Source organism: Acanthochromis polyacanthus, chromosome 1 (assembly GCF_021347895.1).
Source record: "Acanthochromis polyacanthus isolate Apoly-LR-REF ecotype Palm Island chromosome 1, KAUST_Apoly_ChrSc, whole genome shotgun sequence".
Lineage (NCBI taxonomy): Eukaryota > Metazoa > Chordata > Actinopteri > Pomacentridae > Acanthochromis > Acanthochromis polyacanthus.
Genome location: NC_067113.1, coordinates 58,251,058 through 58,322,102, shown reverse-complemented (window position 1 = coordinate 58,322,102; position 71,045 = coordinate 58,251,058). Strand labels below are relative to the sequence as shown.

Below are 71,045 nucleotides of genomic sequence, written 5' to 3'. Positions count from 1 at the left end.
GAGATTTGATGTTCTGCTTACAGTCCGTCTGTACATTCAGTCCACAGTGTATGTTGATCATAAAGAGGGAGCGGCTCGGTCTGTTCCTCCTGACAACTCACGTGTTAAACCTCCCATCAATCCCACCCACCTCATTATCACACCACCGCACAGCGAAAACACCAAAGATAAGGCTGCATCATCCGACACATTCTACTTTCATATGTGATCAGTTGAACATGTCTTAACCCTCGTGTCGTCCTGCTGGTCAAAATTAACCCGCATTTAAAGTTTGAAAATGTGATTAAAAAAAAATCTATATTTTCACAGTGAAACTTCTGATGTCCACATTTTCAACATTTCTGGGAAATCTTTGAATCTTTTGGTGGGAAAAAAAATGTTAAAAATGTTTCTTTAAGAACATTCACAAAAAAATCAACCAAAATCCAGCGAATTTCGCTGGATTTTGGTTGATTTTTTTGTGAATGTTCTTAAAGAAAATATTAGAAGTTTTACTGATATATATGTAATCATTTTAGATATTTTTAGGATTTTTTTGGAAGATTTTTTTTACTAATTTTTTGAAAATATTTACAAGAATTTTCTTGTCAAATTTGGGGGATTTAAAAAAAAATAAGACAAATTTTGAAGGAATTATTGGAATTTTCTTCCTGATGGTTTTGCAAATTTTCAGAAATTTGGGGATTTTTTTTCTGAATTCTTGGATTTTTTTCAGACAAGGAAACAATATTTTTTGGTGCCCGTAAATGAGGACAACAGGAGGGTTAAAAAGTGTTGCAAACATTCGTCACTGGCCTCTTACTGCTTCAGAATCTCCTGATTTCTGGACTTGAAGTGTTGTTTTTTTGTTTTTTAAAGCTGCAGTCCTGCCTGCTCACCAGCAGAGCGAGCTGCGAGTCCAGCTGAGAATCATATTCACAGCTGACATTTTGTAAATTCTCCTAAGATTGTTAGTGCTTTAGCTTTCACTAAACACCAGATGGCGCAACACAAAGAGGAGCAGACCCACGGAGAATTCCTCAAAAGTATCTCGGCTATTTTCAACCTTCCTTTCGAGCAAAAAATGTGCCCCGGTTCTTTGTTTGTTTGACCTATAACTTCTTCTGCACCACCCCCACTTTACCACTGCAGATACATTACACATGCATAGATTCCCAGAGTAGGGATATCTGTTTCTCTGCTAATGTTCTCGTCACATGTAACAGCCGAGTCCAACCAGCCTGAAGGCCTTAAAGGATCATAAAGAGATTTAAGCTGCTGCGGTGTTTCAGGATCCCTGAGATGAAGCCTGCAGGAACCCGTGACCCTTTGTTACATCACCAATCATGTGATTCTCCCCAAAATCAAGCCTAAAGCTCATGACAACATCAACAATAGCTGCTGTTTTCTGTTCTGACGCCTCAGTTTGAGCTCAATTCAGCCGCAAACACTGAAAAAAAAAGACAAGTGTTGGGCCAGCTTCAATAAATTGCTTCAATTGGTAACACGCAAACACAGAAGTGAATAAAGTTAAGCTAAATTAAGTCAACAAATAAAATTAACACCAATGTTTGAAAATAGATGTACTTAGATAATTGGATTAGTCTCAAATGAATAGTTTGCATTGCTGTAATTGAATTTAAAGAAAAGTTGAGTTGGAATTTTCTGTTTTTCCACCTAAAGAGCTTAATGTAAAATGCAAAACATTTTCCTGAGATTGGATTTTAAAGAGATAAAGTGGAATTTCAAGTTGATAGAATCCACGAACATAAACAGCCACCTCCAAAGCACAAAGATAGATGAGATTTATTTGAGTCATTTACACTTTTTTTCTCATTTTTTCTTTTTTTTTACAGTGCATGAAATCTCATTTTAATTTTTCAAAGATTTTTTATGTTATTTTTATTTTCACAAGTATTTTAGTGCTTTTCTAACTGTTAATTTTAAGTGTAATTCTGTAAATATATATTTTTAAATGAAATCCGATTAGTAACTATTGACAGAAAAGGTATTGCCTCTAATTTTTACGAATATTTGTTCATTAACTGTGAGAAACCTTGTATATTTATAGACATTATTCCAACAAAAATGTAGAATTAATGTTTTTATCATATATAACCCTAACCCTTATATAGAAATAACTTAGTCTTATAATTTGCGTACATCATATATGTTATATATTGTTTTTTTAAACTGTCATTAAACATTAAAAATGTATAAAACAAAGCCCAACATATGTATGATTTCATGTAAAATTAAGGCCAGAAAATGAGTTTTACCTGCGGAAAATTACAGTCTTTATATGAGATGGTTAGTTTCTGTTATTTTACTGATTCCCCCCCAAAAAAGTATGAATTTAAAAAAAAATAAAAATTTACAGTGTAAAATCCTACAATTCCCTGAATACAGTGCATTACTGTCTATTTGTTGACGGAATTTCAAAACCTTAGTTTAAAGTAAGTCAGATTTAATCAAAATATTACTTCACCTACAGCTCACAGTCCCTTTGTACAGAGTAGAGCTCTTTCCTGGGAGGAAAAATACAGATTAGAGGCATTTAAAATACAAAAAAACCCCAACTTTTAAACTTGCACACAGCTGATACAGTGCCTTGTGAAAGCATTCGGCCCCCTTGAACTTTTCAACCTTTCGCCACATTTCAGGCTTCAAACATAAAGATATAAAATTTTAATTTTTTGTCAAGAATCAACAAGTGGGACACAATCCTGAAGTGGAACGAAATTTATTGGATATTTTAAACTTTTTTAACAAATAAAAATCTGAAAAGTGGGGCGTGCAATATTATTCGGCCCCCTTGCATTAATACTGTGTAGCGCCACCTTTTGCTGCAATTACAGCTGCAAGTCACTTGGGGTATGTCTTTATCAGTTTTGCACATCGAGAGACTGAAATTCTTGCCCATTCTTCCTTGCAAAACAGCACGAGCTCAGTGAGGTTGGATGGAGAGCGTTTGTGAACAGCAGTCTTCAGCTCTGCCCACAGATTCTCGATTGGATTCAGGTCTGGACTTTGACTTGGCCATTCTAACACCTGGATACGTTTATTTGTGAACCATTCCATTGTAGATTTGGCTTTATGTTTTGGATCATTGCCCTGTTGGAAGATAAATCTCCATCCCAGTCTCAGGTCTTTTGCAGACTTCAACAGGTTTTCTTCCACAATGGTCCTGTATTTGGCTCCATTCATCTTCCCATCAATTTTAACCATCTTCCTTGTCCCTGCTGAAGAAAAGCAGGCCCAAACCATGAGGCTGCTACCACCATGTTTGACAGTGGGGATGGTGTGTTCAGGGTGATGAGCTGTGTTGCTTTTACGCCAAACATATCATTTTGCATTGTGGCCAAAAAGTTGGATTTTGGTTTCATCTGACCAGAGCACCTTCTTCCACATGTTTGGTGTGTCTCCCAGGTGGCTTGTGGCAAACTTCAAACGAGACTTTTTATGGATATCTTTGAGAAATGGCTTTCTTCTTGCCACTCTTCCATAAAGGCCAGATTTGTGCAGTGTACGACTGATTGTTGTCCTATGGACAGACTCTCCCACCTCAGCTGTAGATCTCTGCAGTTCATCCAGAGTGATCATGGGCCTCTTGGCTGCATCTCTGATCAGTCTTCTCCTTGTTCGAGGTGAAAGTTTAGAGGGACGGCCGGGTCTTGGTAGATTTGCAGAGGTCTGATACTTCTTCCATTTCAATATGATTGCTTGCACAGTGCTCCTTGAGATGTTTAAAGCTTGGGAAATCTTTTTGTATCCAAATCCAGCTTTAAACTTCTCCACAACAGTATCTCGGACCTGCCTGGTGTGTTCCTTGGTCTTCATGATGCTCTCTGCACTTTAAACAGAACCCTGAGACTATCACAGAGCAGGTGCATTTATACGGAGACTTGATTACACACAGGTGGATTCTATTTATCATCATCAGTCATTTAGGACAACATTGGCTCATTCAGAGATCCTCACTGAACTTCTGGAGTGAGTTTGCTGCACGGAAAGTAAAGGGGCCGAATAATATTGCACACCCCACTTTTCAGTTTTTTATTTGTTAAAAAAGTATAAAATATCCAATAAATTTCGTTCCACTTCACGATTGTGTCCCACTTGTTGTTGATTCTTGACAAAAAATTAAAATTCTATATCTTTATGTTTGAAGCCTGAAATGTGGCGAAAGGTTGAAAAGTTCAAGGGGGCCGAATACTTTCACAAGGCACTGTATGTTGATCAGATGAGTGTAAAAGTAAAGTCTGACTTGTTTTTTTGTTGTTATCATGAAAGATCATGATGAGGAAGTATCACACAAACAGTTTAAATATAACTACACGACTGACATTTCTCATGCTGTTAAGAGTCAATCTTAGACACACACACACTGTAGTTTCCTCCTGAAGTGAATCTTTTTAGTCACTACTACTACTTTGTGGCTGAGAGTGGGCCCCAGCCTGCTTCCTGCTTCACTCTCACACTCACATATTTGCTCTCTCACCGCCACTGCTGCTTTCAGGCCCAACACTGAGAGCAGCTCTGATGCGACGGCAGAATTGGACAGAAGTTTGGACGCCCTCGGATCTCAGAAACAGAGCTGGAAGTCACACTGGAGCAGAACAGAGACATTAAACTGGAGTGCTGCTTTCACCTCTGCAGCCAAACCGGCCACTCCAGGATCGCTGTTCCACATCATAGCTGCGTGGAATCTTGACCAGATTTGTAAGCCCCCTCCACACACCCAGACTTCAACCAGGGATAAAAAGAAAAAAATCCTATATGTCTCGGGTCTCTCAAGGGGCCTCATTACAGAGGAACACACATCCTGGTTCTTGGAAATCCACACATTGTGTTTGAGAAGACAAAACAAGGTCCATCCTCAGTCCCTCCTTGAGAAGCTACAGAAAGGACTTTTGTTGTTATGCTAAATATATAGGCTCTAATCTGACCTAATACAAATCTCATGGTTTTGATTTATATATGGACAATAGAGAGTCTAGAGCTCCCAATGCAATATATATATGTGTGTATACATATATATGAAGGTTTCTTAAATTATTTGATTTGACAAAGCTGGATATGAAGTAAGGAGGGGCTTTTCTAATCTAGTTTTAACTTATGAAATGCTGCCTTGTTTTTAGGCTGAATTCCTCCATTTCTACCAACATATAGCAGTAAATTGAACCTTTGAATCCAATGGCATGTCAGAGGATTAGCAATTGAAAACTCACAAAACTGTAAGTGTAAGTGTGAAAATTCCAAAGTTTTCACAGATAACCAATTTGTCCAACTACATTTGTGGAATTGACTGTATATGTGGAGCAATAACACTCATCAAAGTTTCACTCTGCAGTAACAGTCTCGGTCTGAAGCCTAAAGTTGTACAGTTTGTTATTATATAAAAGATATAAAACTATGAAACTGAGTGTTGAACCTTTGAGCCAGTTGCCACAAGTCATAATACATACAGAAGATGCAATAACTAACTAGCTAACAGTGTGTGTCGACTACAACAGTTCAAACTCATGTCACAGGAAATGACAGACAAGAGCAAGATGCTCTACACACACCTTAAAAAAAAGCTCTTTTGCTATCTTTAGAAAGAAAAGCAAATAGCAGAAATGAACTGAGCGTAGATATTGAGCATAGACGCTCCACTTCATCGCCCATTTTCGGATCAGGAAGGTGTTAGGAAGAGCTCGGCACCGTCAAGATGGCTGCTGCACAAAGCATTAAATACCATTCTTCAGGAAAACGTATGGATGACATCATCGATTGTCTATCCATCTTTATGAACAGTCCTTAATTAAACTAATGGTTTTCCCATTCTTGCCTCAAATCTAGACTGAATCATGCATTATTTGTCAGTTAAAAGCTTAAAATCACTGGCGTTTTGCATTTTTTTGAGTCACACTACAAACTGGCCCAACAAGATTCATTAAAAAAAATGAAAAATTCAAATTTCTTATTTCTCTTGAAACAGTCATTAGTGACTCAGCTGCAAAGTTTCTGAGACTTTTCAACTGAACTTGGTTGAACTGCAGGCTGTGCTTAAACAGAGCAGATGGGCGACTACAAAGAAAACTAAAACAAATGTAAGTAGTCAAATATCTATAATATGTAGAGTTGGTCACACAAATGGGCTTCTGGAAGACTGCTGTACATGTCATGTTGAGGTTTTTTAAATTTGTATACAATAAACAAAGAAATTCAAATTCTGTTTTGCGTCTTTTCCCCGCCAATTTATGACATTACAACTGTTCTATGCTAGCCTAGCCGCGCTAGACAACCCACTGCAATGAATTTAATTCTCTGCCAGGGTGGGTCTAGTTACCCTCCATAAGGCTCGAGGTTGGATGCTCCTGAAACTGGCCGGACGAATCACCATGAAGTGTAGAGTCAGAAGGCGGGCGTAACTAAGTGAGGACAGAGGCGCTACGATTCTGACGGAAACAACCGGAAAGCCTAGCCTAGCCGCGCTAGACAACCCACGGCAACGAATTTAATTCTCTGCCAGGGTCGACAACAAAAACGATAACAGTCGTTGAGCTCCATTAGCTCTGAATAATCTTTCTGTTAACATGTCTGTAATATACTTGAGCTTCACCCATTGACTGTATAAATAAGGCTTCACCGAACTACCGCATCCTCTGATTTCCGGCGCTCTCGGAGCCTATTTGTTGCGGTGATTGGTTGTATACCTACCCAATTGCTGCAGAGTGATTTGAAAGACAACCTTTTAGCCCGCCTCCCTCCCTGTCAAGCGTGCCTAGACCCTTGCGTCTTCAGAGCATGGGTCTAGCGCAGCTAGGCTAGTTCTATGCTGCATCTAAGACATTTCTCAGCTCTCTCTACTTCTAGTCATGGTTGTGCTGTTTCCATAGAGGTACAGGACAAGCAGCAAAAAAAGAGCCCACAGTGAGTAAAGACATCCAGAACCCGCTAATCTTTTCAGCTCTAGTCGATGTTCCTGCTTCGTTTTTAAAAAAATAATTACAAATCATGACATAAAATAATATCTCGACAGGTCTTATCATTTCCAATCTTTGTCCAATCTAACATATGCTGACAGATTCATGCGGTCAAATAAACCAAACCGCTGCAAAACCTGGAAATTGTGCCTAAGCTGGCCCAGCTGGCCCAGCTGGCCTAGCTACCATCAACACCATGAGCCCCCAGCAAATACCGACTCCCCCCGAAACTCAGAGGCCTCCTTTTCCCCTCCGTCTCACCTTCCTTCTACTTTCAAAGAACTGTGTCAACATCTGGATCTGGGCTCTGCTCTCTAGCAACGAGGTCAGACTTCGAAGACACATGCTGATGATTCTTTCACTTTAGCCTTCTTATTTTACTCATTTACGGGCACCGAAAAATACTGTTTCCTTGTCTGAAAGAAAATCAAAAATAATTCAGCAAATAAATTCCCCAAATTTCTGAAAATTTGCAAAACCAATTCTTGAAAGTTTTATTTTGAAAAAATCCTCCAAATTTGGCAAGAAAATTTTTGTAAATATTTTCAAAAAAAATGAGTAAAAATCTTCCATACATATATATCAGTAAAACTTCTGATATTTTCTTTAAGAACATTCACAAAAAAAACAACCAAAATCCAGCGAAATTCGCTGGATTTTGGTTGATTTTTTTGGTGAATGTTCTTAAGAAACACTTTTAACATTCTTTTTTTTCCACCAAAAACATGTTCAAAGATTTTCCAAAAATGTTGAAAATGTGGACATCAGAAGTTCCACTGTGAAAATATAGATTTTTTCCGCATTTTCAAACATTAAAACGGGTCAATTTTGACCCACAGAATCATAAATCCTAGAAAACTCTACTAAACTTCCAGCATCAAACAGATAAGACTTTCTGCTAAGTCATGCATGTTGGACTTCCATCTGATAGTCACAGGTGCTGAACTGATTGTGCGAAATATCCGATTAACCTTGAAGATTTACGCTTATCTTCCCCATTTGTGCGATTTGAAACAGCAAAACTTCAAGATTGCTGCTTGCAGGAGACACAAATCACACTTCTCACTTTTCAGCGCAGTCATTCATTTACTCGCTCGCTCATTCGTCTGCCTCCTCCAGCCGGTCACACATCCAAACTCACAAACACAACCCCGTGCCCTCTCCTTTTTTTCTCTCTCTCTCTCCTGCATTGTCACGCTCAGCTCAATAGGACATGGTGAAAACCAGATGGAAACCAGATGTTCCCCAGATGTAGATAAGGACAAAAAAAAAAGCACATCAGCTGAAGCACACCACCTTTTCACCTCAGGAGAAAAAAAAACACACTTCAGGACACATGAATGGCAGAAAGAGTGTAGTTTCAGTGAGTTAAGAGGCAGGATTTCATGCCATAATCAAATCATTCTGACTCCTGATGTGACTTCCTGTCCATTTTTGACACTGACCTCGTCTCAAAGTCGCCCTGCCGACACCGAAACAAGTCACGCTCACACCATATTTGCAAGGGACGAAAACAAAAGATTGATTTACACTCGCCTCGCCCCGCCTCCCCCACCTCCTCCCCCTTTTACTCTTCCCACGCCGACAAACGCGCTCTGCAAAACCAACATTTCAAAGAGCGCCACGCTATCACCTTGAGGCTCCGGGCTGCTCTGAAAACAGAACTAGAAGTGCGTTAAAATGTGCAGAAAGAGCGACAGAAAAGTTGCACCAGTCAATGAAACCTGCATGTTGCACACCCCCCCCCCCCCCACCACCACCACCACCACACACACACACACACACACCTCCAAAACAAACAGTCAGAGCCACATTTCATCTAAAAACCGTTCACCCTGACACGTAAACTCCCACAGCCAAACTCCCTGACAATATCCAGCTTTCACCAAACCCCAAAGTTCTGGTATGAAATCAGAGTCTCCTCCCCCACCACTCCACCTGTGGCCCCCACAGCTCCCATGGAAACTGGGCCCACTGACCTTATTTGTTTGATTCTCCTGTGAATTTCCCTACACCGCCCCCCCCCCCCCCAAAAAAAAAAATAAAAAAAAAAAATCCTAATTTAGTTCAAACAAAACGTTTACATTTGGAGGTAAGAAGACCACATATAAAGTTATTTATAAAGATCTGGGTAATACGTTAGTACCAAGTCTGTATTCATAATCTAGAATGAACAGATTTGATGTTTTGCAAACCAGAAGATGAGGTTAAACAACATTTTTAGATGCCTACATTACACAGAACTTGGCTTTAGTTAACCCTTAGGTGTCAGTTTAATAAAGTCAGACTGAGGCCATTAAGGAAAGAAAAAAAAGACCACATCAAAAACAATGCCAGAATAACATCATATATTAATATTATTGCACACTTTCTGTTTCATATATCTTTTGATCTACATCAGTCCTGATCAGAGTTACAAAACATTCACACATTTTCAGGTTTTTAACCATTTCAGTGCCAGTTTGTTTACATTAGGTCATTCTTGTATTTTTATGAAAATGAAAAATGAGAAAAATTAATTCTTTTCAATAAAATCAAGGCAATTTATTTATTTATTGAAATAATTACAGGCTCTGATGTGTCAGTGATTAACACCAACGTCGATTCTGATGCATTATTATTTTACATACAGTGTAATGCTTTTTAAAAAGTTACACTGAGGTCCTTAAGAGAAAAAAGCATCAAAAACAATACCAGAAAAACATTATATATTAACACTATTTTTCATTTTCAATGACTTATCTCTTTTGAGCTTCATCAGTCCTGATTATAATTACAAAAAAAAACACTCATTCTCAGGTTTTTAACCCTTTGAAAGCCTGTCTGTTGATAATTTTTATGAAAAAAGAAAAAATCACTATTTTCTACAAAATAATCTATTTTTTTATCATTACAGGCTGGGATGTGTCAGTGAGTAAGCTCGTCACTGATTCTGATGCATTATTAATTTTTACACAGTGTCTCCACATCAAAAACAGAAAAACATTGTTACAACCAATTAAACAAACTACTGATCTACAGTAGTCCTGCTTGTAATTACAAAATGTTCTCTCATTTTTATGTTTTTAGCCATTTCACTACCAGTTTATTTACATTAGGTCATTCTTGTTGTTTTTTATGAAAATAAATGAAAAATGTATTATTTTCTTTAAAATAAAGGGATTTTTAAAAAACTAATTCACTACAAAAAAGTAAATAAGAGTTTGTGGAAATGCCGAGGTATTCCTGTAAAAGCATCATAATAACCACATGTCAGTCTGTGTTTAGTATGTGACACACACTAAAATAATAAAGTCACTAAAACAACAGCTGTCGCTTTGTCCTGCAAAAATGTTCAGTTTTTCTACAAAAGTTTGCTCTGTCTGATTCACTAAACTCATGCTAACTGGAACCAGTCTACTTTCCATACAGACACAGTTGTAGCTTGCAGGTATCTTTACTGCTGTGCTGCACGCTTTGTGTTGTTGTAGATCTCTATCTGCTGCTTCAGGGTTTGCATGTAGACATGGTCATATGTGTGGATCAACACGAATCACAGGTGAGAAGTCATGTTTCCAACCAGTGGACATAAATCAACTAATGTGAAGTCGTGCCTCGCCGGAATGACGGATCAGATCTGAAGCTTTTCTCTCTTTTACTTGTAAAGTCGTTGCTATCTTCCCGTAATCCTCACACCATGTTCCTGCGTAAAGTCTACCTTCTTCTCCTTGTTTGCAGTTTTTTGTGGTTACAGGAAATAATGTCTGACGTAAACAACCTCCTGTCTGTGGTGTATCTTCTCAGCATTTTGCTTCCACATCTGAACGGCAGAAGGATGTGGAAACCCCCCGACTGCACCTGAGAACCAAGAACTTCCTCTCTCTTCGTTTTTTTTTCTCTCTATTGTAGCTTCCTCTAAACCAGAGACGCTTCCTGCTGACATACAGTCAGAACACTCTGTACGTTCTCGTTTGGTGTTTTGCCAAAAAGCATCTTTGGCGTTCTCTGAGTTTCTAGGTGGCGGTTTGGCTGATGATCTTTGACCTGCAGCTTTGTGAAACTTCTGTCACATCCGGAGTGAAACCAAACGGCTTTTCAGTTTGAAAACAGCAGATGAGAGATCTGTGGTGATATTAGAGGCCACCGCTGTGCTACTCACAGGTGTTAAACTGGAGCATGGCGTCACTTAAGGCAACATTACAGATGTAGTTCGTGTCATTTTTGTTTGGTCCAAAAAGGACCAAAGAAGTACCATGCATCAGGAAGACTTAGGAAACTTGACGACCTTAACAAAGGCTTGTTGAATTTGAAAAGCGTGTTTTCTTTTTCAAAAATTATAGCATTGATCAGCTCCAAAACTTGCAAAAAAGGCCATTGAAATTTCCACTTTCTGACAGTTCTTGAAAAGCTTACCAAAATCTAAATGTAGAAGTGTGATATTCCCCCAAAATACGGTATTTTCATGAAAAAAACAAAAGATTCTGAGCTAAAAGACGAAAGCTGATAAAGGATATAGTGTCAAAAACTGGGTTTTGTCAGATTACCAACACTGATGACAATACATTGGTTGGATATTTTGGTTGTGAAATCATCTGGAAACATATAAGATATTTATCTTTTAACAAACAAATCTATGCAAAATTACAGAAACAACAATTCTTTCTTTGTTAACTGTTACAAATTACATCTAATTTTAGAAATATATTTACAGTCATTAACAGGAATTTCTGTTTTTTTTATCTTTGTGAAATTACAGTAAATTAGCAAATGCATTTTAACATTGTTTTAAACACTGTAAATTTTCTTTAAAAATTATTATTTACATTTAGATATTTTATGGTATTTTGAATTAGACATGTCTATTTTTTCAATTTTTTTGAATTAATTTCTATTTTTCTTAGTTTTATTGATATGTATTTTAAGATATTTTTCAAAAATTTGTAAGATAAAAAGAAAAAAATCCATAAAATTTGTAATTTTTTTATAGTTTAAGAAAAATAAATCACATGCCTATATTTTTAAGGTAAAAAAAGAAAAATGTTGATAAAGAGGATAACAAACTGAAGTGTTTTATGCCATCCTAATTCAATCGCCTGTTTTGTTGTGTAACAGTTCTGTACTTCGTAGGCCCACCATCAACACCAGCAACCTCCCTGCTACTCAGAATGTTGAGCTTCAATAATTAAAAATGAAGCACAACATTTCATAATCCAAACTGTCGTCTGGATTAGTCTGCGATTAATCCAGACGACAATTTATCACCACAAGACAACTACTTTTAGTAATATACTAGCTGAATATATAAATATTGTTTCCAGACTTAGATTGCTTCGATTACAACTCATTTATTAACTGATAAAGTTGTTGTCTGAGTATAACTTAGCTATGGAAGTGTGAATACAATCAAGAGCTGATGATTTTATACTAACTATCTTCAGTTTGTCTTAAGTTGTCTTGTTTTCTTCACAGGAATATGTGACAGCAATTATCCCCTTCACATGTCAGCTGTATTTTGAATATTTTCTATGTTCTGGTACTCAGACCTTCACATTACTTGTTACTGATTAACATGCAAACTAAACAATTGCAAAAGACTGCAGGATTATAAACGGTGAGTTTCTTAATGGATTCTCTATTGTTCTCTTTGTTTGTCTTGTTTCCACACTGAATCAGTCACATTCAAATGGAAAGAGGAGAACTGATTTTTCCTTTTTTTTTCCACAAGCACAAGACCCGCTGTGACGGTTCCCAGTCTTCTGACCTGAGTCACATTGTGCTGTGTGACTGCTGTTTTACAAGCGTGCTAATTTATTCAAAGGCCACTGAGCATGGAGGGCCAAAACAATGGGATTAATGACTGCATGTCCAACTGTACCATGCAGCACAGGATTAGGGATGGGGCTCCGAAACACACACAGCTACTGTAGACAACAAGAGGAGGATTAGGGATGTAATATCGCACAACAAGCTGACTGTAAATACAGGTCAGAGGGAGGACAAAACACACAGGGATCATGCTGCTGAGGCCTCATTGTCTGCTGGGGAACCCTCCAATATGACGGCGTATAAAGGCCACTTGACACACAGATTAGTGGGGTATTAGGGAACTGGGCCACAGCAGTAATTGACTATTATCTGTCACAATGAGAGACTGAAAATTACTCAGCACATGTAAAAATAATAATAAAAAAGACTAACACCAATATGTTTATAGAAAAGGCATTGTGTCTCTTTGTTCATCAGCATAATAATGTGAGTAAAAATGCCTTTTGTTGTCACCATGGGTCCAGTTTTTCCTCTTCTGCATGAGGACAATAATCATGTCATGATTTTCCATTTGATAATTAAACTAACTACAAGTAAAGCTATCGATAATTTTAGGAATCGAGTATTTTAATCGGGTATATTATCAAATGACAGACTTGAAAGGCATGTTATCTGTAAAAAGGTGCCAAAATTACAACATTTATCAGCACCAGAGACGGTCAAACCAGAAAGAACCGTCAGATTTTCAACTTTCAGACTGTTCTTGAACTACTCATAAGTGCATTTTGTCCTAAAACTGAAACCAATCTCAGCTTAACCCTCCTGTTGTCCTCATTTACAGGCACAAAAAATATTGTTTCCTTGTCTGAAAAAAATCCAAAAATTCAGCAAAAAAATTCCCCAAATTTGTGAAAATTTGCAAAACCTTCAGGAAGAAAATTCCAATAATTCCTTAAAAGTTTCCCTTGAAAGTTTTATTTTAAAAAACAATCCCCAAAATTTGGCAAAAAAAATTTATGTAAACGTTTTCAAAAAATGAGTAAAAATCTTCCAAAAAAATCCTAAAAATATCTAAAGTGATTACATATATAAATAAAACTTCTGATATTTTCTTTAAGAATATTCACATAAAAATCAACCAAAATCCAGTGAATTTGTTGGATTTTGGATGATTTCTATGTGAATGCTCTTAACAAACATCTTTAACATTTTTTTTCCACTAAAAAATGTTCAACAATTTCCCGACAATGTTGAAAATGTGGACATCACAAGTTTCACTGTGAAAATACAGTTTTTTCTCCACATTTTCAAACTTCAAAATTTTGACCCGCAGGACAACACGAGGGTTAAAATCGAGATATTTCTTTAAGATTAATTTATTGAGGACAGCTTGTTTAAAAATTTGCCAAAAGTTAAGTATTTGCTCTAAGCAGATTCTGTAAAAGACAAAACATTCAGTGCTCTTCACTGCAACTAGCAAGCTATTAGTGAGTCAGCTGAGAGCTACAGTCCAGTGACAAAAATTCAAGGACTTTTTAGCTAAACTATGATGAACTGCAGGCTGTGTTTGCACAGAGCAAATAAGAAATAGGTAGGGAGACAAACAATGTAAGTACTAAAATATCTATTTTATGTGACATCACTATGTTTTTTCCCAGTATCGCCGATACGTTTGTGGACAAAAAATGATGTGCATATTAATTTTTTAAAGAAAATCATCATTTCTCTTTTGAGAATTAACAACATTTTAATTGTGTAATACAACACATAAGACATTTCTAAGTTCTCTCTCCTTCTAGTTATGGTTGGACTGTTTCAATAGAGGTGCAGGACTTTATATTACAGTGAAAAATGAGCCCACAATAAGGAAATAAAAAGCCCAGAAACTGCTTGCAGTTGGGGGCGTAATCAGAAAACAAATACTTTTCCTTCATTGAAAAGTAATAGTGATTATATGAAATAAAAAATAAGCCAGGTCTACTAAAATGAACAAACCTTTGATTTCCTTTTTGGAAAACTATGAATGTTTCTCGCTTAAGTTGCAGACCTCCATATCTAATCTGAGTCCTGCACAAAGTTTCGATAGCATATCAGTTCCGAGTAAAGCTGGAGCAGATAAAGGAGCGTGTTTTGACAGGCTCAATGACATTCTGCCAAAATACATAATATCCTCCACAGTTACTCTACATTTACACCTTAATAATATATCTAACGCTAGTGGTTAGCTGGCTGATAGCAGAATGAATGAGGCTCATTGTCATATATTTATATTGGTGCTGGCAGCTAAATCAGGCTCCAAGGGCCTGACAGGTGACAAGGCTCCACAAAGCAGATGATAAGAGGATAAAACCATACAGACACAACACCACAAAATAAAATAATGACTATAGAACCAGTTAAGAGGAGGCATCGTCATAGAAGAAGGTTTAGAGTAACGTTTTCAAAGACGCTGTCCGTGTCAATAAAATGCTAGAATTAAAATCTGAAACTAACTGATACCAAGTGAAGACCTGCAAAAACTGAACTAATGCGATTCTTTTGTTTTAATTGAAACCTGTAAATGTTTTCTTCACTAATAACTGGAGTAGAGTGTGTTACTGTAATCAAATCTAGAGCTGACGAATGGACACTTTGTAGTAGCTAACAGCGCCCAGTTTTGGTTACAACACTTGTTTGGTTTTAGAAAATGCTAATTCTGCTACTAATAAGTGATTTAGTAAACATAAAATATATATATTGTTGCATTAAAAAAAGAGTATAAATGACAAGAAAACAATGGGAAGCTATTGAGCGACAGCGAGGAAGTTGGGGTGGATGGATGGGTCAAACAAACACTGGACATTAACACAGGGGAGTGGTATTAACGAGCAATATTATTGTTTTTTTAAAGTCTGGCTATGGTATTTTCTAACCCTAATTGTGGTTTTATCATTGTAGCCATGGCAACAAAGCTTTCCTACCCTTAAGAGAAACAGCCATTTTGGCAAATCTAACCAAACCCTAGTATACTATAGCATTGCCATATGATAAAACTCCACTATGGGTTGTTGTGGAAGGTATAGACTAACATAGTATTCTGTTGTAAAAGTTCAGGACTCATTACTAGTAATATATGCGTTTACTGAGTTCGGAAATTAGGGGGTTGTTTATAAAGCTGGTTAAAAGTTCAGCCGGTCTCCCCAATAATTTCCATTCACCGCCTTCCCATTCAGACTCCAAATAAATTAAGTCTGAAGCTGAGATTTTACGGGTTTATGTGAACCCCATAAACACGCTTGGCTGAATTAAGGGACATTGTTTTGCTTGTTTGGAATCTTGAACTGCCTTGAATTTTCTCCATTAAGCCCTCCATGTGAAAATCCTCCAATTAAGAAACATTCCACAGTGGTGACACAATTTCTACTAGGCCACAAATGTCACACAAGCTATAAAACGGACCGCCGCTGCCTGCTTTAATCATGACAGCGTCTCGCAAAGTTCTACAGAGACACTGTCTGCGTTTGGCGGGATTGAGGAGGGAAAACATTACTGCTTGCAGGAGACGTTCTGGCGATGAATGGCGTAAAAATAGCCGGTGACTAAAACCTGGAATAACCCTCTGAGAGAGGGGCGTTGGCTGGATACAGGCCTCAGTCTGAGATGACTGCTGTGCTACGTCACTGAGGAGCTACTCAACAGTCAGTCTGCTGCCCATGTAATGCACTTGTAAGAGTCTGTGCAACAAAAGGAAACAGAAGAATCAATTTCTCAATTACAAACTAGAACCTACAGTATTTCATAATGGTTATGGAGACAAAGAATGTGTTACAACAGCAGTCGTAAGGGCAAAAGAGGGGCAGATGACGTAAAAGGGACTACTGAGCGGTCATTCATAAAGTGAAAAAGAGTTTGAATTTGGGAAAAAAAAGGGGAATATGTGCAACACTAATAACAAAAGGTAAGAAAATTAAAGATCGGGATGATTAAAATGATCCATAATCTGCTTTTTTATACAAAATGAGGCAAATAAATGCAAGAAAAACGTATTTTTTTTCTTTTTATCACCTGATTTTTTTGGGCCACAATGAAAGACAAACGAGCAAATATTCTCAATAAGTGTTTTTTTTTCTTTTTTTTCTTAAAAAAATAATTCACAGCTCCAGACCTGATTTGCATATTAAAATATATTATTTTTTCATCTTTCCAGGCGAAAGCCTCAAAATATTCAGTTTATTATTAAAAAAAGCAAGCAAACATGCATATATGAGATAAAAAAAATGAAAAATCTTCTGTATTGTTGCTTAAAATAACTTTTAAATGATTAATCAATTATCTAACTGGTTTCCATCCCTTGATTAATATTAAACATCATAGTAGTGTTTTTATTAGTGGAAAACTGTAATAAATTAACTTCTATGGCACACACAGTGTACACAGTGCACAGTGTACTGTCAGATTTATTATGTTCCCATAAAATAACTTCTATGTAGTTTTAGCTCAGCATAAGATGTGATTCATCGTATTATTTGACATGTAAAAGTAGCTGCAAAGTCTAATATTCCACACAGTTTCATTTTATTTTGATTTATTTAATAAGTGTATGAAAAGTGAAATAGTAGCGTTTTCCTACCACATAGAGAAGTTCTTCTTTTAATAACCACATGCATATGGTCATGCAGTGTAACTTTCAGTGCTTTCACCTACTTTTCCAACCGGGGAAAAGTGGGACATGAACATGATAAAACTGCGGGAAAAAAAGTCTAAATTAAACTTCGTGTCCAGCTCACGTTGCAGCTCAACGTGACTTGAGGAGGTGGGCGCGGCGCCAAAACAAAACGTGATGCAAGCACTCCACGAGAATCTGTGTCACATTTGAGGGAGAAGGGGAAATGGCGGCCATTGCCAAAATATTTGACCTACTTCTGTTCGCGCTGGAGGAGAAGTGAGGCAGAAGGGGCGCAGCAGAGCGCAGGAGCAACAGGTTCGGAGCAGCAGTAGCGCACGAAAAGACGCAGCGGACTTTTACCATCATGATAACGGGGTAAGAAAGTTATTTACACTTTAATGCATGTGCAGTAACACTTTATTACATGCATTTATTGCACTTTTTACTCGTGTGTTGTTGTTTTTTCTGGAGAGGTGTAATATTCCGTGCACTTCTGCAGCTTTGCAAGAGTGGATTGCGCTAAATGCGATGCGTAAAAGTGTAGCAATAGTTTATGACCGTTGTTTATCTCCTGACTGCGCTCCAACAATGACTGTTTTGATGGAAACCACGTGACTGGGTCCTCTTAGTAGGACGTCCCCTTCTCCTACACCTCCTCCTCCTGTCTTCTGAGTCCATAACAAACAAGTCGCAGATAAGCGGACTAGCACGACCCTTGCTTGGGTAGAGTCCACTGAAACCCTTCAACGTGACTCTTTATGTACACGGGACTGTCAGGAAAACCTTTCATTCCTGGGACTGAATGAGCTGTGCGTAATTTGGAGACGAAACGCTTGAACTTTTTGAGGACTTTTTGAGACATTAACGCTGATGGTAAGAAGAAAATGTGCTTCGTATTGCTTCTGGCTATAGCTTAGGGGGATATTTTGTATGTTGTTGGTGATATTTTTAGAAAGTCTCCAAAATTTTAAGTTGGATAAATGCAAAGTTAAAGCAGTTCTGTCGCTCTAATTTACCGCTTTTACGCACTTAATTGACAGCTGCGTAAAAGTTATCCAACATCATTTTTGTGGTCGTTCTTAATATCCGTGCGTAAATTCCGTGCGTAAAAGTAAGACTTCGGCGACTTGTCAGGATGCAGGGCTGTTTGTGTGCCGCATCTCATTGACCCACATCCTCAGTGAATCTAACTGCGTCACCAGCTTCTCTCTGCACACTCACTTCACTTTACGCAGCCCGAAAACCAACTTTTCGACTGTTGTCTTTCTGCGCGTTTAGTGTTTTGCTGTTGCAGAGATGTTTGGTGCATTTTTTGGAGTTACATTTTGGTGTTGAGGGTTTGAGGATTTTTTCGGTGTTTCTCTGGATGTGGGGACACCGACCACAGTGGAAACCTGACCTGCATACCGCGCCCACTTCGCTCTCGACGCAAACAACTTTCACTCGCAGCCCTGCTGGTGGAAGAAAGCAATTGTGGGTTTTTTTATATGCGGCCCTAAAATGAACAGTTATCCTTTTAAGAAAACAAACGAGGGAAATTGACGTTGCGCTGGTTGTAATCTGTAATTTATAGGAATTGGAACAAAGTGCGCACTTGAGAAAGTTTGCATTAGAATGTTGTGGTTCCCTGCACGTTGTTTAACGGTTTGTAAAAATCGCCAAGCTGACTTGTGAAAGTGCTTCTTCTTGCTATATATTCTGTTGGTGTCAAACAGTTGCGCAACGCTCTGAAGCTTCCCCTCCCGGCCCCTCTTTGGCCTGCTTTTTATTTTTTCTCCAAGCTAGTGTTGTGCCAAAAAGAAAACCGAAAAACGACTGCAGTTCGTGTGAGCAGTTATCCTTTTGTTTTACCTGCTTTGCGTCTTAGGTTAGAACCAATGTAGTTGCTTTTAATGGTGGAAATAGCTTCAAATGACTAGTTTTCCTCCTGATTATGCTGTAAACTCCACGTTTGCTCTTTGGTTAAACATTAAAGTCTCACAAAGACACACTTTTACTACCACCGCAGACAAATTTCCACTTTATGACTGTCTGATCCAGATAAAAGTAGCTGTATTCGCATATAAACTGGGCCATACAGATATTAAACGAACGGCACAATCAGTTTTTGTGCTATTTTTAGATGTACAACCACATTAGGCTGGTTTCAAGTGAAAAAAGCGAGCATGTAAAAATGTGAAAAAGCTGTTTTTTTGTTTCATTGTGTTGCTGCATAAACAGAGCTTTTCTAAACAGCATTAGATAAGTCTAATTCTCTTAGTGATGCTGTTAGCACAAAACTGTTAGAAGTGTTGAAGCCTTTGAGACTCCTGAAGGATTTAGAACCCAGAAAAGAATGATTTAACTTAACGTGAATTCGTGCCGTTTACAGATAACAAATGTCATCTTGTTTCACTGCCTACGCACAGCTGATAGAGTCAGTTAAGTAGGAGTTAAACTGGAGCTCCGAGACTTCAACAGTCTGCAGGGGATGTGGTTTTTATCCACCTCTGTGTAGAACATCATCTGACTACAATAGAGATAAAACAGACTGGAAACTTACGACACAATGTAGAAGTTAATCTCAGAATCCAGCAGTCGTTCTCTAATTGAAAGTGGCAGACAGGGAATGCAGGAAACATTCCTCACAGCACCGACTTCTCCTCTGCTGACCTTTACTGTCGACCTTTGACTGGCAAACACCGGAGCAGGTGGAGAATCGGGTTCATTCTGTCACGGTGTGGCGGTGAGATTTATTTGCTGTTACTCCAGGTACCTGTTTCTGCAGTAATTACTCAGCCACATGTGTGTTTGATCACATAAAAAACAAAGGCACCCCAGAGGGTCGACACCGTGCCTGTAATAGCACGTCTACGCCCGTAAAAGCCCACATCACACCTCATTGAAGCCCAGCAGAGAGAACTGAACCTCTGGCCTTCCTCTCACTCTGTTTGTTCTCTGATAGGGACATGGCCATGGCCTCTACATCAGCATCCACATCAGGACCGACTTCGGGGTCCGACTCGGAGGCTTCTCGTCTGGGAGGCATTGAGGCATGGAAGCTGAAGGTGGGTCCAGTGAGGAGGAACCTCTTTGGGCCCGTTGACCACCAGCAGCTGCAGAAGGACTTCCAGCGACTGCTCTGCATGAGCGTGGAGGTGGCCAACAAGCGCTGGAACTTTGACTTCCAGAGCGACGTGCCGGGGAAAGGCTCCAGCATGGAGTGGGAGGCGCTGAGGTGCCAGGACGTTCCGGTGTTTTACCGCAGCTGTATGGTGCAGCCGGTGGTGAGGCCTGCAGCCGAGACGACCAAAGGCAAGAGGTGGGCGTCGTCTTCGTCCAGCGAGGGCTCACCGGAGTCCAGCAGCTCGTCTGGGTCCGGTGACGAGTACCTGGAAGTGACCACAAGGGGGTGCTACCGGCTCCAACGGCCGGGGAAACGCAGACAGGCGGCCATCACAGGTGAGTTTACCTCGTATGTTGCAGGTTTGACCAAAACGACACTATATATCAATGCCAGAACCTGTAAAATCACTAAGAATCATCTGTTTTCCAACCTTCCAAAAGGTGCTGAACAAATGATTTGAGACTTTTGCTTTTGTCTGGACACCAATTATAAGCTTTAAATCATGATATTTAACCCTCCTGTTGTCCTCATTTACAGGCACAAAAAAAATTGCTTCCTTGTCTGAAAAAAATCCAAAAATTCAGAAAAAAAATCCCCCGATTTCTGAAAATTTGCAAAACCTTCAGGAAGAAAACTCCAATAATTCCTTAAAGGTTTTATTTAAAAAAAAAAAAATCCCCCAAATTTGGGAAGGAAATTCTTGTAAATATTTTCAGAAAGAGCAAAAATCTTCCATTTAAAAAAAAAAAAAATCTAGTGATTACACGTATATTAGTAAAACTTCTGATATTTTCTTTAAGAACATTCACAAAAAACACTGGATTTTGGTTGATTATTATGTGAATGTTCTTAAGAAACATTTTTAGCATTTCTTTTTTTCCACCAAAAAATGTTCATAGATTTCCAAAAAATGTTGAAAACGTGGACATCAGAAGTTTCACTGTGAAAATATATATACTTTCAACATTTTCAAACTTCAAAACGGATCAATTTTGACCCGCAGGACGACACGACGGTTAATTAAAATCACTTCACTGTTTGCTTTCATCAGATTTGGTTAAGAAAAACTAAGATTCTGCACTTCTCAATGCAACTGAAAAGCCACTAGGAACTGAGCTGCAAATGTGACTAAAATTGGGGGACTTCTCGGTTGAACTGCAGGCAGTGTACCGTATTTGGGAACTCAGATCTGTTTAAAAAATATATTCTGAGCTTCTAGATGCAACCGGAAAATGATCAGCAGCTCATGTGCAATTAACAGCTAAACGGCAAAAAAATCTGAAACTTTTCAGCTGAACTGCAGGCAGTGTAATTTCCCGCCTTTATTTCTCTAAATGTTAACCTCACTCCTAACTGATTGGCGTTGTGTTCTTTCTTTCTCCAGATTTCTTCAAGGTGAAGAAGAGGAAGCTGCTGCATTACAAAGTATCGTCTCGGCAGTAGAAGAAAAGCACAACGAGACCCGGTGGACGATCACCAAGTGGTCGACTTCCTTCACGCGTCACCTCACCGTCATCCTTTTGTATATATGTAGCAATTTGTAAGTGACTGTCCACAAGCTCACACGTGTGGGCTTAGAAACCTCTGACACCACATATCTTTTCAGCACAAGAAAGCTACCATTTAACAGCTTGGACTTTAGAAACGGTTTTTGTGGATAACTATATATAGTGTATATTCTCTATACTGTTTTACTCAGCTTTTGACTATACTGTGAAATAATTTTGAGTGCACTCTTGAAAAGTATTCAGGCTTTAGCCCTTGACCTTTTTTTTCCCCTCCCTCCTGTCATAAGAGGTTTTGATTAGACCAGTTACTATTCCTGGAACGACACGTAGCTTTTTAGCCTCGGCCCTGACAGCTCGAGTTGAGCCGGGGGTCGAAACCTCGCCTCAAGGGTTCAAAGTTCAGCAGCGCGACTGCGATTACCTCCAAGGTTAGAGGTCAGTGGTGGAGGTTTCAGCTCCTGAGGTGAAGCGGTCGAACCTGTACGAGAAAATTGTGAGCAATAATAATAATAGTAAAGTTTCACATGTGGCTATTTATTTATTATTCGCGATGCTAGGTCGTCGTTAAAAATAAAATATAAAACATAGTAAAACGAGGTAAGATAAGGTCTTTGTAAGACGCCATCGCCCCCCAAATTATGCCTTGTGGCTCTTCGACACTCCACCGTTGCCACCCTAAAAGTATCGGCCATTTTCCACCGTAACACCGTAACAAACTATATTCTCTTTTTGCTTTGTATTATTTGCATAATGGGGTTGTAATGTTAATGGCGACAGACCGAAACATATCATGTGGTATGTTTTCGTCAGCTTTATGCTTTAAGTAATGTAGCATTTTTCCACTCTTTGTCTTCATGCGATGATGTCCACCTTGTAGTGTTTCATTCACGCCTCTTTTCTCCATGAAGGGAATGTAGTGTTTTATCACTGTGTTGCAGCTCAGAGGAAGCTAAAGTTTTTGGATTCTGCCTTTGATAATTTTCCTTTATATATATATATATATATATATATATATATATGTATGTATGTGTGAAGAGTCTAGCTGTGTCATATTTTTCTGTCGCTGTGCAGTTTTAATAGTGTTTGCTTTGTATATCTTTATATATATGTTTGCATAGAAGTGTTTGTGTGTGAGTGTGTGTGTTTAGTTTCAGGTTTTTCATGGGTTTTTATGGCAGCTGAGGCAGTTGAACCAAAGGAATTGTTGTGCCATTAAAATTGGAAACACTTTTTATCAGTTATGGGTCACAGGAAGTCAACAGAAGGTCAAGATTAATTTCGAACACTTTTAACCCTCAGAGCCCCACAGTTAGAAAGCCAAAAAGTCATTAAAAAAACAGGCAAAACAAAAAGTAGATTTTTCTGAATTATATGTTTTACAGAAAAATCTAAAAATAAATCAACATGTACGACATTTTTCAATTGCCCAAAGACATTAACAATACTAGAGAAATGATTTTCAGTCTTGTTACCTGTTCGCACAGCCTGCAGTTCAATCTAGTTTGGCTGGAAAAGTCCCTGAATTTTTGCTTTGTGACTTTTAGTTCTACTTGAGTCACTTGTGGCTTCTTGGTTGAGCTGGGAACGACAGAATTTTCCTTTTTTACAGACTCTCTTTCATGTAAATTGTTGTTTTAGGGACTTTTTACGTGAAACTTGTAAAAACGTTGTTGAAATATCCCAATTTTTAAACTTACATTTGGTTAAATTTCCAACTTAACCAAACTTTTCAGCAGGATTTGGGCTTCAGAGGGTTAAAATGTCAGGCTTACAGTTTTTAACCCTCTTGTTGTCCTCATTTACAGCACTGAAAAATTCAGCAAAAAAAATCCCAAAATTTTTGACAATTTGCAAAACCTTCAGGAAGGAAATTCCAATAATTCCTTCAGAATTTTCCTTAAAAGTTTTATTTAAAGAAAAATCCCCCAAATGTGGCAAGAAACTTTTTGTGAATATTTTCAAAAAATGAGTAAAAAACATCTAAAATAATCATAAAAATATCTAAAATGATTACATATATATATCACTAAAACTTCTGATATTTTTGGCAAGAATATTCACAAAAAGAATCAAACAAAATTCAGTGAAATTCGCTGGATTTTGGTTGATTTTTTTTTTCATGAATGTTCTTAAGAAACATTTATATCATTTCTTTTTTTCCACCAAAAAATGTCCAAAGATTTCCCAAAAATATTGAAAATGTGGACATCAGAAGTTCCACTGTGAAAATATCTTTTTTCCTCCCACATTTTTAAACTTTAAAACGGGTCAGTTTTGACCCGCAGGACGACACAAGGGTTAAAAGGCTTTATGTGGCCCATAACACAATCTTAACTTTTTTCCCTCACTACAGTAATTGTATTTTGTTTTTATATGGACAAGAAGCCATAACCAGGGTTAATCCGCTCTTTACTACCTCATCACGTGATTCAGTAACCGAAAAACAATCACTGTAGCTCAGGTTGTTTGCATCTACAGGCCACGAAAGAGAGACCGAGAGACGGACCAGTGTAGGGCCGGAAGGGTTAAAGCTTGTTATTGTGTTGTGGTAAAAGCTGTTGAGGTTCAGCGCTTCGTGTCGAGTTTCACATCAGGTAAAAGAGTCAGTGTGTCAGAGCTCGACGCAAAGGAAACCCCGGTCCCTGGAGGAGGGGGGGAGGTGGCCGGCTTTTGTTGTCGCTCTGCCTTGACAGCGGTTGGGGGGAGGACGACAGGGAAAAAGGGACGAACTTTCATAGAAAACCTACAGGAGAGAAAATGTCTGAGACCCTTTCTCGATCAAAGGGTTCCTCCGGCCAGACGAGCGGCCTCAGATTCAGACATGCTTTTGTTTGGCCCTTTAAAAAGTCTCTCAGTCTCTCTTTTGTGAACCGGCTGCCTCAGTCTGTGTGAAAAATCAGCATGAAAGCAGTTGTTTGTAGTCATGTTGCGCCTTTTTTTTTTTCATCATTCCAGAGTCAGATTTAAAAATAACTGACGTGATTTAAAAATTGTCAGCATATATGTGTGTGTGTGTGTGTGTGTGTGTGTGCATCTTTTCTCTCAAGACAAACTTTCAAAGCCTATATTAACTTATTTGCAGTCTTTTGTTTTTTGTGGGGAAATAATTCTAAATTCCCCTTTTTTTGTTGCTACAACTAATTGTATTTTTTTCTCTCCTGAAACTATTTCTTTGCACTACTTTAACATGTGGTTGACAAAAGAACTATTTTTCTACAGTAATCTTTAAAAAAAAAACATTAAAGTCCTCATTGAAAACGGAGACACAGATGAGGCATTTGTTGACATTAAACCTCCCATTAGACACTGTGGAGTGGAAAAATAAAAATCTCACTGTGTTCAAGCAAACTTTGCTTTCCTAATTTACCTGTCGCAGCTGTATCAAGGTGTAGCGTTTGCTCTTTTTTTGAATTTGTATATGCATGAATGTATGTTAATATTTGTTTACCAGTTGTAATAATTTTGTTGTAATTTAATACTGGTATATGTATCCTTGCAACATGTAAATGTATGAGATGTTATGAGATCAAAATCAGATCTTTTTTTAAAAATAAAAAATAGGAATATTTGTATAGAAAATGTTCAGAGATTCCGTTGCTGGGTTGTTGCTGCACTGTCATCATGTCATATAGTGTGTGCAATTAATAAAATGTTATATTGATATAAGCCGTAAATTACTGGTCTGAAGTGTTTTCGTTTACTGTTAAGTTGTTTGAGTTTGCACTACTAGCGCCCCCTAGTGGTTCTTACATGGAATTGCAAATTTCACCAAAGCAGATGATCTTTATTTTGCAATGACGACGTTTAATCCCCTGAAAACCAGAATCCTGTGACATTTTTACCCACTGTAGGCTCATTTTTCACTGCAATATAAAGTTCTGCATCGCTATGGAAACAGCACAACCATAGCTAAAAGTAGAGAGAACTCAAAAATGTCTTCAGTTCGACACAGTTAAATCAAGAAAAAATAAAAGGAAAATGTTTTCCAAAAATTTTTAAGAAATACAATCAGCATGTGCAACATTTTGTCAGTACCCCTGAGTGTTGCCAAAACTGGGTTTCTGCAGAAATTAGCCAGTCAAATTTAAAGCTTTTTAATGCTATACTGTAAAAATTTTAATGCTATGACTGTGAACTCAACAAATGACACAGCTTTCTTTTTTTTGTAAAAGATGATTTTTATATGAAAACTGTCCCTACATTTTTACTTTTTCTGAATCCAGAAACCACCCCCTGACCACTGCTCGGGGAAAAAAAACAGCCTGCAGTTCACCTGAAAACTTTCAGAGTTTTTGGTGTGTCACGGTTGATTGGAGCCGAGTCAATCACAGCTTTTCTGTTGAGCTGAGAGGCACAGAATTGTTTGTTTTTGACAGAATTGTGTTCATTCAACTGCTTTGCTTTTTATGATTTTAAAATGAAAGGTAGAATAAAGTTATTTTGATGAAATATAATTTAAGTTTAGATTTGGGTTATCATGCAAATAAAACCAAAGTCACACACAAATAGTTCAAGAATATTTGGAAAGTAAGAAAGATCTGACAAATCCTCCTGTTTTTACAGTTCCTGGTTCTGGGAGATTTTCATAAGAACAGTATGCTTTTAAAACATGCCAGCACTTCAGTTTCCCTTGAGGTTAATAAAGTATATCTATCCATCCATCTATCTATCTATCATCAAAGCTCAGTTTCGTACACATTTCCACACATACCATAAAAATCTTATCTCAAATACAGTCTGCAAAACATATGTTGCATTTATTTCAGAAAGGAAAAAAAACACATTTACATCGATTCAAAATCGAAAAGTTCACATAAATAAAAATAAAAACAAGTTTAAAAATGCACCACAGATAGTGTTACACATTCCACATCTACTTCTATTGACATTCTATTACACTTGATTGGCTCATTGGGAGACAAAAGCAATGAAAGCCTTTAAGAAGAGAAACCTACCTCATAATGATGGTAAAAAATCATGGCCTCATGTCATTATTGAAACATGTTAAAACATGTTGAAAACACATGGAAATGTGCGTAATCTTTTAACCAAAATTAGTTTCCTCCAAATGGGTGGCAAACTGTCCCAACAATAATTAGCAAACAGGTGAAATTGTATGATAATGCCACCACCGTGCTTTAAAACCTTGCAATAATATTATACCTTCATTGGCAATTAAAACTCAGTAAGTGACACATAGATCAACAGTTGCATTCCTTAAACAAACAAAACTAATATTTTTCTGCAAATTCTTCAGTGATGTCAGTTTAGTTTTTAGCTAAATTGTAAAGTAAAAATATGAGAACACAACAGCAGATTCCAACCCGGTGTGAATGAACTGTGATTTAAGACACTAAAAATTTAAACTGTAAAAATTCAAGCAAAAAGGAGGTGAAAAGGGAATAATCCAGAGAACCAGTCTCTGTTACAGAAAAGTTTCTGACCCGGATTATAAAAAAAACTGTACAGACAACAGATAAAGTGGCTGTGAGGTGAAAGTTTCTCAAAATCCTAAGATCAAAGTGGTTCACGACTGCCTCATTACCTCTGGAGTGCAAAACTAATACCCTCAACCGAACCTGATAGAAATATTTTACATATCTACAACACCTGACAATAGCTTTTTTTTTTTTACATTACAATCACATTTCACATTCTTTAGGTAATTCTGACCCTTTAAACATCCACAAGGGTCTGATGCTTAAGTTAAGAACTCGCGGATTAAAAATCAAATTCAGCCATATTGACTCAACATTTAAAAAGTGAACGATTTACACCCGTTTAAAAGCTGAAATATTTACACAAGTACATTCTGCGTGACAGTCAGGTCCCTTTTAAAACTCTTTTTTCCAGTCAGGCACTTCAGCTCAACCTCCAAATCTTCGTATTTACACTGAAAGAAGTGTACTTGTGCGCTTTAGGATTCGTTTTCTACATCCTGAAACTCACCAGAGGGGCTGACTCTGACCTGCTGTGCCGCCGATAAGAGGAGAAACACTACAGCTGGCAGATGCAGAGGTTTTCACAGCTGGCGTCGCCGAGCTCGTCTGTCTCTCCACATGGCTCGCAGCTCTTTGAAAAGCAGCGGAGTGATGAACACAATGGTGCCACCAGTCTGGAAAAGAAAAACGCAACATGTCAAGTCACAAGTAAGTCCTGATTGATGCTTTTGTAGATGAATATGTGCCCAAAACAAAACAAATTAAATATTATATTTTAGCTTATTGGTTGTTTTGCAGGGACAGCACACAATTAAAAGTATCCACACTAGAATTTGAACACAACTACAGAACAACAGGTACAAAATAAGACACAATACGTTAAAGTGTCACTGGAGGTGAATCTTTTCTGCTGACTTTTGGCAGTTTTTTAACACCACGTCCTAAATCTTTAATGTTTTCTGCTCTACAATTTCACTTCCCCTTTGCTTTAACTGTAATAAAAACAACCGATTAATCAAAATGTTGTTCCTCGCTGTGCAATAAAGAGTCGAGCAGTCCACTGCAGCTGCCAGCTTGGTTGCTGCATTTTCTTTAGATAGTAAACGAGTAAAAATCACGGTATCATCAGGGTATATTTGGAAACGAACATCTGGACACACTTAAGAAAGACCATTATTATATATAATAAATATAATTGCTCCTAAATAGACCCTGGCGAGCCCCGTGCAATTAGTAAATGAGAAACAATTTCCATCCAGGTTAGATCACTGGAATAAATCATATTGATAAGGATAATGTTAAAAGTCAAATAGCTTCTTAAAATCTAAAAAATATGACTCTGAAAACATCCCGGGTCAAGACTTCCATGCAAAATGTACAACACACACGTTTTACTTTGTCCCACAAATGAAAAGTCATACTCATGCTTGAAAAATGATCTCACCATGACAACGAAGAAGTAGAAGACGCTCGTCCAGCCCAGCTTGCTCTCAATCAAAGACACCAGATACTACAGGATGATGGAGAAATCGACAGGTTAAATGGCGTTTGCATGGCTCTATCTAATGAGAATGACAAAATAAATGCTGTGAGAGGTTTTGTGGAAACAGCTGAAACTTGTAAAATACAAACCCACATTTTAGTTTACTGTTTTTTGGTTCAACATTTCAGTTTTCAAAGGACCCTTTTGGCATGATGGGTTGCCAGTTTGCAGAGCAGAACGCAGAGAATTTCCAGCCTTGGTACAGTGTGCTAACCAAGTTGTTTCTTTGGTGCTAAAATGATCCTTATTTTTGCATTTACCTGTCCTGCAGCAGCTCCTATACTTCCAGTTCCATCCACTATACCAGTGACAGTAGCCAGAGCCTCCTTACTGCCCCTCAGAGCCTCCTGTCTGCCCAGATCAGCGGATATGGCCGAGCTGATGATGTTGGATGGACCGCCGATGAAGAAGCCGGTGGTGGCCAAGAGCACCGCGTTGATCACCTGGTCATTAGGAGATCCTGAGAGTGGAGAAAAATGAAAATACCAACTGTAACTCGAACTGACAAAATGAATTTAAGGCCTTTTAAACCCAAAAGAGTGCAGACTTTGTGCTGGATTTTGATACTGTTGACTTTGGGTTTATTATTTCATTTTGCTCATTACTTGTGTGTCTTTGAAGTTTGTGTTTGTGCCTTATATAATATATTTGTACTTACTGCTGTACCCCACCAGGGCTCCCATTGCCAGCGCCAGACTGAGTGCCAACACTGGAGCTCTCTTCCCCATAAAATCAGAGATCAGACCCTGAACAGTTCCTCCTGAAACAAACAAACAAGATTACGGAGATAAATTAAGAATTTAAACAAACTAGTATATAAATGATGAGAAACGACGGTTGTGATTGTTTATGAGCTGGTTTGTCAAATGTAAAATTGCAATTTGGATGTCTTATTTTTGGAAATGTTCACAGAAATCACTTTTTTTTTTTAAAGGTAAGCTGTGCAGAATGTATGTCTGCGTGAACTATTTCTTATTTCTGGTCACTCTCTCGCAATTGAGGTTGGTGATTAATGTATCAGTTACTTTTTCAAATTATCCTGAATAAAGTGTTAGAATTTGTTTTGAAAATGTGCCACTCAGTTTCCTAAAATGCAAGTTGACGTATTTAAAATGCTCGTGTTGTTCGAACTGTGGTCCAAAACGTAAACATATTTAGTTTAGATGCAAATCTTCACAGGGGATTTTTGGGCAGATTTGCTTGAAAAAACACTTAATCATATATTAAAACAACTGATACTTGACAAATCCATAACTCATTTCAGCTCTGTTTTATATTTCACTTCATATAAGAGCATTAGGGTCCTGAAATCTGCAAAAAAAAAAAAAGATGTCATATGTACAAAATATAAATTCTTCTCCAAGGTACCACACTCTATTACTATTACTATATTTCTTTGAAAACAATAAGTCAAATCTTTATAATACTATTACTATTATGTTTGAAAACCAGCTGCTTACCGATGATCCCTCCGACATCGTACCACACAGACAGGCGGTCGGCCTCAGCCTCCTTCCATTTGTAGTTGTTATTCAGGTAGAAGGGAAGCCAGAAGAAGAAGGAGTAGTTGACCAGCTTCAGACATGCGTAAGCCAGAGAATACTGCAGGATAAACACAAACAGAGTCACCAGGGTGACTTAAATGTCATGAAGTTAATCACTTGTGGCAAAAAGCTCAGGAAATTCGTCTTTTCTAAGACTCACAGGCAGCACTCCGGGCAGAAAGAAAGCCTGCAGGAAGCTGATGGCTTGCGGAGGTTCGGTTAGAGGTTCGTCCAGCTGCTCAGCCGCCGCCTCGTATCGCCTGGCGTAAACCTCCACCTCCACCTCGTTCTCCTCGTCGCTCATCAGAGGCTTGTGGCTGTCAGTATCAGTCTCCACCGGGCCCAGACCGGTTTCCGACTCCAAGCTCAAACCTGAAACCCAAACCCATATTACAGCTTAAATTTAATCAAGACTTTAGGTAGTAGAAAGAAACACAGAAATGTTTCTATTTCTGGCCGTAATGTGACACAAGTTCACGCTGGCTTTCATGGGAATTAAAAGTAAACACACAAAGGTGGGTGTTCCCATTAAAAAAGCAGCAATGCGACCACATAGCTACACACACATATTAAACAGAAATTTAATTTGTAAATCTCCCAAAGCAAAGTGGAACACGGGAATCCAAGCAGCATCTGGGTAACGTTTGCATTTAAAACCACATTTTCCAAACAGTTCTTACCGACTTCTTTTGGGGAGGTGAGCAGGCCGAAGAACACGACGATCCCTCCTGCAAACTGCACCACAGACGTCACCAGGAACGCATACTGCACAAAGAAACACAGTCAAAACACAACGTTAGCATTAAGCTGCCGGCTGTGTGGTAGTAAAAGCAGCAGCAGAACACATATACACGTGCTCTCTCACCTCATATCCATACTTGAGCACGCTAGAAGCCAGGAAGGCTCCCAGGATGTTTCCCACAGATGCACAAGCGCTCCACAGGCCGAACACAAAACCACGCCTGGAAAGCATCAAGTTTTGTTAAAAGATGTTCCATTTTCAGGTGTTTCTATGACAAAAACAGCACTTTAATGGCTTTAAACCAGGGGAGTCAAACGAAAGCGGCCCACCAGAAAGTCAGATTCGGCTCACCAGATGACTTTGTAAAGTGTAAATGTGACAGAGAAGACATTTACTGTAATTTATAAAAACTGTAAATTTAAAATAATTTCGAGCACATGACAAGTTGTTTTGATCATAAAGTAAAATACTACATTGCTCATTGTTCTTTTGTGTCTCATTTTTGTAGTATTTGTCTTGTTTTTATTTTTGTCTGACTTTTATCGTTTGTGTCACGTTTTTGTCGTTTGTTTCTCGTTTCTGTTTTTATGTCTCATTTTTGTCATTTTGTGCTTCGCTTTAGTCATTACTTTGTGTATTGTTTTCGTAATTTTTTGTCTCATCTGTACATTTTTTTGCCAAATTTTTTGTCACTTTCTTGTTGTATTTCGTGTCGTTTGTCTTGTTTTTTGTTTGTATCATTTTTGTAATATTTTGCCTTGCTTTTTAAAGTAAAATATTATATTACTCAGTTCCACAGAGCTGTGACTAAATGTTTTGTGCCTTTGTAGACACTCTGGGATGTGGAAGTCGTATTGTTTAAATGATCTACTGAGGCTTAATGTTGCTGAAATCGAACTTATTATCCTTCAGAAATTTCAAGTTGTTCATAAAGTTTTGTAGAAAGATAGTTCCTTAAATGTGAAAATTTTCAAAATGTACTTTTTTGCACTAAAACAAAAGGAAAAAATTGGAGTTGTGGTTATTTACAGGTTATTATGTTATGATTTTACTGGTCCGGCCCATTTGAGACCAAATTGGACTGAATGTGGAACCTGAACTAAGATGAGTTTGACACCCCTGCTTTAAACAATGGAACAAAACACACTTTATTTTACTAAGCGCACAAACAGATTTACTATTTTTACAGTCACCGCATTACAAGTCCTGCTGCAGAGGAAACCTGCAGCTAAATGGAGTCTATGTTTGTGCAGCAGCACCACTGAATGGCCGTCATTGTGTGAGCAGTATTTCTAGTACTTCTAGGCTGTGCAGATGTTGTGCCTGTGACCTAAATACATCTGCTGGTAGTAACAGAAGCAGTGTTAGATAAACGAGAATACTGTAAACAGAGATGTCACCCACCCCGACTTGCCGAACCAGTTGCCCATGACGGCCACCACGCTGGGCCAGACGGCCGACTGCAGCAGCCCGTTCAGGATCCAGAGGAAGCAGTACAGATAGATGTTGTAGATGTGGAGCCATTCAGTCAGAGTGCCGAACACAAACTCCTGCAAACACATGCACAGTTGTACCACAAAATATTACATACGTCAATACACAGTGTTGGAGGAATGAATATATTCTGAACTTGACTGCTTCATGTTTACATGTTAAACAGTTTCTATGTAACTGCCATTTATGCATTAAACTCAGGACACATTAATAATTCTAGTGTTTAATGGGTTTTATTGAATGGTTTTATGAATGTTTTTATATTGATGGTCTTGACATGGTTTTTTTTGTTGGATTTTATTATGTTATTTATTTTATAATGCACTTTAAGGACTGCCCTTTCAAATTCATTGTTTTCATCCGACGACAATAAAGACATTCTGATTCTGAACCCCAAAACCTGCTAATGGGTTTGAAAGGCATTTTATTTATTAAATTGCCAAAATTAACGCATTTATCAAAGCCAGAAACTGTGAAAACAAGAGAGGAGCGTTACATTTTCAACTGTCCTACAGTTCTTCAACTCATTACGTGTAACTTTCAGTTTCATTGGAAAAAAATAAGCAAATCTGAGCTTAGAATCAATTTTTTTTTTACATCTTTCTTCTAAAAAAAATCTCCAAAAATATAGCACTGAATCAAACCAAATTATGCAAGAAAACAAAAAAATCTGTGTTCCCAAACTCAACTAAGAAGGCATACTTGACTTATCTGCGACAAACAGCCACTTGATAAAAATTCAGAATGTTTTCAGTTGAACTTCAGGCTGTTACTAAAAGAGAAAAAACAGAGGCTGAAAGAAAACTAAAACATGCTTGATCAATGAAAGAAATGCAGCACGGCTCGATAAAGAGGGTGAAAGTTATTGGAAGATACATTCAGGACAGCGAAATATTTACATACTTTTTAAAGCTGATGTGCGGAGAAGTGTTAAAACACGACATAAACCCGATGCAATTCCTAGATTCTGAGCTCCTGAGTGCAACTGAGAAGCCATGAATGTCTTCACTGTGACAAACATTCACGTAGCAAAAATTCAGGGACTTTAAAGCCGAGGTTGACTGAACTGCAGGCTGTGTTTACAAAGAGCAGATACAAAAGTATGGAAACAAATTAAAAATGTAGAGCCACAATTTTACCTGTGGGCACTTGTACAAATGTTGTACAAGTTGATTCCAAGTTTCCTTTACATTTTTGTAAGTGGAATATTCAAAGAAACTGTTCGTTTTTTTTCTTTGTTAATGTTTTACCTCCTTGGAAAATGTATTAAATTGCTCAAAAGACATTTTTTGAGCTCTCTATATATCTACCCACGGTTGTTTTGTTTCGTTAGAGGTGCAGGATTTTATAATGCAGTCGTAAATGAGCCCACAGTGAGTAAAAATGTGAATGGAGAAAAAACAAACAAACTCAGAGCTGCCAGGGGTTCAGAGAGTCAAATAGCTCAATTAGATGATTCAATCTGTTGTCACTAAGAAAACACAATAAAATAATGCTCACAAAGGGACATAACCCAGGAGAAGTTACATAAATGAGCTTAATGTCTTAATACTGACCACTGCAGCAGAACCACACAGACCGACACAGAGGACGTATCGCAGGTTCACCCTGTCTCCAATCATACCGCTCAAGTACAGACCCTGTGGAGACAAGAACAAACCAACATTTACACAAATAAAAAGACGGCAACTGGTCTGATTTTACTCAAAATTAAGGCACAATACAAGCCACACCGTGTTGCAGCAACAAAACGAATATTTCACTTTGTTTCATCATCTGAGAGCCTACCAGTCACTTCTCTCATCAAGGCTTGCGTTTCATTTACATTCTTCTTATGTGAAATGATGATGCTTGTCAGATGATTTACATTTAGATTTTTCTGCTGTTTCAGAGTCTGGTTTCCCTCTCAGTCCAACTTGGCACACCATAAACACTCGTCAACGTCAGCCACTGCCAGCTCTGCCCATTTCTGCGGCCGCTCTCGGAAGCTTGTTAAACACAGAAAATGGTGTCGTTCACTCACCACAGCGTATGAGAAGAGGAAGATGGAGTCCAGAGCCCCGAGAAACAGGGTGGCCTGCTTTCCATCTGCAAACAGATGATTGTCCTCCCATGTCTGGGACAGTCAAAGAAAACACACTTAATTATACGCAGTTCATCTACAGGGGTAGTTCAAGGGAGCTTTTCCCAGAGATATGAAAGTACAAGTTTGTTTTTGTTCATTTGGCATTAAATTGGACCGTCTGTCTAAAATGTACAAAAGGTAAAATAACAGAGACATGCATGGAAATACTTTACTTCCAAAACAATATCTGGCTAAACAACAGTAAATAATAGGGATTCTTCACCTTAGCAGACAGCTTTTAACTTTGTTTTTGTATTTTTTTGTGCTGTATTGTTGCTCACTACCTCGCTGGGGGAAAACGCCGGAGCGCTGTCATTCTGGATGAACGGCGTCCACTGGGCTGAGATGCTCACTTTCACGTTGCTGAATGTCTTCCTGGATGCGTGTAGCAACACATAGCTGGACACACAGAAAAGAGGTTTACCCAGAAAGTAAAAGAAAAAGTTGTTAGAAAGGGATATATTAAAGAGCATCCATCAAAGTTCTCATTTCAGGGAAGCAAGTGCTGAAATATCTGATGCTTGTTTGATACACTAAAATGGAAACTATTTCTCATAGTCCCTCCAGCGTTCTTGTTTGTCATCTCTGGCTACATAAGGTCACATTCTGAATGCTAATTATTCATTTTCAGTACGTAAATTCCAGTAGCAGGAGCTGAACTGTGCTAAGAGAAATTACAGGAAACACTGGAATGCAACATTTTTATCTAGAAAACAGGAAACAGAAAAAAAAAGCACATAGTTCTCTGTGAGCTGCTCACCGCTGCAGATGGCACTTTGCTTTGCTCCTGATAAGAACTGCTGAAACACTGTAGCACAACCACAAACTCTGACACTAAAACTACTGTAATCAACTATTAACTCGATGACTGTGGTATGAAACTTACCAGTAACAATATGATTCATGTCCTTCTATGTTTAACTCACTGCACGATTAATTTCTGAATTGCATGAATCTCTTTACATATTTTGTAAAAATAAAAAAAATCTCACAAAACTACACCTCAAATGACTACTGATTAGATACATCTTAGTAGATCCTTTTTTGTTTTTTCCCCTTCAGTTTAGGTCTTCATTGTAGGTAGAGCTGCACTAAGATCAAATGCTGACATCATCCTGGTGTTGTAAAAGCTTAGTTTTATTGGTTTAAAACCAGCAGTTTCAGTCGCATGATCTCAGTTTAGATTACCTTTAAATGCTTTTATTTTCCTAGTGGTTTTTACATTGTGGTATCTATACAAATGTATTTTTTCCTTTCTAGTTTAGACAGCATTATTAGCATCTATTCACTGTTAAAAGACTTAAGAGTGTACAAACCTTTAACAACAGCATAATGGCGTTTTAATTTCTGTATCTTCCTTATCTGTCCGAAATCAACATAGAAAGCTGATACTATCTATTAACCTTGACCTATAGACCTTTAAATGAAACTACCAGGTCATATCTTTCACACTGTGTTCCTGCACAAGCTGCACTGATATTTCCATTTCATTTTGCATCCTCACAGTTTTGTTGCGGCTCAGCAGGCTGTTTTGGACATTTTGTTCAGAAACTGCTGCAAAAACTACTCGTAAACCTCATCTTTCCTGCGACTAGTCAATAAAGCAGTGGGAAAATTACTAAAAACCTGCCTAGCAAAACACAAAAACAAGAAAACCTCACAAAGGAAGTCAGTGGTTAGCTATCATTAAGCTTCCAGTCACTCTGTTCATCTGTTTGGAATCATGAGGTTATGCAGAAACAAACCGAGAACTACATTTAAAATCCTGGACTGGTCTGAGGATTACCTAAAGAAGGTGAGGAGGAAGGCGACCAGGTGGTGGTGGGTGTACTGTGACAGACAGCCACAGCACGAGGGAGGCATCACAGGGGCGGCCGGAGGGGGGTGGAGGAGGAGGAGGTGGAGGAAGGAGGTTTTGTTGGTGGAGGTCTTCAAGGGTAGGGAGGGGGGTGTTCAGCTAGACTCTTCCACTACAGCAGCTGGGACAAACACATCACTAGAGGAAGAAGGAAGCCAGCATTAAATCAATAACTGCTCTAAGGTTGTTTTTTTTTTTTTTTTTTGAATCGATTACAAGTTTCTGTTAAACTGCCAAAAACAAACACAGAGAGCTCACTTTACAGTTTAAAAAAAGTAGAAGTTGTCGACGTACGGATGCAGAAAACTGGAGGATTTTTCTGCTGCAGTGAGCAGAAGATAAAATGTTTGACTGCTTGTATCCCTAATAAAAACCATCACACAGCCCCAGATTTAAAGTCGTATTTCATGCATTTTTCCAGAGTTAAAGGGTGGCTGTTTCTTTTTAAGGAAGTTGTGTTTGAGTTCAGTCAAAACTGTCAAATCAAAGCGATAATTATCATTTTACCTGATTTACTTTTTAAAGGTATTAAAACAAGTCCTGGACAACTCCCAGACTTTGACAGGCAGTGATAAGTTGCTGAAAGCGGTAGTCCCCATGAGCTAAAACCTGAATATGAACACCTGGTCTGAATGCTGAAGTGTGTTGCCAAAACGGGTCAATCGACTCAGTGTACATGGACCTCCTCTAAAATCATTCCACCTCCCCCAGCAGCCTGTACTGCTGTAACACTGCACTGCTTTATGTTGTTTACACAGGACTCACTTAAGAGCTGGGGATGCATTAATAGATCTTTTTTGTCCTCATATTTCAGCTCAAGCTATTTTAGTCCCATATTCATGAGGATGTACTTGAAGATCCTGAAACAGAGATCTTTTATCTGTTGTAGGGGCATGGCTAAAAACTAATGCGGTCATTAAGTTTACATTTTGTTTACATTCAGGGCCCGAGGCTCTGGAACGATCTTTCAAGTCTCTTCTTAAAATATATTTTTACTGGCAGGCCATTTGTGATTTCAATAATATTTTTTATCTCCTTCAAACATTCTGTATTTTTTTCAGACTCCTTTGTTCCCTCTTCTAACACAGAGCTGGTTTAATAAACCATGTTGTGATTACATTTGTCTTAAATCCTGACTATTTTATGACTCGTTTGCTTAGTTTTGTTGTTCTTCAAGGCATGTTATAACTTGAATTTTGAAAAGTGCTGTGTAAACATTAACATAGCAATTACCGACTGCTTAATAATAGTAGTAATAATATTAATAAACATATCTACGGCGCATTTTAGAAGTTAGTGTTTTACAATAAAATCACATGATAAAAGCAACCATTGCCAGAATTTAAAATATAAACAGGCTTATAGAATTTCAATAAATACAAGAATTAGCAGCCAAATCCTGAAAGTGAGTTTTAAGAAGAGACTTTGAAGATGAAATCGAGTCGCCTAAGCAGTTAAGAGTCCATACAGCAAAGCCCTGATCACCTTTAGTGACAAGTAGGAACAATCAGTAAGGTCCTGATGCAACAATCAGGTTTTATTAAGAGTTAACAGATCACAGACACAGGCAGGAGCCAGACCACTCAATAATAATTAGGTCAGCATTCGCACTGAAAACATCCGTGGAAAATTCTTGTGGTCTGGCGACGGCTCAAGCTGTCGCACTGTTTTCTCAATGCCTAAATGTCGCCTCTGAACACCTACACTTTGGTTTCATGCAAGTTTCTGCTGCATGGGCTCCATAAACAGGAATGAGATGTGTTCATTTCATTTACAGGGAACTAATGGATCTAAGTTTTGACTCAATATTGACTCTCTCTTCGACACATAAATTTAACTGATTAGTTCATATAAATGTCAACAGCCCTACTTCCACTTTCTTGACAAACGTTTTTTTCACATGATAGTCAGACACAACACTGATAGTCCTGATATAGCTCATTATCTACAGGAGTTTATGTACACTGTTGTTTCACTTTAGGTCTAAGTCAAATACAATTGAAAAAGTTTCAAAATGTAGTCACATAGAGTTGAACATGTTAGTGCATCAACTAATCGGCATTTTCACAGTCCAATGCATCATGCAATTATCAAGATACCATCTACAGGGAGTACTCTTTTTCTTTGTATTTTATTATTGCAGGAGTACACATGGAAATTCTGCAATTAGGAGTTCTTGTGTGAACGAGAACCCGAGACTTGCATGTTTTGTAGCAAAACACAGGCTGTTAAAAGAAAAAAGTGGCTGTCAGACAAGCTCCATAAAGGCAAATTAGGCTTTACAACATCTTTTACAGTCTGGTAGTCAAGTCCAAATCCTTGTAGAAACATTATCTGACAGCTAGGAGTGAAAACTAAACACGGTTTTCACCACATTACTATGAAACAAACAGGAGCTCATCGATATCAATTTGTTTGTGACTATTAGTTGTGCTTAAAAGAAATTAGCTTGCTTTAGAGGATGAATTCGTCTATTACTTACGTTATAATACGTCCATTTCTGTTCAGGCTACTGCATTAATTATCGCCAGTATTCTGTATTTCTCAGAGGGAACATTTGGCACTAACAGAGCAGCTTCTGCCACACAGTGTTTGCTAGCTGAGGCTAACATACAGTGTATGACAAGGCTCGTACTGTATGTGAGCTACAGCTGTATCTACTCTCTCACTTCCGGGTCCTTTAGACTTTAAATTCACAACAAACGTCTACGAACAAACCGCTGACAGCTTACACACTTGTGAAGAATAAGAAATAATCGGTTTCTTACCTCTGACTCCAGGTTTTTGTTAGCAAACGTGCTTTCCAAGCGACAGTCTGCTTTCTGTGTTTACTGTGGATTTCTGCGTCACTGTGAGCGTCGCTGTCCGCAAAGCGCCATAGCGCGGTGCTGCCACCTGCAGGCCAGGAGGGGAACTACCGGCCCAGAAACAGCTGGGATCAGAAACCAGAATATAGAAAAAAAACAAAAAAACACTGCAGCTGTTCAGCTCCCATCTGTCACTGAGACACTTGTGGGGTAAAACCAAACTGTCATTGGCTGCAGGCAGATTTCTGAACAGTTTAAAAGGTGCACTGCCAAAAATACTGTGATTAAATGATTCATTTTTACAGCACAACACTGCAACAGGGAACCAGTACTGAATGTGAATTCTGGTAAGACTCTTACAATTATGTTACTTTGCCACTATGTGTATTTAAACAGTATTCTGAACGAATATTGGACAGTACTGCAATTTCTAGCACATCTTTGAAAACTTCTCCATAAAAATGTAGTAGCTTTTTCGATCTTTCTCTCTATCGCAGTATTTTCTTATCCTAACTTACAAGTTGTTATCCTGTTTTACCTTGTTTTTATTATGTTACATTTATCTTATCTTGTTTTACATTATAAAACTATTATTATTATATTGCATCTTTACTCTTGCTTGTGTTTTGCACATATTTTGACATTGATTGCCTTCTAATATGTGCATCATTTTAGTCAACTCAGGTAGTTGAAAAACACGGCTTATAAAAATATAAATAAATGAATACATGATTAAATAAACAAACTGAAAAAAATGTAAATGTGTTATAGAGTTGTGCTAAGAATAAGGTTGAATTTAGTTAGCACAAAAAGATTTTGAGCCGCTGAAGTGGTGACAAATCTAGCACAGACAGTAATGATTTAATGATAAATTCAATTAAAATGTAGCTTTATCAGAATGACACAAAGCCACAGAAAACAAGAGGAACATGGTAACGGACTATTATAGATGCTGGCATGTCAGTTAAGGCCATAGCTGACTCCTAAAATGTCCATCAACTTCACCAAGCTCTTCAGGAAGAGTTAAGTGCGCCAAATAAGAGTAAAACATATTCATATGCAGCTATTCCCATTTATTTTTACTCGTAGTTTGCAAATCTCATGTGCATATCATGAGTTTCTGTTTCTGAATACACATCATTGGTCTGGCTGTAAGGGAGGATTTGTTGCAGCTGCATGAGCAACTGTAGCCCAGCAACAGTTGTGACATAAATTCCAACGAACTTCAGATTTGGAGGGAAATAATGTAATGCGATGATAACTGTCCCATGTGTCACAAATTCCCAGGCAGCCAGTAGAAAAGAATTAGTGGCATTTTCTGTCAGTAGCTGGGAGGCAGTCAATCATTCTTTCTAAAGTTAGCGACACAGAGAGAGAGAGAGAGAGAGAGAGAGAGAGGAAGTCATATCCAGGCTGTGGGGAGAGAGAGGGTGAATGAAAGTTGAAGATTGGGGAAGAGGCAGAGAGAGGAGGATTCTGTGCTTCCGTTTGAGAGGTCTCCATGGCTCATTTAATTAAACACCAGAATAATCTCTTAAAGGCTTGAATCAAGCTACAGAACCCATTTGAGGTGGACATACATAAAGGAAACTGCAGTGGTTTGGAGGTTATACCAATGGATATCGTTATAGAAGCATCGGATGCTTCTGATTTCACTCATAAACTCATGGAAACTGTACAACAGAGGGAGGTAAGGTTTCATTTTGTAATTGGATAGTACAGAATGTTGAAAAAATAGGGGTTTCATGGGTTTATGTTGTCCCTTTTAGCTTGTCTTTGCCAGAAGGAATACTTTACAGCAGAATATGAGTTTAATATAAATAAATGAAAAATCAACTTCGTTTTAAAATAATGCATTCGTGAGAGGAAAAAATAAATATGTGCACGAGACAGAACCGATAAGATAACACAACCTCCTGCACAGTGGTAACATTTGTGTTTTTGTTTAATTGTGCAGCCTTTTTATCACACAGCAGCTATGCATCTTGGTGCCTTGTTTCGTATTTAATCAGCCAGTCTCCGGCTTTGAGCGGCTGCATGGAGTTTCTCTGCTCATGCACAATGTCATTTGGACTACATATTAGCCAAACAAATGGTGACAGCAGCCTCAGATCTGGGAAAGCGCTATCTTAGAGGACGCTGAACTTTAAAACATTCACCTCCAAGATGTGAAAGTCACTGTGGAGGTCAAAGGTTAGAATCCTGTGAGGACAAAGTGCCAGAAAAAGGAATATAAAGCGATGAAATAAAGGCAACACATGGAAGTGAGGAGTGGTTGAATCATACAAGAGCTCCCATATGAACGCTGAATGAAAAGTTAGTTGATGAACTGCTTCAGGGAGTCCCTCGCTGTCGAGTCTTTCCTTGAGTCTGCCCAGCTGTCCCCTCATACTGAAATGTAATGTGAAAACAATATGACAACGTAAGTCACTGAAAACACCTGACACTAACTGTGAGCTGGAGACAAGCCAGACAGGATGTCACTGAAAAACTGTACATTCATCTGTGTCTTCCTCTCTCAGGTGTACAGTGATCATGGAGGCTACTGAAATAATGAAAACAAAGCAGGACTGCATCTACTCCACGGTCAACAGGTTTGTATCTGAACAGGTTTATCAGTAAAACTTCCTCCTGAGCCTGAGAAACAAAAAACAGCTGCCCTTTACTCATCACATCCATTAAGGAAAAGTCAGAAAAGGTCTTTCAACTTAGGGCTTCCCATTTCCTCCCGTTTATTTATTAAAACATAACAGTTTGATGAAACGGGCCTCGGTCCAAGTATGTGTTTATTTAGCAAAGCCGATGAGAAGAAGATGCTCGGTCATAGGCTTGTCCTCTGGCATTTACTCTCAGGCTGAAGTTTCCCACTGTCGCCAGAAAAAGACCGAGTGTCCCCTGACTGGTAGTCACTGGGAGGAAACTGGGAAGCTCAGGCAGCTAGGCATTTGTAAGCATTTTATTGTTGTATTTCTATTTTTGTGACTAAATTCAGGTAGTCAGTGTAAATATTTGTGCTTTCAGAGGAATTCCCAACCTTTTTAGCTTGGCACTGCTACTGTCCTATCAAATTAGATCAAGTGTAAATTTCACTTGATTGCCACTAAATTCAACACACTGAACATCTTGTCTTATAAGTTGTTTTCTTTGTGTGTTTAGGCTTAAGAAGGATACTCTTGGTGGAAGAAGAGGTTTTCACATTGCTTCACTGGAAAACAAGGGAGCTGGGCAAAGACCAGAGGGGACACCAAAACTCCCCTTCACCCCATTAGACAACCTGAGCTACCAGAGGGAAGATTCATGCATGATGGCTCACAGGAAGTCAACGTTTGACCAGCATAGCAATGATAATGCTCTGTTGGTAGGAACCAAGCTGCCCAGATCCAATAGAAGCAATATCAAGGACAAGATTTCTTTGTGGGAGGGCAAAGAATCCACTCATTCACCTCTTACCTCAGGTACTTTGGGCCAATGTGCCAGTGTAAAAAGGACAGAATCCCTAACAAAAACAGACAATGAATCTATTGACAAATCAAGTACCGAGAGCTCCAGGAGAGTAGCCCATAAGGACAAGCATAACCTTGGGAAGGAGAATGTCGGAGATCCAAGGCCTTGTTCACCTGTTGAACTTGGGAAACAGCAAAGAGGAACACTCAATAGTAGTAAGTCAATCGACAACCAAACAGTGGAAGACTGTAAACGAGTTGTAGTTCATAAAGAAACGCAAAATCATGAGAAAGCGAATGTCGAAAAACTTGGGGATTCAAGGCCTTGTTCGCCTACAGCAACAGAGAACAAGCAGGTTGGGACTCTAAGAAAAAGCAGTGACAGGAGAGCAGCAGAACAAACAAGCCAGGAGAAGAGGGCCATATTCAGTCTTTTCAAAAAACTGGAGTCTATGGGCGAGAACCTGGGGAAAACCCCCCAGAGCTCGGAAACTACTTCAGCCCACCAAGCAAGGACAGACAAGTGGAGGTGAAGAAAAAAGAATCAGAAGCTTTCGGCCAGAGTAATGTGGCAAGAGACGTAAAGGAGTGTCAGGAGAATGTGTACACAGAGCCGGGTATGCCTCCCATCAACCCAGTACCCAAACCCAGACGAACCTTCCAGCACCCAGCAACTGCCCCGATTGGAAAAAGACAGGGGAGAGGGCAGAGGAACCTCCCTCCACTGCCCTCCATCTCCTCAAAAACATCCTCAAAACCTCCTTCTGGAATCTACGGGAGATCCAAGGGGCAGACTTTTCGAGACAACATCAACAGGTATGCATGGATCAGAAAAATTAACTTCCTGTTGTTATACAGTGCCTATAAAAAGCATTCATTCACCTAAGAAGTTTTCACCTTTAATTCAATGCTGAATCATTGTCACTTTAGTTTGCATTTTTAGACAAGAATTTAGCAGAAAAAAACTATTCTATGATGTTAAAGTGAAAACTGATTCCTACAAAGTAACGTCAATTAATTAAAATACAAAATGGAAAATAAGTAACCGGAGAAGTATTCACCACTTTTAAAGTGACTCACCAAATTCAACATAGGTGCAGCCTGTTGGGGCTAGTAAGTGCAAAGGAGATCATCTGAGGGCAACAAAAATGATTGTAGTATAAAGCCACCTGTATCTGGCAGGTCCAGTCATTGGGGAATCAGTAGTCTTGCCCAATTTAGACGAAAGAACATCCCAAACAATTCTGTACAAAAAAGGTTATCAAAAAGTATAAGTCATAGATAGAAGAAAATTTCCAAGTCACTGATAACATTCATTGGAGGACAGCTTAATGCATCATTTAGACATGGAAGAAATATGGCACATGTGTAAATCTGCCAAGAGCCGGTCATCCTCAAAATCTGAGAGACTGAACATGGAAAAGACTAGTGATTGAGGCCACCAAGACACATATGACTCCTCTGAAAGGGTTACAAGCTCAGTGGTTGAGATGGGAGAGACTGTTTGCTGTTGTTCACCAGTTAAAGCTTTATGGGAAAAGAGAAAGTCACTGTTGGAAAAATCTCATAATAAATCTTGAGTCAAGTTTGCCAGAAGGCATGTCCGAGACTCTGAAGTTAACTGAGTCTGATGGGAAGATCTGATGAGACTAAACAGCTTTTGCCATGAGACCAGACAATATGTTTGGCAGACACCAAACACTGCACATCATCACAAACACACCATCCCCACTGAAGCATGGCGGTGGCAACATCATGATGTGTAGATACAGATGCAATCACTCATTTTATCTTTTATATTTTTGAATAATTGACATAACTTTGTAGAAATCGGCTCACACTTTGACATGAAAGCATATCTTTTTATTTTTGTAAATTCTTGTCTAAAAAGCCACATTTTGTTGACCATGTTGAAAAGCAATAAAGGGGGGAACACTTCCAAGGGGTCTGAATACTTTTTATAGTTGCTGTGCTAAGCTGAGCTAAATTAATATCAGAACTGATGTTGTACTGTGATGAAACTCCACACAAAGTGTCAAAGTTAGATAAAACATTGTGTAATCATTTGTACTTTTCTGCTCACTGTGACAGGAGGTCGTTTGAGTATGAAGACCTTGGAGGGTCAAACAGTCCACTGTTCTCTCGCTCACTGTCTCAGGAACATCCCTACGAAGACATCTTGGGTCAGACACCTTCAATCTGTTATTTGCTGACTTTTGTTTTAAAATCTGTAATATAGTAAGTGTTAATGAAGGGAAGTTAGAGATGCAAAGGTTAAGACTTAGGCTGTTTCATAACTTCTCTGTGAACAATATAGTATTCAGCAGAAAACAATAATTTAATGGAATTTTATTGTACAAGTACTTGGACCTCGAGTAAGTAGAAATATGTAAGAAACATAAAAGTTCCCAGTAAAAGGCTCTGGTAACTAATATATTACGATATATGACATTACTAAATTGTTAATATTAATACAGCAAACTGTGATTACAGTTCTCCTTTTTGTAATTCTTACTAATTTGTGAAGTACTAGATAAATTTAATATTTATTGATGCACTAAATTTAAAGTATTAATCTTTACTAGGTTCATCTATCAAATAAAAAGGAAACATTTGTGAAATTGCAATACATTTTTAAATGCAATGTCAATACTCGGAGGTCAAAAAATGTTATGGTTAGTCACAGTTACGGTTTGTCTTAGTGCATTTCAAAAATACAGAAAAAAATAAAGGAAATATTCTGTAAAATTACAGATGTTTGCAGTGTAGTGGAGTAGAAATTCAAAGTGTTATGAGAAAGGAACACTCAAGTATAGGACAAGTATATTTTCAATAAATGATCAATTTTTTTTCTACCACTGTAATGCATCCATAGTGAACATTTGCTGTTGGCACCAGAAAGAACCTCTTTTAGTTGCTGATCATTTCAGTGCAAAAAAATAAATAACTAGAAAATACTTGCAAACATGAACCAAACATGTCTGTTTCTGTTTTTCTGCAGATTCATCCAAAGAAAACCCCTATGAGGACATAGAGCTGGAGAGTCAGAGCTCCCAGCAGTCTTTGCCTTCTTCACCTGGCACTGATACCACCAAGGTACCTGAAGTACAAAACAAACATCATCCAGCAACCACTTGCTTTAGGTAACTATGAAAGATTAACAAGGACTTTCATGTCCGTAGTTGTCAAGACCGGGCTTCTTCAGGCAGAATTCAAGCAGGAGCTTTAAGCTGTTGGACCTGCGGAGAACCAACCAGCCGACCCATGGTACTGGTAGTGGAGGTGTTTCATCTCCACCCCAGCTCAGCCCTCCATCCACCCCCACGGGGCCTGAACACACACCATGGATACCTGGAGACCCCTACAGCCGAACCTGCCGCAGGATACCAACGGTCTGAAGGCATATTTTCTAGTGCAGAATCACCAGCACCAAGTTGAAGAAACTTTCTTAGACTTGAACTGAATATTTGTTAGCACAAATTTGGCTGCCAGGTTTCAGCGTTTTGTAGCTCATGAAACATATCAAGCTGTTTTCAGACTGACATAGAACTTTCTCAACAGGTTGTACTGAGGATCAACAGCATATTTGAGGCTCGGAACAGGAAAAAAGCTCTAAGAAGGATCTATCATTATGCTGAAACAAGCTCAGGAAGAGGTGAAATGATCTTGATGAAGTTAAACATTCTTCAAATGTTTTTGTTTTCTTTCACACCAAAAGTGAAATATATGTTTTTGGCTTTTATTCACAGTAACAGATGAAAACAGTGACTCTGAGAGTGAAGTTGAAGAAAGAGCTAAAGGTAGGGTACTATACTTTAACCTGGAGAACCTCATAATTTACACATTGTACTTTAACTTACCTTCTCTCTCCCAGCTCATCGTCAGCGCCTCACGACAGTCCAGTCCATACTGAGCCAGCCAAACCAGGCCCAGGTCCACTTCAACAGTACCAACAGCAGAAACAGCTCTCTGGAACAGCGCAAACTTTTTGAATACTTCCTGGTTGTGTCACTGCAGAAGTCAAAGGCTGGCGGCCACTATCTGCCGGAGGTCACACAGCAGTTCCCACCTAAGGTCAGAAGCAGAGGAGTGCTGGAATCACTGCTTTTAAAAAAAAAAAAAAAATTATTTAGAAACAAATGCATTAAAATAGAAAGCCAGACAATAAAGACATTTAAAACACTTCATAAAATGTAATTTAGTTTGACTCAGCTGGACAAGATTTGTCACCTGTTATGAACTCAGTTGGTATTTATATCTGTTTGCTTCTCTCCTGCCCTCTGTGCTCAGAAATACTGTATTTTTTTAAACAGCCTAATTCCCAATAAAGCTGCTCTCATTTACAAATTTTTCTGTTTCTAAAGTCAGACAGTTGTATGAAGATGAAATAGTGACTGAAACCCATTAAGACTACATGTTAATCTTCAGTCACTTCAGAGCCATTTCCAAGCTGCTATACTCTGCTTTATTAAAATACAGATTTTGTATTCTTAATGTTGTCTCACAAACTCATCAAACACAAGAGATAAAAACAGTGGCTGTGCTGGAAGATTAGCATTGTTTTCATGTAAAATGATCGCTCAGAGAGCAGGGGCATCACCAGACCTAATACTGTACTGGGGCACAAAGCATTCATGAGAGTGCACAAAGTGTGCGAGAAAAAAAACATATTCAGCACTTATTCACATAAACCATTTAATAATATCAGACTATGTTGTTGTCTAGATCTTTGATTAACCATCTGAAATGTACTGCAGTAATGCATTTGGCCTACTTGTGCACTTTACTCTCGACTTCTAAACCATTACTGATAAATGCAAATAGGAAGAGCAATGAATCTTTTTGAAATATTTATTTCAGTAAACATCTGCAAATTGAACATTTACAAATGTAGAAAAATAAAGCACCCCAAAATCTCTGGGTTCTTTTTTTTAAGCATATATATTTAAATATATATATATATATATATATATATATATGTGTGTGTGTGTGTGTGTGTGTGTATATATATATATATATATGCTAAGAAGAGTTATGCTTAGAAGAGTAAAGAGGAAAAGAAACCCAAATTAGGGGAAAAGTGGGGCACGCAGAGTTCACACAAATCAACAAAAATCTGAAAATTTCCAGTATTATTTACAGGTGATATATATTCAGGAAAAGACCTTGAGCTGCTGCTGTTAAACAGTCTGACAGCAGCAGGTATGAATGACCTGTGGTAGTGCTCCCTCCTTGATGGTGGCGGCAGTAGTTAGTTAGTCAGTCTGTGGTGGAGGGAGTGAGAGCATAGACTGTATATATAATGGACGTAGCATCTGGCTCCAGAATTGAAGCCAACCCGGAAGTGTCAAAAACTTGCAATGTCCCGCCGTCCGCTAGGGTTGGCTCCAAAAAGCTTTTTCTCCATAGACCCCAATTAATTTTTGGAAAAAATAAAATTTGATAGACTGATGTTCTACAGCTCAGGATTTTTTTCCCATTAGTTTTCATGGTCAAAATGAGAGATCAGGTGGCCTATCTTAAAACAAATCAATATTGAATTTTAAATAAATCGTTAAAGTTGGCGGAGCCAGGGGGCGTGGCTATACTTGATGGACAGCAACAGAAGCCTCTGCGGTAAAACGTGGGCGGGATAAGCGAGTCCTCAGCCAATCCTGGCCCTAGTTGCTCTCCGGTCCAGTCAGTTTGATGACGCTTTTTACGTCACTGGCTCCAAAAAATCCAAAACGGCGACCAGGAAGTAGCAAAATCCGGGCTTCATTTTCTCGGCGTTGAAACCAACGGGTGACGTCACGGTTAGTTTACGCCTGGGTGAGAGGCGTTGTGAATAACGTTAGCTAACTTAGCATTAACTTAAGACAGACTTATGTTGCCTAGCTAGCTAGGACTTCACTTACCTCTCTCATTCCTCGCTGCTTTATCCCTGCTGCGGGCGAATAACTATCTACAGTTCGAGTCAAATCAAAATCAAAAAAATATATTTAACAGGTTGTCAGCTAACATTACCTACCTCACGCAGTGATTCTCATCGCCCCTCTCTCTTGCTCTCTCGACTTCAGTTGATCAGCTGAAGTCGCTACACGTGAATAAATTACCATATTAATTAGCCATGTGCACATTGTTTGAGTGGAGTGAATACAGTAGCAATGAATTACCATACTAAGTAGTATGTGCGCTGTAGTCTATGCTATGTAGACTTAAAACTCCGAAGTGATTTTTTTTTTTGGGTGAAATTTTTACTGGGGCACTGCAGATCAATACTGGGGCACGTGCCCCAGTGAAATCTGTCTGGCAACGCGGCTGTCAGAGAGAAAATTGTGATTAAAAAAGTGATAGAAAGATTTTGGCCTCATTCACGTTTCATCCGTCCTGTTGTCAAATATTTTGCTCAGCCATGTCGATTACAAATGCAGAGACAGTCTTCTTCCTGAAGTGGGTGTGGACAGCAGCAGCTCAGCTACATTTAAAGCTACAGACACCAAAACAGCCCATTTAGAACAGAGCTAAAACCAGGAGTTATAGAGTCATGGTGAAATGCACCATCTTTGCGGTATTTTGAGCTGCTTTTTTTAAGTTTTCTGAATTAATTTACTAAAAATGGCACATAAAGCGACCTCTGAACATGGATGGTTCTTGTTTGTCTCAAAGCAAAATTGATCCAGTTGCAATTTACCTGAATTCAAACAGTTAACTTTAAGTTCTTCACAAGAACAAGCCTCTTCTGGTTGATTAAGTGTCATTATGCATGCAAAATGAGGGAAAAGAAGTGAATGAAAATGCATTGAATTAGTGTTTTATTCCGTTATCGTATAGCTGGAGCGAAGCTTCAAGTTCATGAGGGAGACGGAGGATCAGCTGAGGATCATTCCTCAGTTCTGTTTTCCTGATGCAAAAGACTGGGAGCCTGTAGAAACCTATCCAAGGTGAGAGTCCCAGAGATATATAAAGTATTGCAATGTAAAACATACTGAAAATCCAACTCTTAGAGCCACTAGGAAACTTGAAAGCCTATGTGCAGAAAAATTATAAATATTAGCATTACATTTGATATGTACACATAATTATACATGTGTATTTTCCATATGTCTAACAAAAATACATTCATCTCATTGTTATTTGTGGTGGCTCGTCCCTGGCAGTGAGATGTTCTCCTTTGTGCTGACCGGAGAGGACGGGAGCAGGAGATTCGGATACTGCCGCCGTTTACTGGTAAACAGAAATGAGCAGAATAAATGAGTGTGCTGATGCTGAACAGGAAGTGGGTAAATACCATGATGACGGCTGAGTAAATAACTGTGCCAAAATAAGTCGGTGTGCCTGTGGGAAAACAGTCCATCTCAGAGTCTGGCCGGAAGTGTGTGAGACTGGGAACTGGATGTGTGTGGGTGTGCATACGTTTCTGTTTATGTGTTTCTACAGTGTTTGTGTGTTTCACCATTCCTGAATGTCAAAAACCTTGCAGCCACTTTCTAAGCTTTGTTCTGGTTTTTCATCTTGCTTTGCAGCCCAGCGGAAAAGGCAAACGTCTTCCAGAGGTGTACTGTATAGTCAGTCACCTGGGCTGCTTCAACCTGTTCTCCAAGGTGAACTACTCCCACTGTGATGATATTACCGACATAATGTCAAATAAATGTATGAACCGAGTGTGTATGTGTGTGTTGTAGGTGCTGGATGAGGTGGAGAGGCGGAGGGCTCTGTCTCCAGCTCTGGTACAACCGTTCATGAGAGCCATCATGGAGGCCCAGTTTCCAGCTCCTGGTAGAACCATCAACATCAAAACTTTTCTTCCTGGATCAGGCACTGAGGTGAGTGGAAAACTGTAGTAGCAAAATATACTCGATGTTGAAATGAAGCACGTTTAGGAAGCTAAAATGAAGCAATGTGCCCAATTTTGAAATACAGTTTTAGGGCTTTGCTTGTTTCAGTTTGATATTGTAGCTTTAAAACGAACACTCTGAAACCCAAGACTGGCTGTCAGGTTTCTTTTGAAAAATTGTAAAATTTAACTATTTATCAGTGCCAAGAACCAGGAAAACAAAAATTATTGACAATTTTTTGTTTTACTTTTTAATGGTTCTTGAACAAATTGTGTAACATGCATATATCCATCATGATATTTAATCAAAAGCATTTTTTTCAACATGTCTCATTTTTAAAAAATCTGCAAAAAACCCTATTTAGTTACCAGCTTCTGTTAAAAAAAAGCTTTTTAAAAAGAAGCCATGAGTGACTCAGTTGCTACCAGCCATATCACAAAAATTTAAGGACTATTCGGTTGAACTGCAGGCTGTGTTTACACATACCAGATCGAAGACAAGTATGAAGACAAACTTAAAAATATATTTACGAAAAATCTGTAGTATGTGGTATGTGCAGTAACACCTATAGGCTTTTGGAAAAGTGTTGTACATGTTGATTTCAGGTTTATTTCATTTTTTGTATATAAATGAGCAAAGAAATTCAACATTTCTTAGATTCGTGGCACTACAATTGTGTCATTCTGCTCAGAAAAAAATTCTGAGTTATCTGTACTTCTAGCCATGGTTGTGCTGTTTCCATAGATGTGCAGGTCTTTATATTGCAGTGACAAATGAGCCTACAGTGGGTAAAAATGTGACAGGAGCCAATATTTGCATGAGTTGCATGAGGTTCAGAAGGTTAAAGTATTTGCACTTGGATCCTGATGTTCACAGTGTATTTAAAGTTCATTTAAAACCTGCATTTTGAACAGCAAATGTTTAAGTTGGATGTATAAGTAGTATTTATAATCAAATAAAGTATGTTTTCTCCATTTATTTCCCAGGTGATGGAGCTCTGTCGACCGTCTGACTCACGTCTAGAACACGTGGACTTTGAATGTCTGTTCTCCTGTTTGAGTCTTCGTCTGCTTCTTAGAGTGTTCGGCTCTCTGCTGCTGGAAAGACGAGTCATCTTCACCGCTGAAAAGCTCAGGTAGGTCCCTTTGGTGGAGCCACATTCCACAAAACACACTAAAATCCATATCGTCCCACCATGTGACAACTCTGCTGATCATCCTGAACATCCTCCCCATTGTTTTTGTAACTATGAAGATGGTTTAGTCATGACTTTATAAGAACACGGGTGGTCCAGAGCCACATATCTTAATAAATTTTCTGCAGTTTTATTCAGGGAACATGCCAGAGAGATATTTTTGAGGGGAATGCTGTTGAGTTGTTGTTGCACTGGGGCCAGTTTGTTTGTTCTGCCAAAGAAGTCCAGTGGGAGTCAGAAAGAGCGGTCACAGTAGTAGAGGACAGGAATGTGAAGCCCAATGATGTCAATGAAACAAGTATGTAGCCTCGCCTTCCTCCCTGGGAAATGTCTTCACTGCCCGGAATACTCATTGTTCAGACTGTAGCACCCTCATGTGGCGAGAAGATATACACTGAAGCAGCTAAAACACACAATTACAAGCACATAACCATCCTTTTCCCTGTTGTCTCCTGCAGTACTCTCTCCCAGTGCTGTCATGCAGTCGTGGCACTACTTTACCCTTTCGTATGGCAGCACACCTACATCCCAGTGCTGCCCTCAGCGATGCTCGACATCGTCTGCACTCCGACTCCTTTCATTGTCGGCCTGCTGTCCAGTTCATTACCCCAACTCACCGAGCTGCCCCTGGAGGAGGTCAGAGAGGAGATAGACTCTAAATATGCTGCATGAAGCCGAAGCCATACATAGAAAATCAAGAATTTTCTTTGGGATTAATAAAGTTAAACTTCTTATCTAATAATTTATTCTGCAGGTTCTGGTTGTGGATCTTGGAAACAGTCGATTCCTCAGACAGGGAGGTCATTTCCATAAGCAGGTTTGTGCTTTTTTTATGGCTCAGCATGATCTGTATAGATGTGGACCAAATTATTTCTGCCTTATTACACCTAGAAACTAATTTTATTTCCTGTTTTGTCACATTTAGTTGGATGACGAGGACTCCATCCTGCCATCAAAGCTTCAAACAGCCCTGGAGAACGTCCTGGAGAGGAGAAGAGAACTTGCTAATGAGCGAGGAGGAGATCTAACCAATGGTGAGAACCAACGAAACTTAACTAAAATAAGCGTTTCTGGTTGAAGCCCTTCAGTACAGACAGTAGACTGCTATGCTAGAGGCCCTTTGACGCTTTAATTATTGTCGCATTTAAGTTTTGTATAGTTTTATGTTGTGTATTTACGTCTCTGTGCTTGTTGTCTTTTTCTGTACCTGCCCAGGAACAACAGATGCTAATTAGCTGCTAGCTAACTCTGTTGCAGTTACTTTTAAATGTGCACTGTCCCTGCAAAACGAATAAAACTAAGCAAATGCTGTGCTACAACTTGCTTAGCAATGTTTACATGCATTGATTTACATGGTACAACATTTACCATTTATGCATCACCTGTTTTTCACATGTTAGCGTGTAGTATTTTTTAATTAGTACAAAACTCAGATAGAGCTGAAGTTGCTTAATAATGACCGCAGTCCGTCCAATATCTGCTCAAGCACTCAAAATCACACGTCAACCTTATGGTGGTGCTACAGGAAAAGTTGACAGGTTTTACCCTTTACCAATCCTAATATGTGTCCAAAAATGCCAACAAATTACTGTTCATGTCTTCAGAAAGGGGTGGACAGGTTGCCTGGAAAAAAAGTATTTTTTCTATTGGCTGTTACTTAAACTGACCAGCACCAGCTTGAATTTGTGATGTTTTCTGTTTTTATATCTCCAGACTCTGGTCACCTTAGTACTGTCGTGTCTGAGGCCTTTGTCCGTTTCTTCGTGGAGCTTGTCGGCCACTATCCCCTCTTCATCACCAGTGAGCGGGAGGACGGCTACTCCTCCTCATCCTCCTCCCCCGTCCCCTGCTCATTCCAGGGGGAGGGTTTCCGTAAAGCGATCCCATCCAAGACCGTGCGTCGCTTCCTCGAGGTTTTCATGGAGACCCAGATGTTTGGCTGGTTTATCCAGGAGAGGGAGCTCCACAGACAGGCTCTGAGAGGTACGAAAGAAAGAAGAGGTTCAGGTGTTTGGAAGTGATCCAGTGACTCATGATGTTTTTTTCTTTCCTCAGGACTGTTTGAAGTGAGAGTTCAGGAGTATCTGGACTCTATTCATGAGAATGAACATCGGAGGGTTAACAGGTTTCTTAAAGGATTGGGTAAGCATGATTCTGTGGTCATCATACCAAGAATTGCTTTATTATAGTGAAACATTCTCACTTTAAACCACTGTTGTTGTTTTTCCATTCATACAGGAAACAAAATGAAGTTTCTGTCCAAGAAATAATGCAACTACAGCTTCACACAAACAGACGCAAGCTATAAAGAAGAGGCTAATCCAGCAAACTAAATCATAATTTGACTGCTTGTCAAAGAGCTCGTCCACACCATCCGCATTCATGTCAGTGAGTGAAACTGATGGTTTTGTTTAAGGACTCATGGTAGACAAAGCCTGACTGTGGTAAATCACAAAAGAAGGATGCTGTTGTATCTCACACAGATGAAGAAACTTGGGACTGCAGACTTGCAGAAACACGTAAGGAGTTCTTGGTTGACTCTTTTTTAAATGAGATTCTTCAGACAACAACGTTCATGAATGCAAATAACGTAAAATGAGGTTGCTATTTTTCTGTAAATTAAGATTCTTCATGGCCCAAGATGTCACTGAATGGTTTAATCCTCTGATCTCCAGGCAGTTTTTGTGTGATTTTTGCTTGCAATGCAAAATAAATGTCCCTCTATGGAAACAGCATAACAATGACCCAAAGAGAACTCAAAAATGTCTTTTTGTGCAGTGTGACAAATTTATATCACCATTTTCAAGTGCCCCCCTTGTGTTTTTATTAGTGGAAAAGAAAAGAAGGGCTTTCCATGCTATGGATATTTTACATCTGAGATTTTAAATTTATTTCAGTACTTGTCTGCTTTCTGTTTTGTCTAAACACAACCTGTAGTTGATCACAAAGTGACTGTTGGTCTCATCCAAGTCACTAATGGCTTTATGGTGGCACTATAAAGGACAGATTATTTTTGTTTGTTTTTTACAGAATCTGGTCAATGCAAATGGTTTATTTTTTGGCAAATTCCAATATGTGATTAACATTAAATATTGGGATTTTAAGCTTAGATTTGGTTTATGTTCCCAACAGAACTGCATGTAACACATTATTAGCTCAGGGACCATTATGAAGTTGAAAATCTGACAATTCTATCTGTTTTTACAGTTTCTGGCTCTGATAAATGCTGTAATTTTGTTGATTTTGTAAGTGATAACATGCCCTTTAAACCCGCTGGTGGGTTCTGGGGTTCAGAGGGTTAACTAATATGAAAATTAAATGACCTCTGTGCTGCACAGTACAGTAGTAAGCAATTGGATGAACTGTACAATGACATCCAAGTCCATGGTCACGGTATTCTCAGGATCCACCAGGGGGCAGTAGTATGTTTTCTCTGTTTGGATGATCTTGACACCGACAGTGACACAAAGTAGTTTTCCTGCTCCTACATGCTTCACTTTGCTCCAAGTCATAACAGTGACAACATCACAAGTGCTTTGAATAAATATTCTCTGGTTTTTATGTGGTGACTTGTTGTCTTGATGTCGTCATGTTTTATTTCCATCAAAACAGATGCCTGTATGTCAGACAGTCATTGGGTTATATGTTTAGAGTTTGGATATCATTTTTGCAAATGTATTTTCCCTCCTTCGTGCAGTTTGCAGATCCTGAATAATGAGATTATTTTATGGCAAATACCAGATGTATCAAATGACACTGTGCAAACTGTACAATATGAGTTTTGCTACACAATGCAAACAAGAGGGGAATAAAAGCCAATCAAATTGTGTTCACACAGCATTTGTGTGCCAGTTTTACAACGTGAATAATCCACATGCCACCCATTTGCTAACCATTCGCTGCTGTGTTTGTGCGTTTGAAGGTATTTGGCCTTTTTACTACAAAGAGCCTTGGTTCAGAGTTGGTGGCAGCTTTACTATTTTAGTCTCTGAGTCATGGAAACAAAGCAGATCTTTAGCCCACAAAGAGGAAAGCACATCTTTGTCAGCATGAAAACATAACACAGGTGCAGAGCAGAGCATAGTAGTGTATTGTCTGAGGAATAGTGTGCTCAGTTGTTCCTGCCCACTAAACAAGCCTTAGGGCCTCTAACCTGTCGCCCTGCAAGTGGCAAGTTCACGCCCACCTGCTGACTAAGCTGCTGATCCATATGCACAGATGCACACAGTACAAACCACGCTAAACAGACATCGCAGACTTTACAAACCCACACAGAGTAAATATTCTCTCAGCCAGTGATTCACAGCCAGTCACAGTGCCTATAAAAATTTTAGTACAGCTTAAGTATAGTTTGTTCCTTTTTGACAAGAATTTACAAAAAAGTCTCCATGTCAAAAGTGAATATATTTCTACAAAGTTTCATCAATTTAATAAAAACATAATTGGTAAAATAAGTCATTGCATAAGTGCGTTTCCCTATACTTTGCTGCATTCATTTTACCACCACCTTTGCAAGCCTTACAGGGCCTGCTGCCACCACCATGCTTCACATCATGATGCTGCCTCCACCATGCCTCACATCATGATGCTGCCACCACCATGTTTTAAGTCATGATGCTGCCACCACCGTGCTTCACATCATGTTGCTGCCACCACCATGCTTTAAGTCATGATGCTGCCACCACCGTGCTTCACATCATGATGCTGCCACCACCATGCTTCACATCATGATGCTGCCACCACCATGTTTTAAGTCATGATGCTGCCACCACCATGCCTCACATCATGATGCTGCCACCACCATGTTTTAAGTCATGATGCTGCCACCACCATGCCTCACATCATGATGCTGACACCACCATGTTTTAAGTCATGATGCTGCCACCACCGTGCTTCACATCATGTTGCTGCCACCACCATGCTTTAAGTCATGATGCTGCCACCACCGTGCTTCACATCATGATGCTGCCACCACCATGCCACACATCATGATGCTGCCACCACCATGCCACACATCATGATGCTGCCACCACCATGCTTTAAGTCATGATGCTGCCACCACCATGCTTCACATTATGATGATGCCACTACCATGCTTCATGGTGGACATGATGAATTTTTGATGATGTGCCGTGTTCGGTGTCCGCCTAACATAACATCTACTGCGTTGGCCAATACCTCAGTTTTGGGGTCATCAGACCAAAGAACATTCTTCCACTTGACTTTAAAGCCTCCCACAGGCCTTCTGGTGGACTCCAGCTGAGATTTTATATGAGCTGTTTTCAACAGTTGGCTTTTTGTTTGTAGCTCTCCCATAAAAGTTTGACTGGTGAATAACAGGCAACTCTTGTTGTAGGCACAGTTTCTCCCGACTCAGCTGCTGTGCTCGGAACTTCTTTAGAGGAGTCATACGTGTCTTGGTGGCCTCCCTCACTATTCTATTTTTTTTCAGTCATTTATTTTTTGCAGAAGGCCTGCCCTAAGAAGATTTACACTAATTGTGCCACATCCCTTCCATTTGCTTTTTACTGTAATCCCAGGGATAGTCAGTGATCTGGAAATTTTGTTGTGTCTGTCTCATGACTTATGCTTTTCAATAACCGTTTCTGAGATGTTTAGAGTGTTCTTTTGTCTGTTTGGTGTCATTATAGCGAGGAGTACTGATTCACCAGTGACTGGACCTTTCAATACAGGTGTCTTGATACTATAATCACAATTGTGACACATCTACTGCACTCAGATGATCTCCATTTCAATAATTGTGTAACTTTTAGGTACAGCTGGTGACGCCCAACTGAATTTGGTGAGTCACTTCAAACGCAGTGAACACGTATGCAATCACTTATTTAACATTTTACATTTTTAAAAAATTGACCTCCCTTTGTCAAAACAAACAAAAAAAATCAGTTTTCACTTTAGCTTGAAAGTCTTTGTTTTTAAATTCTTGCCCTAAAAGCCAAATTAAATTGACCATGATTCAGTGTTGAAAAACTATAAAAAGGGAAATCTTTCAAGGCCATTGAATACTTTTTATAGGCACAATATGTTTAGTACAGACTGAGTTCCCTGAAGATTAAAGTACGACATATTGCACCTAAAAGCTGCAACAGTTCATTGATAAACTGATTGACTGATTAGTTGTCAGCTTTTACATTGTCAACTATTTTGATCAGTTAATCATTTTTGATTAATTTTTCAATAAAAAAGTCTAAATTATCTAATTCCAGCTTCTTAACTTTAATATTTTCTGATTTCTTTACACCTCTACGACAGAAAAAGGGAATATCATCGAGTTGTGGACAAAACGAGACATTTGAGAACATCATCTTGAACTTTGGTCCAAAAAATATCACAAAACTGTAAAAAATGTCAGCAAGTTTTCCCCAAACAACTAATGATTAATTGAGAAAAGGACCAACACATTATTCCACAATGAAAGTAATCAAACCCTGCAGTTGTAGTCTGGTGCGAGCATTTGTGTTTCTTCAGTCCAATACATATTAAAGCTAGGCTAAGGTTATTTATGATCTTAGCTAGCTACAAAAAATCAAATAAAAATGCTTGAGAGTAACATCATTAGAGTCTAACATCATTACATACTGATTATATATATTTCTTTTCAAATTTGGATTTAAAATGGTTCGTAGGCCTGCTGTTACTGATACTGTTATTGAGACTCTCTGGAGGCTCCCTCTGCAGATTATAAGGAATACTCTCTAAATAGAAAGACTTTGGTATTGCACAGATTCTTCCATGTTTGTATTTTACGCTAAAAGCAATGCATAGATTGTTGAAACAGGTTAGAGTTTAAAGAGATGTCATGAGCACACATTTAAACAGTGAGCTTTGATAAAGGGTAAGCAAGGGTTGTAATACATCCATCTGCCACAAGTACAAAACCACCTGTTGATTATTGTGTCGATCTCCTCCTGACAAAACAGCTATGGGTGTCCTGTGTTGTGGGCCCTGGAAGTTGAGAAGCAAATCTGGGGTGGCGCCTAAATGGATCAGGCTTATTCTGGTATATCCAGCATATCAGATTGAGATATGGGGAGTTTGGAGGCCCAGTCAACACATTTGTTGTGTTTGTGAGCTGTTTTTAGAGTGTTGTGTGGTTCACTGCTGCTGTAGAGTGTTGAAAGTTTCTGCTAAGGTGGGCGGATTCTCCAGTCATCCAGGTCACAGTAATCCTAAGAGCCTCAGTAAAAAGCAACTGGATTCTCTTTCTGGTTCTTGAAGATGTTCCACCTCTTCAGGCAACAACGTATATGTAGGTGTCAAAGTATGTCAGGACCAAAGGTTTTCCAAGACAATCGACAGTATGGAATTTGTTGTTAGCTAAACATAGATAGATAAAATAAGTAGCAAAGTACTGCAAAAGTATCGACAAGTAAAGGAAAAAATGGCTTCAGTTATTCCGTGTGGTAGTTTAAATCTTCAGTGCCTGTTTTATGAAAAACTTACTGGAACAATCTCAAGTTACATTTACACAACAGTGTTGAATAACACCCAGTGTAAAGTCAACACGAGTGCACACATTTGGAACATGGTGGTGAGTGAAGGGCTAGTTGAGCTCCTCTGACAGGTCTGTGGGGCCAAAAGAGGTTGAGAACTGCCGCTCTGAAACACGCATGTTCAGTGGAGCTGTCACAGGGTAACAAATGTGAAAATCATACCGCAGCTTCCTATCTGGCTCCCAAGGTGGGAAAGCTGCAGCGCTGCGGGACCAGAGTCATCTCAAGAAGATGAATGGATGTGGTGAGAGAAGAGCTGTGACGGCCTGCCGAAATGTTTGCACAACTCACTCAGGTTCTTGGAGTGTGTTTGTGTGTGCACATGGGTGAACCCCAAACCCAAAGTGTCCCGAGCTGTTTCCTGCTAAACACCTGGCTGCGGTTCAAGACAACTACCTTGTTAGCGCGGAGGTAATTATGGTTTCTATTAATTGGAGTCTGCAGGGGTTGACCCCCGAAGCCTTACATCCTGCACTGGTGTATTTCCACAGCAGAACCTCCCAGCGGAATATATCTCTCCACTGCAAACACAATGTCATGTGTCTTCAGTCAGGCAGAGAGCGCTCTTATCTGCCACTTAGAAACAACAATAGCTTGTTGAAACTCTAATCTTCCCGGCAAAGAGCCTTTCTGAAGAACCTGATGGGATTCCACCTTTAAGAGATGCAACACGGCGATAACCACATTATCCTCCTACTTGGATACCTGCAAGTGAGAACCTGCTGCAAGATTCATGCAGGTATTCTCAGCAGAAGGAAAATCATGCAAACATCACGAGCCATTAAAGCCAAACCACCAATTCAGTCATAAAAATCTCCCCGGAGATTTATTGACCTCATTTCAAGGCTTGCAAACTTGCATTTGAGACTCTCTGGAGGCTGCCTCTGCTAATTACATGATTTATGGTGCAATTTATGGAGGTACGGAGGTGCGGCAACTAATCAGCAGTTGTCATCAATCAAAATGAAAAGTGTAATGCCATCTCGTGTCATTTTTGATACCTTCTCACCCACAAACCTCAATCAAAGAAGTTGTTTCGGTTAGACTCTGCACTGACTTCAGTTTGTAAAAAAAGCTCAGGGTCACAGAGGTTGTAAATCCCAGGTGCCAGATGCAGTTTTGTACAAATTTTGTGTGCCTAGGGCATTGTTATCGTCACAACACAAATATGGTGCCTTCAGGTTCCCACAAGGTCCTTTTGTGCTTCATTTGGGAACTCTACTCACTGAGGGCAGGGGTGTGGGAATCAAAAAGCAGTAAAATGTAGGAAACTAGGAGGTAGCAGAGAAGAAAAGAGCGGGAGTTTGAAGCATGAGAATGATTTGTTTACTGTGCACGTGGAAAAATGCATGCACATGTGCACTCACATGCACTAAGAGGTTCCCGAACATGCAGTCGTCAGCTTGTTTTTCAGAGCTGCAGGTGCAGTGTCCAGCTGCAACCCTGCCATGCATGCCAGCGGCCTGAATCATTTCCCTCTCCTTCATCCAGAGGAGGAGCCATTAAAGCATATGGAGAACATAACAGGCAGGCAGGAGGAGGTGGTAGGAGGAAGAAGAGAGGGAGAGGTGAATCTGACAGAAGTAAAGTGGACAGAGAAAAGGGATTAGGAGGGGTGGGTTTCCATTTCCCTGCTGCTAAACCAGGAAAGCTGGAAACCTGTGGAGACAACGTAGAAGCTAGCAAAGAGGATGAAGGAAGCAGAAGGGTGCTGGACATTGATTAGAATAAAACAACTGTGTGTTTGACTATTTTTCCTCCCTTTAAACTCAAATTTTGAAAGGGTAAGGCGATAGAAAGAGGGAGAAAGAAGAGCGATGGGTGAGTTGGATGGGAGGAGGGAGGCTCAGGCCACACACATAGATTTCCAGGCCTGAGGGTGCGTCAGTCAGGCCTGTCTGCATGTGGTCTCCTATATGTGTCCAAGTTTATCCACACCGCCATTACTCTGCCATTAGTCATGGCAACTGATGACAAGGGTTAAAATCCTCCTATCGTCCTCTCACTCATTCACGCAGCTCAAAGGACCTTTTAAAGGGTCATACCCCCAATTTAAAAAAAAATTTCCTATCTCGCCATCGTCTGGCTTTGTGTTTGCGTCGAGCATGAAGAGGAGTCTGTCTGGAGCCTGCAGCGTGGACATGGACAAACATAGTCATGCACACGGACCGGTTTGCAGGGGATTCTTTGTCAGAGCAGTTGCAGGGTGGTCCGGTCTATAATGTGGACTCATCTCTCTTCATGTGGTTTGCATGCGTGGAGTAACTTTGTGTGTCTTCCAGCTCTGATACGGGCGCCTATTAAATCTTGTGCACAATGCAACAAGCATAGAGGATTCAACAGTTTATTTTTAGGATTCTAACCAGAAATTGTGCAGCTGCAGAAACCGGTTGCATCATCAAACAAGACAAAAGGCAGCATCTGAAACCGCTCCACGACTTCTATGTGGTGCCTGTTTTTGAAGTGTGACTTCTAGAGAAGAACTTGCCCCAGATGCTAACCGCTACAGCATGTTTGGTACAGACATGACAAGAAAATGTCCACAACTGAGGGCACTTTAATGAACCAAAGCAAATTCCTTTTCTTTAATGTGTGTAAGTTATGTAAAATGTCCCCCCCGCACAGTTGTCATGACCAGTGAAATATTGTATGTAGACCAAAACCCTCCCTTTTACCAGACTGTAACATGTTTATTTCTTCTGTAAAGTTGTGCATTTTAACATGGGAGTTTATGTGGATTGACTCGCTTTTAGTGCCAGGAACTACAGCCAGGATTTGACACTTCTGGACTGACTTCATTTAGAGCCCTGGAGGTTTTTGTTTGGTTCCAATCAGCACAGAGAAGCTTGCAATTTGCAACTTAATACACATATCAAATATAACACAATAGCTTACCAAAAAAAACATAGAACAATAGTAATAATTAACCCATCTTAGCAAGACAAGCTAATATAGATATAATACACACAAGCATCATGCAACATATCAACTCAGCATAATAGAATACAGCAAATACTGAAAGTGATTTACATTTAGCTGCACAGAACAGTTTAAAGCGTAGAGGGGGCTAAATAAAGGATGACCACAAGAAAATGCAAGAACACAGCAGCAAACTGCATCATGGAAGTCGTGACAGAAAAGGGGAGAGACTTTATTAGGTCACCATAAAGCCTGATTAAAGCCTCAGTTTTGCTCTGGTGTGGATATGGAAAGCTGTGATACATACTTGTTCCTATAAAGGCCATTCAATTTTTTCCGGGTGTCCACAATGACTTCAATTTTGTCACCAACCCAAGTCCTCGATGGTTAGATCCCATTGCAGATGTCGATGTGCAAACCAAAATTTGTAATCAGGGGACTGTGTGACTGCAGATGCGTCAGAAAAACAAATGGTTGTTATGAGGAGAGACTGAAGTAGCTGCCTGCTATTGGACTTCAGAGTTTCTTTAAATTATGCCTGCCATTGACGGTGCCCAAACACAGTGGAAGGCTCTAAATTCTCCAGATATCCTGTGTTACGTATGTACATGTTGCTGGCCTTACAAATTTTATTATGAGCAAATCCAGCATGCTAACATTTGCAAACATTAGCCATAAATACAAGCACAGGCTGATGATGATGGTGTACTACTAATTTGCAATTTTTTTTTAGCCGGGCACAGTGGCATCTGTATTTAATTTTAAGGGCAATCTGTTTAATAGTTGTTGTGATGTTTAATTTTATAGTGATGCCATAGACTTTTACAAAAGATGGATGAAGCCTCTGAGTTTGAAAGTCAATATAGAAATGTCTTAAATGTGCATTCTGTCAAACAACCAGTATGAGGCGACTCCTCTGGTTGCAAAAAGGAATTTGTATAGAGGTCTATGGAGAATGCATCTACTTCTCAACTGATTTATTAACTCAGCAAACATTTTCCTAATGGGTCCACGGTCTAATTTGCTAGTTTTAAGTCTCCTTCATCACAGAATGGTGTTGATTTAGTAAACTGTGGTCATATTTAGAGTAAAATAGCCGATAAAACAGGTTTTGTTTGAGGGTGTGGCTACCTTGTGATTGACAAGTGACTAGCATGAGTGCACAGTGTCCTCAAGTTCTTAGTCAGATAGACTCCGGTTTCCAAAGACCAACATGACCAAATGCCAAATTCAATTCTTTAAAATGCTCATCCACAAAACAGTGTCCCTCTAATATGTACAGTTTATGGATGGTGCTAAATGATGAGTCAGAGGTCATCAGGATTCATCGATCAGGGATGGCAAATGTCAAGCAGAGGGAAAGATATTTCATGGGATAAATGAAGATGATACCAAGTGAAAAGTCACCAAATTCAGTGCAAAATCTCAGAACACATTATTTTTGAGATATTCCAGTATGGGCCAAAGCTACGGACCAGACAGTCATTGGTCAAGCATGGATAAAAGACATGCATGCACACACAATCACATTCACACAAGTGTCTTTTTGTGCACTCTCCTTTCACCTCCCCTCTCAACGTCCCGCTAGCTCACCAAAATTAACAATGTGACCGCCAGTCAGAGTCCACAACAATCATAATATCTTTTCCTGCAAAGTCTGCCATCTGTTAAAGTGATAATCTCCATGAAATGTGATCCACTCGTACCTGCGATGGCACTCACTGCAACGACGGCACACTTGTAGTTTTACAGTGGCCAGCATGACATAAAACAGCTTGAGTGACAATTACTGCTCGCCATAAAGGGGAAAAAATATACAGTAACACGTGGTTTTCACATTAACATCGGACCCATGTTTGAGCGTGCGTGTTTTATGTGTTTTTTCTCTGCATGCATGAGTTAAATCAGCAGATTATTTTGCCACTTGTGTCCATTATCTGCTTATTTCTGCAATTAATCCAGTCCAGCGTATCGTAACTTCTGCTATGTTGACTATAATTTTTTTTAAAACTGCAGCAATCCAGGGTGTTTTTAAAATCAGGACTAATGTGCAGACATGCAGAGCAAACCAAGTGTGTTGAGAGAGCGGTGCTATTTGCAGAGAGGGAAAATTGCCTGACAACTGTACGCGCAGCCTGTGAGTAATGTTGCCATGAGGAAGTACGCCCATACAAATAGGCTCTGTCTTTAAGCTGTCACTCAGCCATTCATCACCCTGTGTATTTATTCTTGGGGATTAGAAATGCTTATCTCTTGGTGGTCATGTTTATTTTCCTCCGGAGCTGTCACAAAAGCGCTTTTAGCCACCGTCTCCAAGGATGATCTACACCTTTCCTCAGGTGTAGGATTTTTTTATTATTTGCCTACGTGTGCTGTATTTCAATTTTCTTGACTAATTTTAGAGTTAACAAGCCACTACTCAACTGGATTTGACTTGCATTTTGGCTCAGTAGTCGCTCCTGCACATTCTGTCCAAGCAAACTTTCCACAGGTTTCTCCTCTGTTCTTGCCAAAGTACTATCAAATCCCCGAAGATATGCAGTGTATTCCTTTGCTCCAAATCTTTACTGTAATACTTGTTGGCTCCCGCTGCTCTCTCCTTAAGATGACAGTAATAGAAAACATGCTTTATTTTGTTCCTCTTCATTTTCCACTTCAGACAGTCCCCACAGTGATTTGTGCTCCTGTAGCTTTTTAACCAGCAGAAGTCTGGAAATTTCTGGAAAAGGTTACGGGGGACTTTTTTTTTTCCACCAGCGCAGATTGTGGATGGTATTGAATCAGTTATTGAAGGTCAAAGGGTAGGTCTTTACCTCGCTGTGATGTGAGTCCGACAGATGCTTTAAATACAGAAAATCCATGATTGTAAAAATGAAGGACTGAAATATATAAATATATGCGCCAGTATTCAGTTTTTTTTTTTTGACAAGTTCAGGAGAAAAAAAGAGGGGGGAACAGTAAAAAAATTGGCAAGGAGAATTCCCAAACACATGGCAAATAGATTGGAGTCTACAGTAATAAAGAAGAGGTGTGTGTGTGTGTCAGAGAGCAGGAGGGAGAGTGTGTGTCTCTTTTGAGTGCAGTTTTGATAAAATTCCAGGTTTTGTCGGAGCTGCCAAAACAAATTACTCTGCAGTTATTTGGACATTTGAATACAGAAATATTATACTAAACACACAAACTCAGTCAATGTTGAGTAATTCTGCACCAAATAAGTCGGGAGAGAGGAGTCTGGGTACAGTAATGATGCAAAAAAAAGTATTTTCTTATGTCTTCATATTCAAACACAACTTTGGGGCCCTTGTGGTGGCAACAAAAAGACATCCTCCCACCCACATAGGTTCTAATGCGTAGACTGTGTGTGTGTGGTGGAGTGAAGCAGGACATATAGGGGAAAGGAGGAGTAGAACAACATACAGCAAATGGCTCACAGCCAAGAACTGAAAAATGAACATGCTGCTCTGGACATTGGTGCCAAGTGCCAACTGAAGCAGCTGAAAATGTGCAAGTGCCAAAAACTGTAGTTCCTTGAGTGGCCACTTGAGGCTTGCTCTTTTAGTTAACCCTTCCCCATAGAGCCTCATGTTGAAATGTCAAACTTCACAGCAGAATATCAATATGTCAATATGTTTATTGCCAGTTTTGGTCTCTATAGCTTGTTTCCCCTTTCATGACAACTGTATGAGAGGTACATTTTTATATAACTCACCAACTCTAATTGCATTAAGGCTTACAGTTATGCATAAAGGCAGACGACTGAAGTCATAAGACAGTCCACATTCAACAGCGCTGTTCAATCAAACTACGAGTTGGACTTATTAGCTTTTCATCTACTATGAAAGGTATGTTTGTCTACCAGTTTTAACTGTCCAAGATGAGGTAGCGGACTTCAAATCCTGAACTCAAGATGAAGAAAAATAAAGCTATCAAGCTATTTTCATTAAGGCGCCTCAACTTAACCTCAGTGTTTAGTTAAAAATCAACTAGCACTGAAATTCGTGTTTATACTACACTTAACATTAAACTGACTAATTAAACTGCTAACGTTATTATGTCAACCCAGTCCATCAAAATAATGTTTGAAGCTAAGTCAGTGAAGGTGCGCTAGAACCACCACAGTGGCTTCATACAATCTCTGCAGGAAACCTATGGGTGGTATTACGAAGGGTTCGTCCATGTGGTATGCACATCAGGTCTCAGGTCTCACAATTAACTACTATTCGTTCACAATCCAAGCAAGACTATTAGACTTTTTACGCGAGAATGCCATTCTTATTGAATAATACTGTATACTTTTTGACAAATTCAGTGGATTTCTCATCTCTGTCTGGTACTGTTCACTTTTTTTGTATGCTAAATAAAAATCTGATGTTCGTACACAGCCTTGATTATGTGAAAAGCAATCAAGCAAAGTGACTCAGTTCAATCAGCACAACTCCACTGCAGTGTGTGCATTGGTGTTTGTCCATGTTTGTGGTTGTGCAAAGAACGGGAGGAAAATGGGATGATAAATCGAACACATACTAACTATCTTTAATAGCGTGGACAAATGTTTTGAATCAAAATCGACACTGGCCAAATACATACACAATCAGCCTAAAGCTGGTGTACATTTGTCATTGGATATGAGGCTAGTTTCAAATCTGTTGGACATCAGTTCCAAGATCAACACTCATCTCAGCACTTGGTGCCTGGACAAATACCACTGTGGATAGGTGATCTGATTTCAATCCTTCTGTAAAACATTTTTGGAACACTGTGTTATGCTCTGGAAATGTCATCGATCCATTTCCTATGTAGATTATACGTACATGTGAAAGTCTGTTTCTGTACGATCCAGCTCCTCATGCTGTGCCAGACCTCAAGAACTGATTGAAAATGAAGTGTGCAGCACTTCACAACCACAAGTTCTAATCCAGTTTGACAGTTTATCATTCAGTATTCTCAAATTGTAGATAATCCTGTAAACATGCAACGAGTTGTTTACATAAATCATTGACTCGAATCACCTGGACCAACATGGAAAAAACTCAGAATTTATTTTTGTGGTGTGATTCCACAGCGGTTGCTACATAGAACCTGTTTCAGTTGTTCATTTCTGGCATTTGTACAGATACCACCATTTTTGGCTGATGACAGACCTCTTGGCAGACACAATGTACTGTATGTATAGTTAACATGAGGTAGCTGGACCTCTTTTTGATAAATGTGGGAAAGGGGGAAGTGGCTGGGCTGTGTATTATCTTATCTGTGTACTGTCCAAGCCACTGGCTGTGCCGTGTCCTGGGAGTGACAAGCACAGTTGTGTGTGTGGTAGCTGGCAGCCATCTCAGGCCTGTTTCTCTGCACAACAGAGAGACAGTGCAGAGGTTTCAGCTAATTCTCTCCAGGATGTTCCACAGCACTATGAGCTGATATGTACAAAACTGTCTGGAGGGAGAAAAAATGTTGTAACGGAAAGAACGGTGTAATTGCACCTAGCTCATAAGCTTGTATTTGGCCAAAGAGCAAACTGAAGACATTTAATGAATACAGGACATATGAGACATTTAATGAAATCCTCTAAATGACACATGAGCCAGTTTGGCTGCAATAAGCCTTGAACATTTTGTTCCAAAATGAGATAGCCACTATTGGAAAAAGGTGAAACTTTGTCTTGCCAAAGAGCACACAATGAAATAGTAAAGAAACTTCCATTGATAAAACCCTTTTACATGTTGGACTCTCTTTATTTTAGAAACAGTGATTAATGAGATTCCCCAAAAGTCTTTTTCCTCTCTGATCTTACATCTTGGAAATGGACATTTTCTGCTGCTGTAGAGGCAACCAGTCTGGCCAAACCTTTTCAACTTTGGACTTTAGACTGAACAAGTTGATTGACTGACATATGGACTCCAGCCAGCGTGTCCTCATTTGAACTGTCTGAATCAGAATGGCCTCCACTGTGGTGGGAGATAAACCCGTCTCTCTCCAAACCGCAGCAGGTGGCCTGTGTTTAGGTCGTTCTCTAGCTTAGTATCAAGTTACCTCCTCAGACACATGTTATCAATTAGTATAGCTCCTCAGTGTGGTGGCGGGTTGCTCATAGTTTTCTGTCTTCCAAACCCAAAGATATGAAAAGAGAGCAACAGCAGCAGTAAACAGTAAAAGAACCTGGCCAGACTCACAAACACGCAGTTTACATATCAGAAGCTTTTGCCATCAATTAGGTGTTGAAATGTCAAATAAACCTGAAAGTGGGTGGTCTCGATGTTAAGGCAGGTTGCATCAGTAATCTCCAAGCAACCACGACTGGTATCATCTTTGTTGCCCATTCATGATGAGTTTACTGTGCATGCTTCACACCTAAGTGAGAAAAACAGAACTTGACCAAGCATTGCAGGGCAAGGATTCAGACGAAACGCAGCAGTGCCGACAGATGAATTCCTGAGAAGTGAGGCAGGTGTCTGAAGATCTGACTGGACCCTTCAGAGAGGAAAAAGTTGTGATTCCGAAAATCATCCACCACTTAGTCTCATTCAGAAATATGTCTGGGATTGGTATTATGTGAAACACTTGTATAAACACAGACTCTGTCCTTTAATACATTTTGGATGTTTGTGGCTCAGGGAGTTGTCTCTGGAGAAGGGTCTCCTTCCACTCATTTTCCATTCAGTAGAAACCAAAATGCATCCTGACCTGGATACGGAGACTATGATATTATAGACAGTGTCTACGCAAGAAAGACGCAAAGTAGAGGCATTTTCACAGTTTGCATTGCTGGTTACACAAAAGGAGAAAAAAGATTGAATTCAAGATGCATCTCTCTTACAACTCACACATATAGGTAAATATCATGTTTCAAAGTACTAAACAATAGCGCCTGTGCTTCAGCCTGCTTTCCTGATAAAAATAAGAACAGAAAAGCTTTCTTTAGAGATTTTGTATCAGTGTATGCCTTGGCCCTTCATTCTGTCTTTAAACTGAAGAATGAAACTGAATAAAGTGGTCAAACTAAAATATTATCTGATAAATACATGAACCAATTCATCCATTTACATTCTTGTGTAATGCATTATCCACTGTCGGACTCAGGAGGAGCAGTACAGATCCTGTCCTTGCTGTGGAACAGTGGACCAATTCTTTAATCTTGCAGAATTACTGAGGGAGCTCTACAATGATGTTACCCTGGGAACCCTGTGGGGGATACTGTGGGAGTACAGACATTCAGGGCCATTGTTATGAGTCATCTAGTCACTGTACAACCAAAGCAGGAACATGACTTGTTGGACTCCAACATCTGTAGTCTAACAAATCAAAATGTGATATTTGTAGATGGGATCTCAAGGTGCAGCTAGGTCAAGGAGACTGTCCAGTTTGGGAATCTCATAGAGTTGCTTTTTGCAGATGATATGGTTCTGTTGGCCTTATCAGGCCGTGACCTTCAGCACTGTGTGGTTTGCAGCCAACTTGAGAGTCAGCACCTCCACCTTTGAGGCCATGGAGGTGGAAGACACTGGTGGGTTGCTCCCTCTGGATTGGTGATGAGTTGCTGCCCTAAGGTGAAGAACTTAAAATATCTCCAGATCTTGTTCACAAGTGAATGGAGCATGAGATAGAGAAGCAAATTGGGGAAGGACACTGTACTAAGTAATTTTGGTAAAGAGGGAGCAGATTAAGAAGGCAACGCTCTTCATTTGCAAGTTGGGCTATGCTTAAACCCCCACTTTAGATCATGAGTTCTGGGTAGTCATCAAAAGAATGAGTTTGTGGATACAAGCGGTCAAAATAGGTCTCCTTCACAGGGTAGCTGGGTTGAGTCTTAGAGATAGGTGCTTGGACATCTGGAGGGAGCTCACAGTGGAGATATTGCTCGTTCGTGTTGAAAAGAGCCAGCTGAGGTGGTTTATTTGATTAGGATACCTCCTGGGCATCTTCCATTGGAGGTTTTCCAGGGACATCCAACTGCGAGGACACCTAGAAGTCATCCAAGACCTCACTGGAGGGATAATATATCTCATCTGGCCTGATAACGTCTTGGGAGAGAAATATCTGAAATGTCCTACTTGGCGTGCTGCCACTGCACCCTGATAAGCAGAATAAAATGGATGGGTGTATGAATACATGGATGGTATTAGGTTAAAATAATTCTTGGTGTATTTGCATGTAACAACAAATGAAAAATACTCTGTAAACAGTTCTTCCTGGGTAAAAAAAAAAGAAAAGTTCTTCCAGTGCTCTTCCAGTGATCATGCTTTTCTTTTTACTGTTCTAAGAACAGTTCCAGATCTTCCATCAACAAGAGGTGTCCAGTACTAAGATCAGCATTATGTGTGCAGGTGATACTTAAAGTTCAGCAAGCAAGTTTACACCTGCTCTTTTAAGATTTGGCAACCATAACCTTGTCAGATATGTCAAATGTGTTTTTGTTGGCATACATTCCCATTAGCATGCATATTAGCTTGTTGCTATGCCCACACAGGTTCTTAGGCCCAAATTGATACCATACAAAGACAAGGGAATTGGCCAATTCTGCAACATCTACGCTCCCATCTAACTGTAATGGAAAACATTTGTCTATTTGTGTCAATAAATCACAATCTTGCATGTATGGTCTTGCTGCTGTTTTCCGACAGTATGAATCATTGTGGCCGTGACTCAAGCCTCAAG

The 71,045-nt window shown here is 39.2% G+C and overlaps 3 protein-coding genes across 4 annotated transcripts; 2 read left to right on the top strand and 1 right to left on the bottom strand.

Annotated features, from left to right (window-relative positions):
- Positions 1-17,545: 17,545 nt before the first annotated feature.
- On the top strand, positions 17,546-25,628 carry cdkn1d (cyclin-dependent kinase inhibitor 1D). Of its 2 annotated transcripts, none has more exons than XM_022197691.2 (3): positions 17,546-17,715; positions 20,285-20,781; positions 21,831-25,628. In XM_022197691.2, exons 1-3 carry the CDS (start codon positions 17,705-17,707, stop codon positions 21,887-21,889), a joined length of 567 nt encoding a protein of 188 aa, XP_022053383.1. In that variant the 5' UTR covers positions 17,546-17,704; the 3' UTR covers positions 21,890-25,628. The 2 variants fall into 2 exon arrangements, with proteins under 2 accessions (XP_022053383.1, XP_022053384.1); XM_022197692.2 differs by lacking the exon at positions 17,546-17,715 and adding an exon at positions 17,996-18,213.
- A 1,064-nt stretch (positions 25,629-26,692) lies between these two features.
- On the bottom strand, positions 26,693-39,606 carry slc37a3 (solute carrier family 37 member 3). Its single transcript, XM_022197690.2, has 14 exons — positions 39,470-39,606; positions 36,630-36,839; positions 35,128-35,242; positions 34,742-34,834; positions 34,275-34,358; positions 32,629-32,774; positions 31,348-31,444; positions 31,163-31,247; positions 30,643-30,854; positions 30,399-30,540; positions 29,597-29,698; positions 29,199-29,398; positions 28,840-28,905; positions 26,693-28,069 (listed from the first exon to the last, which is right to left on the bottom strand). The coding sequence occupies exons 2-14, from the start codon at positions 36,704-36,706 to the stop codon at positions 27,977-27,979; spliced, it is 1,512 nt and encodes a 503-aa protein (XP_022053382.1). The 5' UTR covers positions 36,707-36,839; positions 39,470-39,606; the 3' UTR covers positions 26,693-27,976.
- A 43-nt stretch (positions 39,607-39,649) lies between these two features.
- Positions 39,650-55,524, top strand: LOC110953594 (DENN domain-containing protein 2A-like). The gene is given in 21 exon segments (XM_022197689.2): positions 39,650-41,198; positions 42,031-42,102; positions 42,665-43,428; positions 43,431-43,767; positions 45,043-45,134; positions 45,953-46,047; positions 46,134-46,343; positions 46,513-46,606; positions 46,701-46,751; positions 46,826-47,025; positions 49,765-49,874; positions 50,091-50,160; positions 50,457-50,534; positions 50,616-50,756; positions 51,755-51,903; positions 52,422-52,599; positions 52,718-52,780; positions 52,889-52,997; positions 53,677-53,946; positions 54,019-54,105; positions 54,202-55,524. Coding segments are annotated over 21 exon segments (3,252 nt in total). The 5' UTR covers positions 39,650-41,148; the 3' UTR covers positions 54,234-55,524.
- The last annotated feature ends 15,521 nt before the right edge of the window (positions 55,525-71,045 follow it).

Coding starts and splice junctions, on each gene's coding strand:
- slc37a3 (XM_022197690.2), bottom strand. CDS start 36,706: ATGCCTCCCTCGTGCTGTGGCTGTCTGTCACAGTACACCCACCACCAC. Junction 32,775..34,274: donor TGTGTGGTTCTGCTGCAGTG/GTCAGTATTAAG, acceptor ATGTGTTTGCAG/GAGTTTGTGTTCGGCACTCT. Junction 30,541..30,642: donor TTCTGCCCGGAGTGCTGCCT/GTGAGTCTTAGA, acceptor TTTATCCTGCAG/TATTCTCTGGCTTACGCATG.
- cdkn1d (XM_022197691.2), top strand. Junction 20,782..21,830: donor CAGACAGGCGGCCATCACAG/GTGAGTTTACCT, acceptor TTCTTTCTCCAG/ATTTCTTCAAGGTGAAGAAG.